General features: G+C 47.4%; 1 protein-coding gene across 1 annotated transcript; it reads left to right on the forward strand.

The window, feature by feature from the left end:
• Positions 1 to 2,976: 2,976 nt before the first annotated feature.
• Positions 2,977 to 60,206, forward strand: CAPZB (capping actin protein of muscle Z-line subunit beta). The gene is made up of 10 exons (XM_082295731.1): positions 2,977 to 3,093; positions 17,742 to 17,831; positions 29,041 to 29,162; positions 34,770 to 34,883; positions 47,718 to 47,859; positions 48,392 to 48,508; positions 55,149 to 55,214; positions 56,247 to 56,323; positions 57,378 to 57,490; positions 59,351 to 60,206. The coding sequence occupies exons 1-9, from the start codon at positions 3,091 to 3,093 to the stop codon at positions 57,478 to 57,480; spliced, it is 834 nt and encodes a 277-aa protein (XP_082151857.1). The 5' UTR covers positions 2,977 to 3,090; the 3' UTR covers positions 57,481 to 57,490; positions 59,351 to 60,206.
• The last annotated feature ends 742 nt before the right edge of the window (positions 60,207 to 60,948 follow it).

The following is a 60,948-nucleotide window of genomic DNA, read 5'->3' on the forward strand; positions in this document are numbered from 1 at the left end:
GTTCTCACAGTCACCCTTGGTCCTGGATAAATGCTGGAATAAACAGAATAAATAGCGTTTCACCACGCATGCAGGAGGATAAAATAAAAACCACATCATGCTGGACCACAAATGCTTCAGGAAGTTCTGGCTGAATGTGAAAAGTACTTTGTAATGCTAATAAGTGTTTATCCTTTTGCTTCCTTGAATGTAATCAAATGTACAGGGAAAGCACATGGATTTTAGAGCTGCTGATTGCAGGATCAAAAGCCTTGTTATTAATTGCACATGAATCTGATGTTGTTGGGCCGTTAAGATGTCAACTGACATCATTGTTTGCTTCCTTTGTTTATAGACCCTCGTTCTAAAGAGGGGTAATGCCTGACATGAAGCCTTTTGAGTGCTCTTTCCTGCGTAGGTGGGTGATCCATGCCAGGAGGTTTGGGAAATGCCTGAGGCGCAGGTAACGCCACCTCACAGCACTTGGATTTGTGCAATATCCCTGAATTTGCCTCATTTGGTGTCAACCACTCCACAAATCCCAACAGAAGGCAGGATGGTAGTGACATACATGGACCTTCTGCCTGCTGGGATCCACTCCCCACCCCAAACTTAAGCCTGCCTGGGAGAGTCTGGTCCTGTGTCTCAATAAACAAACAACAAAAAATCCCTGAAACATGTCTTGCTATAAACAAGCAAAGCAAACAGCTGGTCCTCATTTGAAAAAAGATGTGACATCAATTTCAAAACGAATCTGCAGATCTTCTTAATGCAAATATTTTTTGGAAAACAAAAAGCAGCTGTTTATTCTTCTTTATACCTATTAGCAGGAAAACAAAATCCAGGATTGCTTGTATTTCTTCCGCTAAGAAAAACATCCTCTTGGCCTCGACGTTCATTTGGAGCTCAAATTGTTTGAAATGTACTGGGCTGCCTAATTCTGTTATTGCTGTGCTGCTTCAGCAAGCACCTAGGAGCTGATTCTGTTCAAAACTAAAAGCTGCTACAAGTAGAGTTGTCATTGAATACTTTGCACACATTTTGTGACAGAAAAAAGGAAGTTTAGAACAGGCATTTTCAAATTTATCACTTCTGGCCTCCCAGCCCTGAGGAGTACACATGCACTAGATGTGTGGATCCCTGGAAAATGAATGAATAATTTGGCCTGTGTAATTAACAGGTTTGCTTTTCTTAATTACTGCTGGGAGGCAGCTCTGAGGGAATGCAAGGACTGGAGGAGGATCTGGGGACTGCAAAATAGGAGCCATTTGGGATTGCTGCATGTTACAAAGTGGGTTGAAGGAGGTTAGGCTGAGGAGGTTAGGCTCTGTGGCAAAGAACTGAATTTGGAGTCTCTTGAGCCTTCTGAGGTCATGTGGCTGCTCTCCCAGATGTGGAAGGATAATTTCCCACCTTACTGGTTATTGATGGAGTTTTATGTGGGTTTGTGTTTCTGTGAAGTAATACAGCTCCTGTTTTTCCTGAGATTGTTCTACTGTTTTCTCTTCTCCCTTCATTTTGTTCATTTTGTTCATTTTGTTCCTGCTCTCCAGTGAGAGCTGTTCTGCCTGCACGGGGTCCATTTGGTGCAAATTCATGTGGTACAGCCCTGTCTCTGGCTACTGTAACCAGATCCATGGCCAAGCCGTTCACTTCCCTAGAAATCGCGGCTGTCCTTTGCAGACTGAAAGCTTGGCTGCTCTGCCCCGTTAAGGAGCAGTCAGAGCTGCTACCTCCTGCCAGCTGCTGTTTGGTACCTGATAGCATCCAGCCACAAACAGCTGCGATAACGTGGGAGTGCAAGGGCAGAGCCTGGCCTGGGCCGTCCCCGCTGGGGAGGATGTGCCACAGTGTTCCATCCAAGAGAAAAGCCCCGTGTGACTCCCTGTGTCAGCATTTCCAGCTCCTACAGCAAACCGAGGGAAGGGCTTTTGGCTCACCAGGGCACGGAGAGTCCCAATGGAGGGGTTTGGGGGTCCTGGCAACAAAACTGGGGTAAAACAAGGCCTGAACTGTTCCAAAAAAGCTGCAGAGGAAGGTGTCACTGCGTAATGAATTTTATGCTTTCCTGGGGTAATTGTCTTTTGCTCTGAGGTTCCCAGGTCCATGTTGAGGACAAGTCGGGAGTCTGGAATCAGGATGTCTTACCTGAAATCACTGAAATGGGAATTAGTCTAGCAGAAGGAAAAATGCTTTATTTTGGGACAGCCTGAGCAAAACAGAAATGTTTTATTTGCACATATACCCTGATTTTGCTCTTGCATTTGGAGATCCTGCTCCAGGTGACTCTGCCGTGGTGGGGGGTTGGATGAGATGGTCTCCTGCGGTCCCTTCCAGCTCTAAGAAATCTGTGATCCTGTTATCCGTATCACAACTGCCTGAGCCCTGAAGGTATTCAACTATGTCAGCATCTACCCAGCTTCCAGCAGGTACCTCCCAGACAACACTGAACACTTCCTTGTAAAAATAAGTAATAATTATCCCTGGCCTTAAGCAGCCGGAGGCTGATTATTTTTCCACATCACTTGACCTGGTGGATGCGTTACAGGCATGTGTAAAGTACAGTTTACCTGTGTAAAACCCAGCTTTAGGGCTAATGAGTTTGCTATTTGTTACCTACTCTGGATGGCGTTTGCCGTGCTACCCGCCTGCCTCGTTCTGCCTTTCGTTTAAACTTAAACAAGTGCGCTTAAAGGTGTTTAAGAAAGCGATGTTTCTGCGCGGAGGCTCCGGGACCGACTGCCGGCCGGGCCCGAGCTGCTGGCGCGCCCCCCGCAGGCCCCGCCCCCGGGCCCGCCCCCGGCCTCTGATTGGCCGCCGCTCCCACCCCCGCGCTGCAGTTGGTGCCGCCGTGCGCTCCTTCCCCCCCGCGCCGGTGGCATGGTTCGCCCCGCCCCGCCGTCCCGCCCCGCCGCCGCGCATCCATACTTGGCGATGGCCGGCGAGCCGCGCGCTGATTGGCGGGGAGCGGCGCGGGGGCGGGGCCGGCGGCGCTGACCCGGATGTTCACTGCCGGGCGGCGGCGGAAGCGGACGGGCCGCGGCCTCGGAGCGACAGGGACGGACCGGGAGGCGCCGCCGTTCTACCGCCCCGCGCACCCGCCCAGCCGACATGGTGAGAGCGGGCCGGCCCCGCGCCCCCAGCCGCGGCCCCCGCCCTTCCGCACGGCCCCCCCTGCGCCACCCCCCGCGCCCACACCGCCCCCTCGCACCGGGGGGCCTCGCCCGGCCTCCCCCGGGCGGCGGGGACGGAGGGAGGGAGGGCCTAGGCGGTGCTGCCGGGACGCAGGGAGGGGTGGCCCGGCCTGGGGGCGCTGGCGAGGGGGCTGAGGCTGGCGGAAGCTCAGCCCGGTGCTCCGCAGGGCCCGGGGGCGGGGGACTCGCCCGGGGCTCCGCTGCTCGGTTCCTGCCAGGTCTCTGGTCCCGGCACCGGGCGGTGTTTCCAGAGGGAATGCTGTAGAATCCCATGGGGAGTGGCTCCGCTTTGGCGGAGAGCGGTACCGCCCGGGGTATCGCGACCGGCGCGGGTGCAGCAGCGTCTGGGAGCGCTGGGCCCATCCGCTGTCGCCCCTGTGCATAAATCCACGTTGTCTCCCACCGTCTGGAAGCTGCCATTGGCGTTAAGTGTGCTGTGATCTCATGGAATCTGCGAAATATGGGAAAGTCGAGCGCCGCCCGAGCAGGGGGTGCTGCAGCCGTGGGTGCTGCTCCTTCTCAGGGCTGAGAACTTTCCTAAGGAGAACCTCCAGTTTCCTCAGCCGTGTGGAATAATCTCCATCTCACTGTGTTTCCCGAATGGATTAGCCCAGGGCACAAACCCTTTCGATTTCCCTTCGGTGCTGTGTAAAGGGAGCAGATTCCATCAGCTCCCGGCCAGGGCAGCGAGGAAAGGGGAGCTGGCCCAGGCCCTGCTCTGCTCCCTGCCTTCATGGACCGGGGCTTTTCCTGAGCCTCGGCATGGATGGAGTCACTTGTAGGGAATCACATCACTTTATGCTGTTGGGAATTTGTGATTCAGGTTTTCCAATATGACAATTTAACAATGTTCAAATATGTTCTGTTTATGAAAGAACAGCCCAGAGCCTGGCCCTACAGCAGTGTAAAAGTTGTTTAACCACACAAGTGTAATCTTTTACTTGTTACCTTCATCCATAAGAATTTCAAAGGCAATGCCTTATGTTTTTTCTCTGGAGCTGGAGTCACCTGTATCATGCAGGATAAAGGTCTTTAATGTCAGGTGAAAGGTGAAGAACAGTTATGATCAAAGTTCTGCTCCTCATTGGCTCAAACAAGAGCAGATGCTGTACCTGATTCCTGGCAGGACAGAGCATCTTATTCCAGCTGTGTACCTTATTTTAACATACTGAAATCTGTATGCGCGAGACCTGACCGTGGAATCTGAAACTGGGCTTCCAGCAAACTGTCCTAACTTCTGCCACGGCAAAAATCCTCACAGGTAAAGAGTTCAAGGAAGCTTAATGTAAAATAACAACAGTGGTACCAACCTCTTTGAAGGGGGTATAAAAACGTGTTGTTTAGGAGAATCCAGTCAGGGTTTAAATGTAACCATGTCAGTCATTTAGAGGAGGTACAGCACAAATCCTTTGGAAATTTCCCGAGTGTTAAAAGCTTCTGCTGCCTTCTGGTTTTTTCATGTTTAGTTATGGAGACCACTGGGCATAGGAGAAATTTGATCAGAACTTCCAACACTATGTGGTGGTTTCCAATGTTGAGTGGACTTCAGGGATGAACCTGCAGCCTCCAGTTTCAACTCGCATACAAACCCAGTGTTTAGGGTTCTTCCAGGATCTTTACTTTTAGTGGTCTGAGACCAGAATACAGAAGTATAGCATTGAAAGGATGGAATGGCCCTTTCACTGAAGAGAGTAGCTGGTAGGGTGCAGGATATTGGGTCAAACACCTTCCTGGTGCCATGGGGTTACCAACGTCTGTGTAGAGCAGAGATGGGAACCTTTGTCTCCTTGGAGAACTCGGAGCTGTGCCTGCATTTCAGTCAGGTGCTCAGGGAACCAGGGCAGGGCAAGACATGAGGCTTGAAAACTGTCTGGATGGACAGTGTCTCCTGTGCTAAAAATAAATGGAATGCCCTGTTCAGGGCAAGCAGGACTTGGGAGAGTGGATCTGCTGAGATTTCTGGAATTGTGGGTTATGAATGGATGGAATCCAGTTACTCTCTGTAAAAATAAAACCCTCCCTTTCCAGGTTATGTAAACTGGCCTGATCATATTAGTAAGGATTTCTTCGGCTATGCAACTCTTGAGGAAAAGGAGGACAATTTTAGCAAAATTTATGATTCAGTCATCCATAAATTCAGACTGTCTAGAGTAGTGCTGGCTGTGCATCATCCATCTAGGATTTGTGAGGCACATAAAGAGCATTGAAGCACAGCCCAGGGTGTGTAATGTGACAGTGACACCAACATGAACCTCGTGTGCTGCTCAGGGTCATTAAGGTTTTCAGGACAGGAGTTGTTTGTCTGGAACCAGAGCCCATCTCTAGCCTGGTTTTGGACCCCCACCATGTGCTCTGGGGGTGTGGGGACAGTGCCAGTGTCCACAGCAAGTCTTTTGCACCCCGTGCCTTCTGAGAAACACCAACTTCAGCTGTTTTGTAGAGCCTGTGTTTTATTAGGCAAGCCAAGTGTGTGAGCTTAGCTGAATGTTATCTTAAACGGCAAATTCCCAAAATAATCAAGTCAGAGGATATCACTGGGATAGGGAATACTGCCATTGCAGTGATGCTTAATCTTGTGGTTTATTAGGGAAGGAAAAGCATTCGCAAGCTGGAGTTGTTCAAACAGGATTTCCTGATATGGTAAATATATATGCTGATATGGGACTAGTTGACATCTGGGAGTGAAACAAAATGAAAGTGCAGCTCAGCTCTTTTGAGTGACTATTTTTAGTCCTTATTACTGGAATTGAGTTGAGAAATTACTTTCTTTGGGAAAACGACAATGCTGCCCTTCTCAATTTCTACTTCCACAGCTGTCAGCTTTGCTTTCCATCCATCCCTTGACTTCCCTGGATGAAGGATGGCTGGGGCATTCGGGTTGCACATCATCATCCAGTGCTCCCCAGTGCTCTGTACTGGTCCAGTTTGCTGTTGGTGCATCATAGAATCATGGAATGGTTTGGGTTGGAAGGGACCTTAAAGCCCATCCCATCCCATCCCACCCCTGCCATGGGCAGGGGCTTCTTCCACCACCCCAGGGTGCTCCAAGCCCCATCCAGCCTGGCCTTGGATACTTCCAGGGATCCAGGGGCAGCCACAGCTGCTCTGGGCACCCTGTGCCAGGGCCTCCCCACCCTCACAGGGAGCAATTCCATCCCAGTATCCCATCCATCCCTGCCCTCTGGCAGTGGGAAGCCATTCCCCCTTGTCCTGTCCCTCTGTGTCCTTGTCCAAAGTCTCTCTCCATCCTTCCTGTCAGCTCCCTTCAGGTACTGGAAGGCCCCAGTTAGGTCACCCCAGAGCCTTAAAATTCAAATTTAGACTCAGGATACATCTGCAGACTCGATGGGCAGTGCCAGTGCCCATGTTTGTCTTTCTGCCTGCCCTTTGTGGGGATGTTTGGTCAAGTCCAAGGATCTCCTTAGCCTGCAAAGTAAACTTGTAGAGCAGCGTTTTGCTGGGATTTGTTCCCTTTGAGCTGGTTTACACTGTGGTAGAGCCACCTCAAGGCAAAATAAAACTATTTTCCATGGTGCCGAAGGGAGCAATTTTACTGGAGAAATCTGAGGTTCTGAAAGGTGCCTGTACAGAGTTCAGGGCTATGGAATCCCAGGATATTTTGGGCTGGAAGGACCTTTAAGGCCATGTAGTCCAGCCCTCTCTGTGGGCTGGGACGGCTTCACTAGAGCAGGTTGCTCAGAGCCCTGTCCATGCTCAGTCCTGTTTTTTTTACTCTACTTCAATCCAATGTGCTTTAATAACTTTTTTTCCCAGGCAAAGGAGATGATTACAGAAGTAGAAGATACTCAAAAGAGATGCTCATCTTCCATTTTTATCAATATGTTTTAGTCGATCACTTTATAAAGTGATTCATAAACTGATTTTTAAAGTGCATTATGAAATTTCCTGCTTTCCCACTGATTCATGCTAGGAGTCCTGAAGAATTTTAAAAGCCTCAAGCAAATAAATCTCTGTGTCTCTCCTTAATGCACAAGGCCCAAAGCTTGTGTATGCTTCAGTTCTTCCTAAGCCTTTGCCATTTCCAGGAATAAGGGCAAAAAAAAATCTCACTGGAAAACATGGGATTTCAAATTTGATTTTCTTTGCACCACAGAGGCTTCATCCCTGAAGGAGTAATTAATACATCTGACCAACACAAGCTTTTCCCCAGCTTCCTGCTCTCTCTAGTTGGGCTTTAGCCCAAATTTTGTTTGCTGATAGGTTGTGCTAATTGAAAAGCTTCTCTAACTTGAAGATCAAGAGCTCAGGCCAGTGCAGTGGGGGTGTGGCCACTTCAAACTGGAGTATAAACTGATCTTTCTTCGTCTTTGGTGTGATGTCTTCTTAAATGTTTAATGGTCTGTGACTGAGGGGTTGGTGCTGACGTTCCTATGAGAAGTGACCAAATACTGTAGTGGATACCTGGTTAAGGTGTGACTGAAACACCTGGAGAGTGTGAAGCTGTTGTGACTTGAGCTGAATAATTCAGGGTTCCTGGACCTGACCCAGTGGCCGGAATTCACTTATTAGTCCTATGTCCTCAAGCAGGATGGGAGCAGATGCTTCCAAACAGGTTGTCCTGGGAAGTTGGAGCTCTTGCCTGTGTGGTAGAGGATACACTTGCTTTTGAAACTTTCTTCGTGGGACACAAGGGGGAATGTGGTGTTGAGGAAGTTTTAAAGGTGCTTCTGTGTTACTTGAGCTGACAGGATTTATCATGGAAGGGTGGATTTAGGGAAGGGGCTTTGCTTGTTTCTCAGTTAAAATATTGTAATTCTCCTCTGTAATGCCAGCTGCAGTGGAGCCCTGACCTTCTTCTGCGTTTCTAGATGCAGTGAAGTTTTGAGTGAGGAATTGAAAGCACAATCTATTCCTTGCCTATGCCCAAAATAATCTTCTATTTAGAATGACTTTAGTTGCATTAGGTAATACCTGGTGCTCTGTTTCCTGGAGTGGTGGCCTGAGCCTTGGCACCAACCAGGAGATTAATTTCCTTGTATTATCTGGTGCTGCTGTTTTGCCCTCCCTCCCTTTTCTAGGCTTTCGAAGGAAATATGCGGCTTGCTTAGAGCTCCTGCTCTTTGTGCCGCACCTTCCAAGCTGGGCTGAAGAATTAAGGAATGGATTTGCAGGTACTTGACTTACCTGGCTGCCCTGCTCATAAGTTGCCTACTTTATTCCTACTCTATGCAAATTAAACCTCACTAGTTTATATTTCATCAGTGCACCTGCATTATTTTCGGTGCAGAGTTGGTTTGGGAGTCCTGGCTCTGGGTTTAGCCCCTTGGGACTGGACTCCAGGTGTTTGCAGCCGTGCTGCAGAGCGTGTCCTTCCCCAGTCTGAAGGGGATGTCCTCCACAGAAAGTGGAGTCGAGTCCTTTCCTGTGAAATTGGAATTTCAATCACGTCCTTGTTGCAAAGTGGGAGCATTACGAGTCCGGGTGAAAGCAGAACTCAGGAGCTCACAATTTTAGCAGCATCAGCTGAAACAAGACTGAAAACAGCACTTAAGTAAGAGGATTTTATGCGGAAGGAAAAATGTTTGAGACTGCACTGAAGACAGAAGCTTAGTGGTTGCCTGAAGCCACCATAAATAAAATACTTTTTATTCTCTCAGGGAATATTGTTTGCATTTCTTCAGGTGATATTTTCTCTTTTCCATTAGAGGAACTGCTGAGTTTGAAAGTGATGTCCTGTTACCTGCCTTCCCTGGACATTTTTGCCTTGGTAAATACCAGGATTTCAAAAGCTTCTGCCAGCCCAGGCAGTGGGGGCCTGGCTGCCAGCCTGGGCTTGCAACCCGAGAAAGGCTCAGGAAACAAGAGATGGGGCTTTTGGTGTGTTAATTCAAGGGAGGAGAGAGCCATGAAATGGAGGAATGAGGTAAAATATCAGCTGCATTGTGCTGATTACAGCTTCATTTATCCACCAGGTGCTGTCACCCTGCAGGTCCAGGGGTCATTGAGAGAGGTTTGGGTGTAAACCTGGCTCAGCATTGACAGTGCTCCACTGGGTGGTCAAAACCAGCTTTGCATAGCCATGAATCCAGAGCTTGGTAAGGTGCAAACTGGCCAGATGGAGTCACTGTTAACTTCATATGAGAGTGAAGGAAAAACGTGACAGGGATTGAAGGTGGCTCGTGTGTGCCAGGTGAACCGTGCTCCACAGAAACTGTCACCCCTGCTGGCATTGGTCGCAGAGCCTGTGTGGAGCTGGGTGCCTGTGTGCAGGTGTGATGGAGGGGAGGCCAGGCGGGCTCAAAAGTGGCGAGGAAGGCATGAAAAAACTGCAAGGATAGGCAGGTCTGGGAATTATGGCAAAGGAAGGAATTCTGGGAAGCACGAGTATGTTGTTAGGTGTGATATTCCTATGGCCTGTAGGTATGCAAAACCAGGAGCTTCCTGGTTTAAAAGTGGAAATCCTAGGACGAAACTGGGCAGTTGGGAGCTTTGCAGGGCAGTCACCGAGGCGCATTGTGCGAGACCCAAGCAGAAGGCATATTAACCTACTTTTTTGACCTTTGAGGAATGGGAGAACTTTCAGGGAAGAGGGCTAATGAGAGATCCTCTCTGCCTCCTGCCTGCCTTGCCAGGCATCTGGTTACTTGCCAGAGTTATCTCCTGAATTTACAACCCTGGCTACAGCCTCCAGGAGCTGGAAAGTGCTGAGTTTGCATCTGAAGCCAGGCAGCTGTCGGCTCCAGGGAGAGCTGGGATAGAGCAAATCCTGAATTTGGGATGTTGACACTGTGTTAGTTCTGCTGTCAGTGAGCACAGGCGGTTTGCTGTTACCTTCAAATACAGTACATGCTCCCTGCTGCTCTACTAATGTGCATTTTCTCTAATGTTTTTGATGTGATTTCTCCCAAAACAGAATTTCAGTTGCAGTTGACTGGAAGGAGAACCTGCATCTGTCAGGGCAAGACCAATTTGCCCAACTTTGCTCTTCCTGCAAGAAAAAACCTCTCAATTTCAATTGAGCAGTTCCAAAACTTTTGTGACCAGGCTGATTGGAACATGAAGCAAACAGTGCATAGAAGAAAAGAGCATTTGAAAAGGTCATTGAGCATTAGCAGGATTAAAAGAAAGCATCACAAATGACATGTTTGTAGATGGTCAGGATGGCAAATGGCAGCGTTGAATCTCAAGAGCTGCTGTATTTGTAGTAATTATGGTTTCAATTTAAAAAATAAAATAAGTGACCCCTGTAAAAATAAGGCAGCCCTTCTCCAGGGATGGATTTGGGCTCTTCCTCAGAATATTTGAGTAGAAGGCAGGAAGACAGTGTGAAAACCGGGTCACCAGGCTTGTGAACCAGCTCAGACCTACTGCATTGGGTGATTTCAAAACCTTTTGGGACACAAACACACTGGTGTTCATCTCTCGTGGTTGTGAAACCAGGTGTTGCAGCTGCCTTATGGAGAGTTTGCAAAACCAGGCCAGTGCTGTGCTGTAACAGGTTATTTGCCTTTTTTTTTTTTTTTTTTTTTTTTTTTTTTTTTTGGCTAAAATTTCCTATTTGTAGTTAGCACTAACAAAGAAAATGTTATTTTGTGTGAAATCCAGACTTAAAATGGGGAAAAACTCCCATTGTTCAGTAACATTAGTCATAAAACCTACTGGTGAAGTTGGTCAGTTCTACAGGCAACTTCAATGTCTTTAATCCCTTTATTAAAAGTTAGAGGTTTTTTTGCAATCTGTGCAACTTTTATCTGTAGCCCCCACTTCCCTCTTTCATGTGGGGCTCACAGATTGCAAAGTCACTCACTGCCAGGATTTATTGGGAAGTGACTTTTTGCAAACTTTATGCTTCACAGGAATTCTTGGCACCAGATGAAAGCCAGTAAATTGCATTGTCATGTTCAATGACAAGTTTAATAAATAAAACATTGTTTCTGTTACCCAGAAGACAAATGCTGGTGCAGAAATCATTAGTGATCCTGGCAAAAGGTCGGGATGAATAGCTGTTCCAGAAAGCCTTGGTGCTGCTGCATCCTGCTCTTCTGTTGGTGCCTGGTGGCTCTTTTCCTTGGACACATGATGGAGATTTGCAGTGGATTTATATAAACTAAAGTTTGAGAGTAGACACAAGTGTGTGCCCTCTGGAAATGCATCCTTGCTGGGAAGGAGGTGCCAGGGAAATGTTAATTTTTCCCTGTGTGCTGTACACCTTTGTAGATGTGCTAACAGGAACTGCATCTGGTCAGAAAACACCTACAGGGATGGAAACCACTTGCAGAATGTGCTCCTAGAGATGCTGGATCCTTACTTGTAAACTATTAGGGAGTTACAGACAAGTGCCCTGCTCGAGACTATCCGGGGTTGTAGTTTCTTCTCCCTGGGTGTAACATGTTTTGACAACTAGTTGGTCCATGAGATTAAGCTGCAGGCAGCTCTGGATTATTTAGAAGCTCACAGATGGAGGTGCCTTCAGTGTGTTATAACTCACTTGGTAATTGTTTTAGAGTTGGGCTGGGATGTTGGGAGTTGTATCGTGGACAGAGAACAGTGCTGGCCTAGCTTGGAGGTGGGAATGAGGAAGGGAAATCAGGTACGGCTGATTGCAAGGATGCTTGGAAGAGCTGCAGGAGGCTAAAGTGATAAACGAGGATTTGGCAAAACACTGATCCTTGAGCTTGTCTGCAGGGGGAGAAGATCTCTTTGGTAGCTGCCCCTAGAAGCCCATTGCTGCTCCTTTAATCTGTGCAGGACTTGCCATGGCTGTGCTGGAGCCTGAAATGGTGAGAAGTATTCGATGTCAGCAGTACTCTGGTGCCAAGGAAAGTGAAGCTGCCTCGCTTCTCTCCTGCCCATGGATTATTTCAGTTCCTCTGCATGAGGCTTCAGGGCAGATGTACGTGTTGTATTACTTGTTCCTGGAGTACCTCTTTAAAGAGATCCCTCTTTTTCCTCTGAATTTCGTGTGTGTTCCATTCCTGGAGCAATGGAGGACAAAAGCTGGTCAGTGTTTCTGGGGTTTTTTGGCTGCATTTACGGTGTGTACAACACCAAGACTTGAATTCAGAAAACAAGTTGTGAGAGTGTGTTCAGGCATTAATTGTTCAGGCATTAATTGAGGCTAGTACTGCTATGTGCTCAATTGTATTTAAAAGTTAGAGCACAGAAGAATAAAATAAATAATGTGCAGGGGCATGTCTCTGAGGAGGATTCACTGACTCAAAAGCCGTGACGTGATTTGTACAATTGCTCTGTAAATAAATACAGATTACAGGGGACCTGGGGGAGACAGAGTACAGCAGCTTCTGCTAAAGCCTTCCAATCCATCACTTCTTGCTTTTATTTTAATCTCTAATCCTTCTCACTTGGTATTCGTGGAACGAGCGGTGTCAGCACTTGGTCTGTTTGGTCTTGACCGCAGCAAATTGGGCTGAACTTGTTACTGAGCATATGATGTGGTCAGAAGTGTTTGAGATAATAAAAGCCACTGGATCCCATCCCAACCAAAACCAGACAAAGGTAAAAGTAGTTCAAGGGAAGGAGAATGAGGTCTGCATCAGTGTCTTGCTTTTTAATAATCTTTGACCTTTTATGAGTGTCCACAGCAGAGTCTACATTCAGGTTTTATTACCTTTGATTGTTTCCTAACTGTGCTATTGCTGTTTCTCCCCTAGCACACCTTGCTGTCACAGAGCTGTGATTTATGAGTCCATTACAAATGGTTTTAGATAGGATCTGCCAGAGGAGGGTTAATAGTCAAGGGAAAAATAATATGGAAAAACAGATTGCGAGGAATATGTGCAGCTGATGGAACCGTCATGAGTGCAGAACTTCTCTGGGCTTTCCCAGGTCAGACAGTTATTCCCCTTCCCATCTAATATCCTAAAAAGTGAATGCTGACAGCTGAGAAGGGAACCCTGCAACTTAACATACTACTGTACTTTTTATTACCCAAGGGTTACAATAATTCAACCCTTGCTGCAGCTTCTAGCAGTAATACTATCCTATTGTGTAATTGGAAAAGGGAGTCTTCTGCCCTTGGAGCTCTGGAAGTTGGCAGGGATTAAAATGACAAGCAGGAGGGGAAGCTGGGTATCTGTTTCAATTAAAAAAACTTAGTGTTGTAGTACCACAAAGCTGAAACATTAGTCAGACATTCCTGTTGGGAGAACTGAGAGGAAATAATGTGATTTACAATCTTGGGTATGTCTGCAGCTTGAAAGGAAGGAAAAAGAGTAATTTGCTGGTTGTGTACTTTTGGCCCTTGATTAATTTACAAAGAGATTTTGCCTGCAAACTGACCAGGGATCAGAGTGATCTGATGTGTGAGTGCTTCGAATTGCATGGAATTGAGCAGAGGTTCTAGTCGTAGTGTCTCTTTAGGTTGTTACCTTTTATTTTTGCTGTCTGAACATTGAGATGGCGCTTGTACTTTGAATTTGGGTAACCTTTCAGATGCCAGTCTGGAGTAAAACTTGTGTGTGAAGCATCTCCAAGATGTTTATCTGTTGCATCAGGTGTGTGGCTTTTTCACCTCAGTCTTAATTACTGAAGTAGTTTTTAGGCCTCCAAGTTGTTCTCAGCTGATGTCACAGATGGAGAAGGGGGTCAGTAGCACAATCATGCCTGGTGTAGAAATGTTGTACTGGGTTTGGTGGCCCAACTGGATTATTTCACGGGAAGGACTAAACTGGGAGAGCTCCCACTGCTGTAGCACTGAGCTACCTCAGCTCTTGGCTCAGGAGTTTGCTCTGAGTTAATACAGAAATAGAGCACAGAAGTGAAACCAGCCTGGGTTTCTGTTGGAAGACTCTGCCCAGCTCTGTTTATGCTCAGCAATAACATGGTCAGATGAGCAGGAGTATCCAGCAGAGGTGTGAAGGGGGAGTCAATCCATGGGGCTCTGTGATAAACCGGAGCAAATTCCTGCTGACTGGAAGGCTGGAGCTTTAAATGAGGTCTTTTACCTCCTTTCAAGTGGAATGGCTTTGGAATGGGGAGAGCTGCAGGTTTGTGTAAGCCCTCCTGAAAGATGGAATATAAGTTAAGTCTCAGGTAACGTGCAACAGAGAACTGTCAAAACTTGGGAATAAAGCCTGTGGATTTCTGTAAGTGTATGGAGTCAAAAGCAGGTGTAAAGATATTTTGAAAATGCAGAATACCTGTAGTAACTCATCTGAGTGCTTGTGTCTGTTGAGAAGAGCAAACAGGTGCCACTTCAGGGAAGTGTTCCTGGTTCTGCTGGAGGTGGAAGGGCTCTGGATGTGTATCCTGGTGCATAGGAGCTCACTGATCAGGTGACAGTGCTGTGGTGTGGGATATTGCAGGAGAAGCTCTTTGCTTTTGTGTTGGGTTGGGTCAGCTCCTGTTTGCTGATGATTCCAGCAGGGAGTGTCCCTGTGCCCTGTCCCCCTCATCCCGAGGAGCTCTGTGCTTTAGACGTGGCAAGTGGCAGGCAAAAGGAAGTTCAGCTTGTTGCCTGTTTCAGTTTTTGTGGTTTCCATACCTATAGTAACTACCTGGGGTTTTTAATTTGTGTTTTCTGAATGACATCTGCCCATACTCAGCCTTTAAAATGAGGGTGCACAGCTGCGCCCCTTTACAACTGCACATTTATACAATGTTTTAAAAATTATTATTTTTCAGTACTGTTTTTTTCTGATTCGAGCTTTAACACAGAGTGCCCAGATGACCAGAGACCTGTGGCTGTTGTGAGAGGGTTTCTCTTTTGGAAATAAGCTAAATACAGCAAAGAGACCAAAAAGAAGAGGAGGTGCAGACAAAGGAAGCTGTAAAATAACTACTACAGACATACTCATAACCTTTTTCCCTGGGGTGGTGCCATGGGAATGCTATAACAGGTGTTTAAGTGGAGATTCTAGATAGGCAAACATCTTTAAAGGAAACTTATTAAAGACCTTTCATCTAAGCTAATATTTTCAGTCTTTGAGATTCCTATGATCTCTAAATCCTTCAGTGACTTCAGCTGTAATAAAACTTCATTTAGAATTTCTGTCTGAATTCCCTGCTCCTCCACAGGAGGTTCTGGGCTGGATGAAACAGGAATGGTGGAAAATGACCTCCTATCAAGTAAACACTAAGCTTATTAAGTCCTGCAAAGCTCAAAGAGCTTGGCTTTGGGAGCAGCCCAGCCTGGGAGACAGCCTGTCTGATCGCCTGCTCAGAGAGCAGGGCTTCAGGAGCTTCTCCTTGGGTAAAGACAAAAATTCAGTGGAAATGTTTTATCTGGAGGTCTGTTAAGAAACATGGTCTTCAGGATGTGATTTTACAAAAAAATTAAGCGAGTGGAAATCCAAGACAGGTGAAGTTGAGAGGAGGAGTAGGTGGGGTTTGGAGAGATAGGTGAAACATGTCCTGAGTTCCCCCAGAGCACCTCCTTCTCACACAGTTGTGTGAAGGCTTTGGGGGGTTTTCAGCAGATGCCACTCTCAAAACTGCAGTGGCAGCACATCCCTGGGAGCGTTCACCTTCTGTAAAATCAGGGAGCTGGGTGCTGCTGGTGCTGGCATCTGGGATGTGGCTCCTGTCCCTCTGTGTGTCAGTGCCTGCAGCTGCTCCACCTCTCGCAGCTGGGCAGAGGCTGGAGCCACAGGCTGGGCTTGAGCCATAGGTTGGGTTTGACCACACACCTGGTTTTTAAATCTTCACCTGCAGAGAAAGGCCTGGGAGCAAAAGATCCTGGTTCAATTGCCTGTTCGATTCTGAAATAGGTCATACCAGATGTATCCAATACCCAAGGTACCACTTGGCTCTGTAATCTGTCAGCTTTGTGTTGCCTTTTTGACCATTCCAGCTGGATTTATGCTGGATTAAAGTGACTGTATAACCATGGATTTAGGAACAGAACTGCAGCAGAACCTGTCTTTATTTTGGTGCTTTAAGAGATCTGCTGGCAAGCTGTTTAATTACCTAAATGCTCTGGAAGAAACTGAAGAGTCCTGCTGCTCAGCCTTGCTTTTACCTCCTGGATACCAGAGAAGTGCACTGTACCCAGGCACTGTATGTGCCTGGATGTTTTTGTTTTTCCACTGCACACAGCCATGTGTGTCAGCTGTGTCCGAACCCCTTGGAGAATCTCTGCCTTAAACAATCCTGCTCGTGTCTTTTACAGCTGTTACTGAATCCATTGGGATAAAAATGGTCGCTCTTGGTTAATCCATAAACACTGCAAGTGTGGATTCTCCTCCGTTCAGTATATTCCATTTTCAGTTTCCCTCACTGTAAAATACTTACTCTGGGGTTGCAGCTTTAGTGGTGGTTTTTAACATCCTTCCCCAGGCTTTTTTGTCTTTTAAACAATTCCAGCTGACAGAGGAGGACAGAGCACTTCCCTAAGTGTTTCCACAATCCACAAGTGTAGAGCGTGACCCTGTGACAATGTGCCAGGTTTCCTTCCTGGATGCAAGACATAGCAGGAGGTACAGACAATACTTGGGAAGAGAGATCCCCTGCCTGGGCTCGGCTGCTGGAGCTGGGCAGACTCAGGCCACCTAAAGAGTATCTTTGTTTGGAGACTGAGAGTTCAGTAACAAAAAGTGAGGAGTTCCCTTCCCCTGGCCATCTAATGAACAGCTTCCTAATGGATGTCCACTAAACTGAGCACTCCTTCCCTCATTCCGCAGGTTTAGCTTAATTGCAGGAAACTTGGCTTCCTGTTTCTCCCTGTCCTGGGGGCTGCTGCGCTGAATAATGTGATGATAGAACTGTGTTAGGCTTGAAGCTGTTTTTAAGGAAGACTTTGGGAGCTTGAAAGAACACGGAGGGTGAAATTAAACCTCAGCTCGTGGGATTTGGGTGGCTGGAAATGGCAAAGAGAAAAGGGGGAGGGGAGGAGCAGTGAAAACAAACTGGTTTTGCTTCACCTGACCTGTGATCAAAGGAACTTGTGCAGATTTTGGGTGCTGTTAGGTCAGCAGGAAAGTGTCTGTTTGTGTCTGTTGATGAAAAGGACAGCTAAAGGTTATGTCAGGACTGTGGCTGAGTTCCTCAAGGGTCTGGGGCACATTTGCTGACTCTGAAGTGGAGTTTAAGTGTGGTTTTTTGTGTCAGAATTGGTGTGAGAGCAGCTACAGTGAGCCCCTTGGAGAAGGTTGCCGTGTTTGCTGTAAATAACTGACGTCCCTGATTTTTAGATACAGGCAGCCCTTGGGGTGTGTTTTGTGGGAAGAAGGAAATCATGGGTCATGCTTTGCGTGCATGTTTCATTCTGGTTTTCTGATAAAGCTGCAGGGGAGAGGGAGCTCTGTAGTGGAACAGAGTTTGTCTTGGCTGCTGGTTGTCTCAAGCTGATCAGTGCAAATGAGGAAGTGTTAAACCTGCTTTGGGCGAAGCAACTTTCAGTTCCCTAACCCAGGTTATTGTTGAGATAGTGTGGAAAAACAACACTTAGGCAAACATTGGAAGCAGTTTGGGTGAAGTAAGGACTGGACTCCTTTCCATCAACTGCACGGTGTTAAATTGCCAAGTCAATAATCCACAATCAAGTGTAGTGAATTTTACTTGTATTAATGCAAAGCATGCTGAGAACTGGGAGCTGTGTGTTGTGTTGTGTGTCCACCTTGTGACCGAGGGCTCTTCTTGTTCCTGCAGAGTGACCAGCAGCTGGATTGTGCCTTGGATTTGATGAGGCGTCTGCCTCCGCAGCAGATAGAGAAGAATCTCAGTGACCTCATTGACTTGGTGAGTACTGGATGCTGTCCCCAAGAAGTGGCTGTGACGAAGGCCTGGTATGTAAGAACTTCTTCTGAGGCATCTCGAAGGTGTGGTGATTTGTTTGTCCCCTTGTCTTTTGGCAAGGTTAAACAACCAGCCACTGCCCGAGCAATGTCAGGAATCCACGTGGTTGTTTGGGGCCAGCCAACAGGCTGTGTGTGCAGGGACACTTAGGGATGAAGGGTCATTAGCAGCTCTCGTGATGAACTCACCGCTGGCTCGGAGGCTGCTGTTTGGATGTGGGACAGTGTGTATAGATGGGTGCAGGCCCTTGTACCTGGGTATTATCTCCTGATAAACAACCTGCTGTGTGTAGCTCTGGGAGGTGCAGCGGCTGTGCTGCCTCACACACTGCAGAGACGCTGCTGAGAGTGTCTGGGCATCTGGAGAACACCCAAATCTATTTATAATTTATGCTCTATCAGATATTCTGCAGTCCAGTGTCAAAAAGCAAACCTGGCTGACCATCTTGTGTCTGATATCTTTTTTCTGCTTGTCCCTGGAACTTTTTTTGTCCTTTACACAGTGCTAGGGAAGGAAACGAGCTTAAGAAGGATTTCTAGGCTCATTACAAGTTGCATATCCTGTGATGCACGTTTGGGCTGTAATAACCTGGTTAGTGCCAACTGTCCCTTAAAACAGTGTGTGGCACAGTTGCCTCTGGAGTAACTGAAGGTGTTACTGAAATACTGATTTAATCTATACAGAGTCTGCTAGTGGGAAAACTGGATTCTGTTGTCCAGTCTAAATACATGGCTTATTTCTGACCAAACTTCTACATTTGTGCAGAAGAGCAGCTGCTCACCAGGTAAAGATTTGGTTGGAAAGGTCTGTTCCTAAGTGCTTCTGAGGCTGGTTTTGGTAAGCTGTGGTCAAAAAGTTGTGGCTGACTTAAATTTATCAAACTCTAAACATTTATTTTACTCATATAAGCCCAGGTACAGGTAAGAGAGCTCTGGGGGTCAGGAAAGAAATTATTCCCTTCAGGAAGGGATTATTTCTCTCTCTTGAAACCATTTAGTAATTGGCTACATCTGTGCCCCCAAAACTCTTGGCAACCTAAAGCATCGTTTTTGTGGCTGTTGCTGGAGGTAGGACACAAGTAACTAAATCACTGGTCTGATCTGGTGTGACATGGTTGGTTTTGTGACGAAATTGGGAGGACTGAGCAGATATTGGGGTTTGAGCAGCTCCCAGGACCACTCAAAACAAGGAATTGTTTGGGGAGCCATGGCAAGCTTGACTGTGTAATTGGTCTGAGGTTTTTTAATGACTCAGAAAATGGCTGGGTACCTCTAAATGCTGGAATTACTTTTGGATGGTGCTCATTAGTGCTCTACATGCTTTCCATCAGCAACACGCTCACTGGGCTTCTTTTCATCGTGTAACACGAACCAGACTGGTTTGGTGCTTGTTAGGAGGAGGGTCTGTGACCCCCACACGAGGCATTGCAGTCCCTCCTTTGGGGCAGAGATGAAATGATTTGTTAAATCCAGTATGATTCCTTTCTTGTTGAGACACCTGCAGACCTGTTCTGCAGCCACTCTCAGCCTGACCTCCTGAAGTCTCCACTGGTTAGACAAGAGCAGGGTGTGCTCTGCCGCCTGTAACAGCTCCAGAAATATCACGAGCCAGACTCGAGCAAACAGTTTTCTGACCTTTTTTGGGCAAATTTCATCCAGACCTTTACATCTGACGTTTTGATTCTGCTGCTTGTCCCATTAGCAGACTGTAACCTCCTTGAGGAAAAGGGCAGACTCCAAATGCACAATGAGCATGAGCAGGTTCATTAAACTTGAGAGAGAATTGTAAAACGTGGCACCCTGACTTCCTGATTTCTTTAGTCCACTGCCACGGTGGAGTAGGTGTGGAGCAGAGGCTCATGTTAATATTTAATGTGAAGTTTAGGGTATTACCTGAAGTCTGTTTGCAGCTCAGTTTGCCATGGTCTTTTTATAGGACTTGATCTCCAGACTGATGGTAGCTGCTTTCTTGAGATCCATTGAAAGGAGGGAAGATGGCTTAGAAATGTCATTGTATGTAAAAAGTTTTCCAAAACTAGCCAGTAAGAAACTGGCATCTCCTTTCCAGAATCCCAGAATGGTTTGGGTTGGGAGGGACCTTAAAGCTCATCCAGTCCGACCCCTGCCATGGACAGGGACACCTTCTGCTATCCCAGGCTGCTCCAAGCCCCATCCAGCCTGGCCTTGGACACTTCCAGGGATCCAGGGACAGCCACAGCTTCTCTGGGTACCCTGTGCCAGGGCCTCCCCTCCCTCACAGGGAGCAATTCCTTCCCAGTGTCCCATCTATCTCTGCCCTCTGACAGTTTAAAAGACTCCTAGGCTGGTATTCCTGCTGGGAAGGATAACCACACTAAGTTCCCTCCCTGAGGTCCCTCTTACTCTGTCCATGTTCTGCTGCTTGTTTGTCACAAAAGAGCATCTTGGTCCCAACCTGAATACATGGAGTATGTCCAGGACTATCCAGGACTGTCTGTGACTGCCCCCAAGTGTTGTGCTCACAAGGGAAATGGCCCAAACTTGAACATGAAGTAAAAGGGTGGGTGGAAGAAGAGAATTTTTGGGTCACTGGCCCTCATCAGCCCAGACACTTTTCATTCATTAGCAAAACAGTTTGTGGTTTGCCCTTTCACCACATCTGTTGCTGGGTTTTTCAGACTGCTGAGGCTTCAATTAGAGTTCATTAGAGACCTTGTCAATCACAGCCCTCCAGAAGTCCTGCCTGAAAGAAGCTGTGCATGGTGCTGGAAATGGGCCTTGGTGTGGAATGCTCTGCTTGGGATTCAATCAGTCATTATTTGTAAATACACTGCTCAGAGGCTGTCAGAATGTACAAGAGGACTTCTAAATCTCTACAGAATGAGTTGCTGTATGTGCTGTAGGCACATACCTTTTTAAGGACAACTAATTTAAATTGGAATAATTTTCCATGGAGCTCCTCTGGAAACTGTGAGCCTTGGAGCATCTACCTGTGGGCCAAGTCCAAGCTGTGAGGAAGTTCCCAAAAGAGAAGAAAGGAAGGTGATTGCACTGCTCTTAAAGGGGTTTGTTGTGAGGATGCTCCAAGTCAAAGGTTCGACTTGATGATATGAAAGTCTTTTCCAGCCTAAATTACTCTGTGTAGTGACAGCACTTGGAGCATGTCACATAAATGTCACATAAATGCTGTGTCACCTCCTTACTGCCTCATGTTGTCCAGGAGTTGCTGCTGCCGATTCACTGCACGAAGCCTCTTGTGAATCACGTCTGTTCTCATCATCTGCTAGAAAGGGGACTGTGAGGGTGTCCTCTGGTTGGAAATGTGTCCTGGGATCAGCTGAGAGTGAGGTTTTGTTTGGCTCGTGGAAGTCACACGGAGTGGCAGGAGGTGTGAGGGAGGGAAGCTGGTAGAGCTCGCTTCCGAGTGGCTGGGCAGCTTATCCTGAAAGGTTAGAACAATCCATGGCAATTGTCCTCCTGCTTCCTTTCTCTTAAGGCCAGCTGTACAGAAAGTCAGCCTTCTGTACTTCTAGCTGTGCTCTTTCCAAGAGAAATCCCAAAGAAGGATCAGCTCCTGGGCAGTGCTGCTGTGGAGACAGCAGCACAGGACAAGGTGGGTGAGTGATGCCCGGGCTCACAGCCTCCAGAGTCCTTTTGGGGTATTTTCTTCACTGACGTGTCTTCGAGGGCTGAGGTGGCAAAGGTGGAAGCTGAATTTATTGTCCCTGGGGGCCGTGTGCAGCAAGTAATGGATCTGTGGCAGGGTTGCCTTGATGGCTTCGACTCGAGTGTGGAAGTTGATGCGCTCTCAGTCTTGGTGAAAGTTAAGCAGGTTCCTTTAGCAAGTACAAATTTCCTGCTGAGTGTTTAATTTGGATGTTTGCCTGGGTGTGTATAATATAAATTAGATGAAAAATCTAGCTGACTCAGGAAAATCAGATGCCTGGCATGACGTAGGGACTGAAAATGGTCCTCACAGAACGGACAGGCTCTCCAGGAGAGGGGGGGCTGCTCACAGCCACAGCTTTCTCCCTCTCTTCTCCCAGTAAGACTGATATTGAAACAGCACTCATTCCCAAAAGTGAAAGCTTTCTTGAGGAGCAGAACCAAGTAATGCTGCCATGGAAGAATTAAAGTGAGAGTTCTTTATAGACACAGCAGTCATAACTTTGCTGGTTATTTTTTAAGGCTCTGTTTGCAATTAAAGATCTGGGAGGTGATCAGCTCTGCTTTCTCATCGCAGGGGAATACTGAAGTATTTTTAGTAGAATGTGCTATTTTTTAGAAAATCCCAGAGTGATGAATCTTAAGATGTATAAACGTAGGATTTTGAAATATTTGAACGCGGTTCAGGCCGTTGCTTCATGCAAGCTCCAGGCAAGTCCCAAATCTGCTTGCATGCCTTCAGTACTGAAGATGTATGAAGCTACAGAATTTACCCCCAGGCAAACTGCGCTGCTTGGGCTGCACAGACCATAAAGAACATGAGAATGTGACTGGAGCTTTTTGTATTTGGAGTCCAAGAGCCTGAGCGCTGTGCGGCATCACGGGGAGAGATAAAATAATTGGATGCAGATGGCCAGCTGAGCGTCTGGTGAGGGTGGAAGATGTTTTAAACAAAAAATCAGATCCAGTGAAAGCTGAAAAAGAAGGTGGTGGAAGCAGAAGTGCTTTGACAACCCTGTGGGCTCAAAGCTGAGTTTCTGACTGGCTGTTCTGCCTGGACTTGCTGACCTGTGGGATGAGCTCCCAGCCAGCAGCAGCCAGGCAGGTTTCTAACACAAGGATTATTGGCTAAAGAAAGGGGCTCTGGTTCTCTGAATAAATTTATGGTGCTTGAGAGCCAGTTCTTCCATTTGGTGAGTGGCTGTAAGCAGGAGCTTTTCCAGCTAGCAAGGATTAGCTCTGGATATCTTGATGGTAATTGGAGATAGCAATTAATATATGTAAATTGTTAATGTGATGCTTGGCTTAGAACTAGCAACCCCACTTCCTGGCATGAGATTGGAAAAGGGAATTTCAGCTCTGGCCTCATATCACTTATTCTTCCTATTTTTAAGCCTTTTTGTCTTCCAAGCTCTTGCCACTGCACTGCTGGTGTTAGAGACCCTTAAAATATCTGTTTCAATGTCATTTGAAGGGAATGTGTGCGAGGATGAATCCTAGTTGGAAACCTACCTGATCTCTTTAAAGGATGGAGGGGAAGGCTGAGATAGAGAAATACCACTGGAGAGAGTATGTCCTGCATATTCCTGAATTGTTGCTGGATATCTCCAACCCCAGCTGGAGTCTGACCCAAACAGTCAGGACTTCCCAAGGTATTGATACTCTGTGATGGCTCCTGGGACTGGGGACTGGTAATGAGATACAGGAGCCCTCACCTGCAGGTCACCAGTCACAGTCCAGGGCACTCTGGCTGTGCCTGCCAGATGGCTGCCTTTTGTTTCTCAGAATGGGAATCCAGCAAAAGCCCTATTTTATCCAGCAAGACACAGGAAGAAAGCCAAGGATCCTGTTTTATGAATGGTTGTCACCTTTTTAAATGTAATTCCTGGAGCAGAATTAAAACTTTCTGTAATTAATGTGGCGTTCCTGCTATGACACAGTTAGCTAGACAAACCTGGATTTGCAACCTTGTTAACATCTGTCTTTTTGCAGAAAAACTCATTTGGTTTAATGTTGGTTTTGCCAATTCTTGCAGTGTTGGAATTCAGTGCAGATACATGAATAATGCTGAGCTGTTTCCACTATCAATTACATCTGAACACAAAAGTCCATTTAAGTGTCATTTAATAAACAAAGCTTGATGATTGTGTGGCCTTTGGACATGTGGTGGATCGAATTAAGGTTTAGCACTGTGTGGATTTGTGGGAGTGATTTTATTGGTGGTTTTAGGCCTGAGATGAGCAGAGCCAGGCTTCCTTCTTGAGTTTCCACAACATCCGCTAGGCCGTGGCTGCCTTCTGCAGGAACAGGAAGTTCTGAGGCCGTGCAGTGACTCAGAAACATTATTCTGGTGTTTTATTAGATGAAATGAGCTGGAGCTGTGCCAGAAGGGTTGTTTTGTGAGACGGTCAGGGAGCTTCCAGGGGCTCTTCTTTGTGTTTGAGTGGTTTCCCCAAGCCATGGGAGCAGTGCTTCTGTCCTCCTTTAATGTTAAAAGTTCACATGTGGTTAAAATACTCACCTTCCTGGTGGGATGGGCTTTTAATTAAAAACTGCTCTCATCACATGTGTCTTCAGATACCTGCGCCTTGCAGATGCAGATTCAAAACACAGATGGATGTGAATGGCTCCTTGGCTAATTGAAGTTCATCTTCCCAGAATTGTAGAAATGTTGGGGTTGGAAGGGTCCTTAAAGAGCACCCAGTCCATGGGCAGGGGACATCTTCCACTGTCCCAGGCTGCTCCAAGCCCTGTCCAACCTGGCCTTGGACACTTGCAGGGATCCAGGGACAGCCACAGCTTCTCTGGGAATGCTGTTCCAGGGCCTCCCCACCCTCACAGAAAAGAATTTCTTTCTAATTTCCAAAGTAAACTTAATCTCTTTCACTTGGAAGCCATTCCCCCTTGTTCCTTCTGCTTCTTTAAGGAAAAAACATACCATCTTTAACTTTGCTGCATTTAGCATAGTTTTCCAGTGTGTAAGGTTCCTGTGGAGGTCAGTAACACTGACCTCTGAATAAACATGGAAAAAGACTATTTCCAAGGACTGTTACACCAGGAGTGTTGCTGTTTCAGTGGTAGATGTGGTACATTTCAGTCAAGGCTGTAGAAGAAAACAGCCACCTGGGTGTACTCAACTGGAGTGGCTACTGAGCCAAGATATTGGCTGTCCTGAGTGTGTGAAGTGCAGAATTTGATACAATTTAGTGTGATCAAAGCAAGGATGGGGAATGTGTGTCATACATGGGGAACTGAGATATAATTCCTCTTTCCTCTATGGATTTCTTTTTAGATACTTGTTTCATCATATTTTAAAAAATAATCTGGTAGCAATTGTGTAATTGCTAATAAGCTCCTTGAACCAAGAAGTGAGTCCAGAAGGAGTGGCTGAGCTTAGCTACTCCAAAAAGGGTACGGTTTCCACTTTGGCACAAGTGATTATTTGTCTTGATAGCAGAGCAGTTGCCTTAATTAAAACACTGTCCACATACCTGGGCAGCTCTGCAGGAGAATTTAGTTACACGGGACAACAGGATCCTTGTTCGACACGTTTCCCTCGCTTTCTCATTCAGGTTTTCTTTCCTCTGCACTACACATCCATTGTCTATCTCCTTGGAAGAAAATATCCCCCAAACACCGTGCCCTGCTCCTTCTGAATGATGCTGCTGTTCTTCCAGGCTGAGCCTCAGATATCGTTTTTTCTCTTTCCAATTTGCATTGAGGGTGGTCTCACTTCCTGAGTACCCAGAGCCACCAGAAGAGATGACTGAGAGCTGATGGGAGGGAACAAGGGTGCATTAGGGCCAGGTGATATTAATGCTGGCCTTTAGCTGAAGATACAAGGTGCAGATTGTGTTCTGCATGTGACCTTCCAGTGCCTAGAGTGGGAAAAACTTGTGTCAGAACAGAGATGGGAGCCCAGTCTTTGCTTATCCAAGAACCTCATCCCCCAGTGTTTGCATCACAGTGACATTTATTTATAGTGCGGTGAGGAATGGAACAAAATCACTGCCTTGGCGTTGCAGTTTGGCCTGAGGAGTGGGTTAATTCTTGTGGTTCTAAATTTAAGTCAAAATTCCCCATGGAATAGCTGCTGTGGATAAGTGCTCAGGCACCTGAGTGAATTTTGGCTCTTCAGTTAACACACAACAAGCTTAATAAGAAAACTTAACAACGCAAATCTGAGGCTGAAAACTCAGAGGATCAGTTGCCTTCCAGACAAGAGTTGTCTCTGCTGGGATCAGAAGATGAACTGAATCCTGCAAGAGTCTGAACGTGCACAGCAGTAATTTAAATGTTTTAGTAAGATTTAATGCTTGACATGGAGAAGAATCCAAAGGACCTAAATTCAGAAGGAATCATCATCTCGTGAACGTAAAGCTGAAGTGTTTAAAGCTGCAAATTCCCTTGTTCAAGTTACTGCCTTTGCCTTGTAAGCAGTTTTCAAGAGTAGAAGAGGAAGGGCAGTGTGCATAAATTGTGAATTCATTCTTGGGAAGTACAGTTGATGTAATAAATGGTATAAAAATTATGTTCTCGGAGTAACTGTGCCACACTTGGGTGCTTTTCCAATAATTAGAATTGCACGAGTAGTTCCATCAGCTGGAATATCTGTTCTTTTTATAAATACTGTAGAAATTTTCTAGTATTTCCAGACTAGATGAGTGGCTTTTTTTCTGTTTCATTCTGACAGAAGAGAAGGGGAAAAGAATAGATTGCCTGAAGTCCTGTGGAGTGTCTGTACCAAGGAGACAGGGGATATACAGCTTGTTTTACAGTGGGGGGTTACAGTACAGTGCAGTATTATATTCTGGTACATGTGTGATATAATGCAGTCACTGTTATGGCTGTAGGAATAACCACAGCCCTTAGAAATTGGGAAAGTGACCCTGCTCATGAATATTTGTTACCAAGTCATCCACAGATCAGTTCAGTAGATTGTATCTTAAAAAAAACCAATGGGTTACAAGTTCCTGCTAGTCAATATGGGATTGTGCTCTGAGCCCTACAGAAACCCCACACCAGGCATGTGCTGTTCTTGAAAGAAAGTTAAACCTCAAAGTTACTTGTGTGAGGTTTTTTATAAGGGTTATAAATTCAGCTTTTCTGCAGGGGAATGAACTCTCCTTCAGGTTTGGGGTTTCTTGTGAAAGTGCTTTGTGTGGATATTTGGGGTTGAAGGATTGCACAGCGAGGCCTCTCGTGCTCCCGTACCACATGTGTAGTGTAGGGCTGTTCCCAAAGAAACAGAGTGGAAACAGGCTGGGAAAAAGCCACTTCCCCCCCGATTGTGTGCATTGCTGTTACTCATCCTAAAGGCAGGTCGGAGTGAGGAGCCTGTTCCTGGACATTTCTCTCTGTGCTGATGGGCTCCTGGGCAAGGAGCAGCTGAGGGGAGGGGAGGGATGTGTTCCACTGCTCACCCTCAGGATCGAGCTCCCGCTGCTGGGCTGCTCTTGGCTGCTCTGGGCTGTATGTGGAGGTGAAGCAGTCACACGGAGTTGCTGTCAGCCTGAAGAGTCAGCCCAAAGTTAATGGTTAATGGGGACGAGAAGGAAGGGACAGCGGGGAACCAGATGTGCTCACAGACACAGGTACATCACTTCACCTGACTTGTGCCACGACACTGCTGCTTTGGATCAGCTCCAGGAAGCATTTGGGTTGTCTGGTCTCAGGAAAAGGAAGGATTTCCCTAAGAGCTGCAGCTGCTTATCCACTTCTGTTTACCCAGGGAATGTGTTGTGGCTTTGAGGCCTCTTCAGCCACGTCTGCAGGTAACAAAGGGTGAGCGCCCATGAGAGCCCCAAGCTGGGTTAAATCCTGAACTGCCCTGCTCTTGATCTGGGCTCTGCAGTTCTCGCTCACGGCCACATTACAGTCTGTAGAGACCAAAATAAAAACACTCAAACGAATATTTGGGCTTTTTCAGCACTTTACCAACCATGTCTTGGTTTGCCTCTGATTTTTTGTGTGTTTAAGGGTTGATTGTGTGGGTCAGGTGTTGCATCACTTGCTGGTCTCATCTTAGAGCCATGGAATGGTTTGGGTTGGAGGGACCTTAAGGCCCATCCAGTTCCCCCCCCGCCATGGGCAGGGACACCTTCCACTATCCCAGGCTGCTCCAAGCCCTGTCCAACCTGGCCTAGGACACTTGCAGGGATGAGGCAGCCACAGTTTGTTTTGTCATTTCCATTTAGGATTTTTTTTTTTTTGCTCTTTCATAGTCACACTGGTTTATGTGTGTTCCTGCTCACTCTGAGCACACTCTCACATCCTCTGTATGTTACTGCCTTGGACTTGGGATTAGGAATGTTTTTGTTCCAGGCAGTTTTGATTTCTTCTGTCCCATCTGGTGCATTAAAATAGTTTCGGGGCTGTTGCATTCCAAATTTGTTTTTTCTCCTCTAGGCTTCTTTCCTTTGAAATGATGCTAATCCATTCACTGAATCAGTGGCTTGAAGAAAAGAAAGCACATTTCCATGTTTTCTTTATTCCTCCCTTCCCTTTTCATTTCTGAGGAGTTGTGAATTCATCACTTCGTGATTAATTTTGCCCTTGATTGCCTTTTGTCCTCATGTTCTTAGTCAGGTTTTTGTCTCTATGATGCAGAGTGAAATGTAGAAGAGATTCCACATCGCTTCTTTCTTTCTTGTTTTATTAGCACATTGTTACCAATCTATTCAAGAACTTGCCAGTTGTCCTGTGATCCTGTTGTGTTGTTGGGAAAGCACATTTTGCTTTAGTCCATTTCTCTTGCAGTGAATTCTGGAATGTCATTCCAGCAGGGAACATATGATGCCCTGATTGTTTAATGACAACAACTGCAGGAATCATTGTTGGTGGTCCCCGGGATGGGCTGGGGCACAGGGCTGCACCTTACCTGAGGTGTGTGCAGGGGAGATGGAGTCTCATCTCTCTGCAGGACATCACAGCCCCTCTGCCACGTTGGAAGCAGAGGCTGTCTTTCTCCATGTGCAGGGCAGGGAGGCAGTTGGGGTCCTGGATCCGTGGAAAGCTACGGAGGACGCAGGAGGTGTGTTGGGTTTGACATGTGAACACACAAGGATGCGTTTATTCTCATTAGCCAGCGTGGCCATGCTTGGCCACCTGCCTGGAAACTGCTCTGAACTTGACCCAGAGTGGGAGCTTGGGAAAGCTCACTCCAGCGTGTGGATGGCAGATTCCTCGTTCCCACTCCACTGTAAATATTTACCTTGATGCATCAGCCCTGGACATCGCTTCCCTGGGCAGCCTTGGCACGGAGCGAACATGGAGCGTGTGTGTATGGAAGTGTGCTGGACCACCCCAGTGGTTTGGTGATTAAATCTGGAATTATTGGAGGTGGGAGCTTAGGGGTGTGTTGTAACTGAAGTGATTTCTCAAAGAGTTTTGGCTTTGGGACAGATGTGGGCTGTTAATAACAAAATCTGTTCTTAGGGGTGCCACTGCCTTTTAACCTGAACGTGTTGCCCTCTCTCCCCTCCCTGTTGTCTCCTCCCACCCCGCAGGTCCCGAGCCTGTGTGAAGATCTCCTCTCCTCTGTGGATCAGCCCTTGAAGATTGCACGAGACAAGGTGGTAGGGAAAGATTATCTATTGTGTGACTACAACAGAGATGGGGACTCGTACAGGTGAGTTCCCAGCCAGAGCAGGGGGCTGGCTGGTGCTCTGTAAATGACATCCATGTGCAGCTATTGCAGGCCCTTCTCCCTCTTCCGTCAAAAGATTATCAGTCATTTAAAGATTTAGAGCCCAAAACGTGCTGTTGTTATCTTGCTAAAGGGGGATGACTGATGTATTTCTCTTTGTTTTCTGTATTCTGGATTAAAACCAGTCAGATCTCTTGCAGAAATAGCCCTAACAGGAAATTAGACCACTGCAAGGTTAGAAAACCTCTGGAATGGATAGTGACAGAAAAGAGATGATGCAAGCAGTGGGTTTAAACAAAATCATCTTCTGCTTGTACAAAACAGGGTGGGTTTGCCAGCTGGGAAAGGCTCTTTCATTCATGTTTTGCAAGGAATTGACTGACTTTGGACTCCGTGTCATTAGTTCTGTTTGAAAATCTTGGCCCGAGTTTTTACCAAAGAAAAGGAATCCCTGTCTACCAAAATGGCCAATTTATTCTGAGGCCTGTAGACAAAAAGAATGAAAATATTGGAACCCTATAAGCTGTGTGTAATTACAATATAATTAATTTTGGAGTAGAAGGGGCTGTAATACTGGAATGGTACAAACAGGTTTCAGAGTTTTGACTGCCACTTTGAACACAGTCTCTCTTTTAATGTTTTTCCCTCTACCTTGCCATTAGGATGATGATTTTTAAGTTATGTTTAAATTATCCCCTCCCTTTCTCACGTTGCCTGACTTTCCTTAATGGCTGTAGTGGCAGTGGCATAGTTCCAGATATTTAATTTAAGAATCACGAGCTTACAGTCCAGAAACCTTTGGGACTCTTGCAGCACTTTTATTCTTTCCCTAAATGAAGGGTGCTGGGCTCTGAGGTAACGACCCCATTCATCTCCTGCCCTGAGTGAGCAGCTCAGCCATCCTGCTGCTTCTGGGGATGATTCTGAGGCTTCCACCTGTCTCCACCAGCTTCAGTGTCATAATTTACATTTTAGTGCTTGGAACTATCTCCAGTAAGAATCTCACTTTGTGCAGGTTTGATGTAGTGTTTTACATTCATCTGGCCAGAATGCTTCAAGAATTGTGTTTCAAAGTGGAATTTCAGAATATATTTTTTAACAAATGGTTTTTCTTTGGCTCAGGCATCACTGCAGAAGCAGGTGATGTAATGATTTGAGATGAATTGGTTCAGTTGCTCTGAGTTGCAGGAAAGGTCCCTGTCTAAGCTGGAGCACATCTGTGTGTAGATGATTTACACAGAGAACATGCTGAGGTTCATTTTGTCCTAGAACCAGGAGATGGAGAATGAGAGTGGATGCAGAGTTTGACAGTGCCTCTGGACTGTGGCTGAGTGTAAATCCTAATGAGTTGTTTAAAATACAGCCTATTGCAGAGGGCCAGCAAGTGAGCAGGACCTGAAGGTGGAGCGTCACTCACGTTCTTTAGGGTACTAAACTCGTGTTTAGAAACTGTTTCAACCTTCTACAGAAGAGCCTGGTGCGTTCTAAAAGCATTTTGCATTAATTTTGTGTGCCCCAGCTGGTCAGATCTACATTAGCAGCTACATGCATTTAATCAGTTCTGAATTAGTAGATAAAATAGGGGTTTAGAGCTTCTGCCCCCCCACGAGATGTCCCCACACAGCTGCAGCCCCTCTGGCACATGCAGGAGGAGGGATTAAATCCTGAATTTCTTGTGGATCTTTCAAGAGATGCTTTCTCCCTGAAGTTGTGATGTTTCTTGCAGCCCCTGTGCATCCTACGGAGGCTGTTGACATAGACATCAATCACCAGGGACACAGGGAACTGGAAAAGGCACTGGTTAGACAGTAATGGGACATTGTGCAATCACAAATAACGCCCTGTGTTTAATTAGGGCACATGACAGCCCTTCCTCTAGGGTCAGTGTCACACTTGTGTCTCTTTCTGAGAAGGTGTTAAACAGTTACAAGGAAGGAGGAGGAATTCGGTTTGTAAAATCACTTTGAAATTTTCAGGACTTATTAAGTAATGAGGTTTCAGAAAAGCTCTTTCATTTGTTCCTCTAGAACAGGCACCATGTGTTAATTGCTGGCATGAAAGAGTCCTGTTCCTAAGGCTTTTGATTGAGGCATTCTGGATTGAAGTGATTCTTCCTTCTGGAATTGATTGGTCCCAGCTCTGATTCATGAAGTAAATTCTTTCCTTCAGTGCACAGCAGAAGCCTTTGAAACCCCAGCAGCGCTGCCCTGTGCATGTTAATCCCATTCTGTGCCTGTGTCCAGACACTCCTTCGTACCTCATAAAATCTGCAGTTGTTACTGGGAAGTGGCTCTTACACTAATTTAATCAATTAGGCCAAGATCTAGGAGGAGTTCACTGGGCTTTTAAAAGCTTTTGATATTTCCACAGCCATTTTTCAGAACCACATGCTTGATTAGAAGTCCCAGGGAATCCTATTCCCTGCCTGCAACATGCTGCATCCCCAATTCCTGCACGCTCCAAGCTAAACACGTTTTCTTCGTGTTGGACAGGTTGCTAATTGCATTTCTTTTAACACTAATCCAGGGATTTCAGAGCATTCCATGGGCAACTGAGCCTCATTCTCCAGCAGGAAAGGTGTGGGGCTGGGTAGTCAGACTTTCCCACTGGGAATCCAGTTTTATAGGGTTGGGTTTTTTGAGTGGCTTTACAATTGACTGGGAATTTGCCTGGAAAAAAGGCTGCTGTGGGAAGTGACTATCCTAAGGCTTAGCCCATCACAGTTTAGTCTTTTCTTATATTTAGACAGACTTGGTTTGGTCCATGTCAAACATGGATCAGACTAGAAGGTGGATTTTTGGAGTCACCTTGGATCTTCATAAATAGATAATTTTAATTTTCTTCATACTATTAAATCCTGCTTGTGGGAGTCTCACAGGCACTTCTGTGAGTGCTCCTGGAATAACAAAGGTTTGTGAAGGTATCAAACAGTCATGGACTCCACATTGTGAAGGCAGAGCTTTTATTAATTATATTTTTTTAATATTAGACTTCAAGGTCCCTGACTTTGTCCATACATTTCCACTCAAAGTGTGTTTGATCACTCTGTTAAATGGAATCCTTATGGGGAGTTTGGGGCCAACAACACTGAAACCTGTTAGCTGAAACACAAACCATTCTCTTTTGGGGAAATTAGAGGTCTGACTTTTGAAATTTAAGTGCTTGTCCATCTGTCTTTCTTCAAACAGCCTCCAGTTAAGTGTTTAAATGTGTTGTGAGTGCATTTCCACAAAAGTAAAAAATACAGGGCTGTGTTAGGAGGTTTTTTTGTTGATAAAGCTGCTGCTGGCTCCAACTGGAATGGGATGAAAATGCTGCAAGCTGCTGGCTGGAAGGATGTGTTCTGGGTTGCCCCTCAATCCCATTTCTGCAGCCAGTGGAAGAGGTTTGGTGTTTGCACTGAGAGCATCTCACAGAGGTTCTGCAGGAGTTCTCTGCTCACAGTCTGCAGTAGCTGAGCCATTTGGGAGCACCAGGGGGATTTTTATGTGAATCTCTCCCAGATTTCAGAGATTTTAGGTGAAGGAGTAAAGAAAGAGCTGAGAAGGGATCTCATCCCTGCCTGTCCCTGGCTTCAGGGAGGGCTCCAAGCAGGGCCCAGGCTCTGCTCCCTGGGGCCCAGCAACGGCACCAGAGGAACGGGCAGGAACTGACCCCAGGAAGGCCCACCTAAACATAAGGAAGAACTTCTTTGCACACTTTGGGACACATTGCCCAGAGAGGGTGTGGAATCTTCCTCACTGGAGATACTGCAGACCCATCCAGATACAATCTTGTGTGCTGTGCTCTGGGCTGACCCTGCTGGAGCAGGGAGGTGGCACCAGATGAGCCACTGTGGGCCCTTCCAGCCTGACCCAGTCTGGGGTCCTGTGGCTCTTGACTCTCCTCCAAAGCAACCACATTTTAAGCAGCTATTTAAAATCACAAAATCCCAGAATCACTGAGGTTGGAAAAGGCCTCCCAGGCCATCAAGTCCAACCTGTGACCAATCCCCACCTTGGCACCAGCCCAGAGCACTGAGTGCCACGTCCAGGCCTTCCTTGGACACCTCCGGGGATGGGCACTCCAGACCTCCCTGGGCAGCCCCTGCCAAGGCCTGAGCACCCTTTCCATGAGGAAATTCCTGCTGGTGTCCACCCTGAGCCTGCCCTGGCCCAGCCTGAGGCCGTTCCCTCTCCTCCTGTCCCTGTTCCTGTCAGCAGAGCCCGACCCCCCCGGCTGCCCCCTCCTGTCAGGGACTTGTGCAGAGCCACAAGGTCCCCCTGAGCCTCCTTTGCTCCAGGCTGAGCCCCTTTCCCAGCTCCCTCAGCCACTCCTGGAGCTTCAGCCCCTTCCCCAGCTCCATTCCCATCTCCGGACAGGCTCCAGCCCCTCCACGTCCTTCCTGGATGAGGGGCTCAGGACTGGACACAGCCCTGAGGTGAACCACGACCTGAAAACATCTCCTGGGTGGATGTGACACAACAACTCCACTTTTCCTGGTCTCTCCTGTCAGGTGTGGTCAGGAGGAGTAATGGAGCAAAGCAGAGCCTGGGCTTTGTACTTTGCATCAGACAGGTGTCAGACCCTGCTGCCTTGCTGAGAAATGAGTGACAAAGGGCTGCTGAGGAAGAGCCTTTTCCTATGGCCAGCACTGGGACCTGGTGCTGCAACCAGGGGCTGGGAAGAGTGAGTGGCAAAAGGGGAGAGAAAGGGTAGAGGTGCTTTTCTTTGAGCCAGCAGTGATATGTGTGAGTTGGTTACTCAAGGGGAAATGAGAAACAAAATGCAGCTTTCCAGAATGGGAGTTATAAAAGCCTTAAGCAGATGGGCAAAGGGTTCCATTAATCTTTTAATACCAAATCTTTCATTAAGAGAACAAAAATCTCTTCCACACCTGCAGAAATTGTAGTAAAACCTGCAGCTTTACAAACCCTGTTAAATCCTTCAAACTGTTCAAAGGGTCCCCTAATGTTATGCTAAAGGTAGAGTTTATTTCAAAACAGAGGAGTGGAGGAAAATGTGGGCCTTACTTATAGCCAGCAGTGTTTGGCTCAGGTAGTGTCAGATCCCAAATAAACTACACAATCGATTTGTATTTGCATGAAAACAATTTTAAATATTTAATGTGCAACTGCTGAAGCCTTGGTTTGAATTATAAGAAGGAACAGATTGAAACCCAAGAGATAGTTTTTTAATATAGAAAAGCCTGAAGCCAGGGTGTGACCCCCAGGTGAGTTCTGAGGGCTCAGTGTCCTCTTTTTGCCAACGTTTGAAATGGCTGTGGAGGGTGCAGTTCTTACAGATTGCTCTGGGCACCTCTCGGGGTTTTTGGGAATTCAGCATCTGTGGATGAGGTCAGACCCACCAATATTAAACTTTTCAGAGCTGTGGTGGAATACCCTGAGCTGAAAGGGACCCACAAGAATCATCCAGGCCAGCTCCTGGCCCTGCACAGACACCCCAGCAATGCCACCCTGTGCCTGAGAGCATTGTCCAAACACTCCTGGAGCTCTGGCAGCCTCGGGGCCATGAGCAGGCTTTGTCTTGTTGTCTGTGTGTTTTTCTTGTCCCCTCGCCTGACTGTCCCTTTCCTTGTCTCCCTGGCAGGTCACCGTGGAGCAACAAGTACGACCCTCCCCTGGAGGACGGTGCCATGCCCTCGGCTCGCCTGCGCAAGCTGGAGGTGGAAGCCAACAATGCCTTCGACCAGTACAGAGACTTGTATGTCAGTCCTCCCCTCAGAGGCCTGTCTGTCTGTCTGTCTGGGTGTCCCCTGGGGCAGGTGTGCAGTGTGCACACGGGGTCTGGCGGGGGGAGGCAGCGCTGACCCGCTGGGCTTTGTGATGCCAGACGTGATCAGATCTGTCAGCTGGTGCCAAAGGCAGGTGCTGAGGTGCTTTCCCACCTCCCTCCCCCTTTAACAGATTGATGGTGTCTCTGTCCTGGCATGACCTGGCTTCTCTTTGATCTTTAAGTTCAGTCTTAAACCATCTGCATTTTCCATTCCCTCAAGGCTGTACTCTTAAAAAATCTCTGTGTACAGCAGCAGCTCTCACATCTTCCAGTAAAACAACAGGCCCTGAGCACTGAAATGCAGCAGTTGGACAGGGATTAATGCACTTCTGCTGCAGGAGGCTTGTTTTAGGCCCTGTCTCATTGAAGAGGTGTAAAACAAAGGAATTAATAAAGCACATGTGAGATAAATGTAGATTAGGCAGTGGCTTTTTGAAGCAGCAATAGGAACTGTCTGTCTGGGTGTCCTACCAGTTGAACAGTTTTTCTATAAACTGGGGCTGTACTGGTCCTGCACTGCACTTACATCTGAATCCTTGGGATGTGATCAGGTTCTCTGGTCTCCTAAGCAGTGCTGGGGTGGAAACTGATGCTAAAACTATGCAGCAGGTGAGTGTTGCAGAGCAAGGTGAACCAGTAAGTGTGCCCACTACTGGGATGCTTGCTAATGGAGATGGCTAAAGACCATGAGAAAAGTGAACAAACTTCATTGCTGCTTGATGTTGCCCAAAAAGGGAGATAGAACACAGCTTTAGATGTAGTTCATCATCTTACAGCACTGACAGAAGCACATTAAAAGGAACTTTCCTTGCTGGATTCTGTGGCTGGGTGTAAATGTAGCCTGTCCAAATGTGTAAGCATCACACTTCTGTTACAGGTATCAAATTTTAACTTCTTTTCATGCATTATTTTCATAGCCCTCCAACTTCTCTTGTAAGTAACAGTTGTTACTGGTGTCTGAACTGACTGGAAGAAAGGAATTTTGCATATTCAGCAAAGCCAAGTTTGCAGTTACTCCCCAGATGCAGAGCAGACCAGGACCAATAAGATTTTTAATACCCTGAGACGAAAATGAGGAGGTTTATGGAACCAAGGTTGTCTTTTTAAATCCCTCTCTGCTCAGATGACCATGAAGTCATGGCTGGATACAATAACTTCTTTAAACAGCTTGAATTCGCTGGAAGGAAAGCACAGGGCAGGATTCTCTGACTGAGGGGAATCTGCTGAGCCCTGCTCAGCTTGGGGTACAGCAGTACCTTTATGTAACAATCCTCAGGTACTGTGTGGAAGGAAAAGGGGAGATTGTTCCAAATTCCATCTTTCTGTTTGTCAGGGCAAGTTTTAGGGGCAGGACTTGGTCAGAGAGGATCCAGGAGGGATCGCTCTGGTGTCGCAGCCGGGGAGGACAGGTCACCCTGGATGAGCACAGGTGCCAGCACAGAGCACTTCAGTGCCTGTTGTGGTCCCAAAAGTGGGGGAGGAGAAGAGGACACGGGTTTTTTATGTTTGGCTGAGCGGCGTAAAAAAAATTATGGCATTTGTGGAAAGAATTTGCAAAGTTAAGGAAACTTGACCTCGGTGTCTGAAGGGTTTGTCGTGCTTCAAATCAGGATTTGTGCTTTACCTCCAGCAGAGATGTGGAAAGAAACAGGCTTTTGTTCTTGCAGTTTCCTGAATAAGACAGTTGGATTCTTGTGTTTTGACAGCAGAAGCTTAATTTTTACTTGGAGATCAGAGGGGGGGAAATTCAGAGGTGGTAACAAGTGCCAGCTTCTCTCTGTGCTGCTCTTGCCAACACATCAGGTTGGGAGTGGCTGCATCAATTCCTCACGGAGCAGCTGCTGGAGCTGCGTGGGGAGGGCTGTGGTGGGAAGGGGATGGCAGTGGCAGGGATGGCATTCCCATGGTCTGCTGGAGCTGGGAGCTGACACTGGGAGCGCCCTGTAAAGCCAGCAGCAGGGCTGGGCCAAGCAGTGTCAATGGAGGTGTCACTGCCCTGCTGCTCTGGCAGCTCCTGGAGCTGGGGAGGGAGTGCACGAGGCATCCTGGGCCGGTCACCAGGGTCCTTCCGAATTGCAGAGCCAGGACAGCAGAGCTTTTCCAGCATTGGGAAATGCTTCAGGCTCGTTGATGTATTAATCAAAGAGCTAAGCATGCTGACGGCCCTCAGGACTGTATCTTTTGTGGAAATTCTGGTTTCTGTTAAATGGGGAGATCTATTCCAGGTTCACCTTCCAGGAGCAGGGATCAGTCTGTAGGCAGTGTGCAGAAAATCTACATTTTGAGTTGACCTGCAGAGGCTTTCATCGTTTCTGTTCACTCTGGTGGGATTGTCTGCCCACACAGATCCTTCACTGGGGACACCAGGCTAATTGATACCTCACATTACAAATTGTCCCTTTAAAAATACCGGTTTAAGTGCAGTGGCTGCAGATGAAGAGGATGAAAATGGTGCTGAGGGAGAAGCCTCAAATCTGACACATCAGCTCCTCACCAGCAGTCCCTTAAGAGGCTGTTCTGTCTCTCTGTGGGGTTGGGAATGTTTCTGAGCTGCCCCTGTAACCCCAGGCGCTGTTTTGTGGGAGAGAGGTAACAGTCAATACAAAAATAATCACAGCACTCACAGGGAACACGAGATCCCAGAGTGCCTGAATTTCCTCGACTGTTAAGGCATTTTATTCCTATAATGAGAGTTTCTGCTGGATTTTTCAGAGGAAGTAGTGGCTTTGTGGACCCTTTACACTATCCCAGGTTGCTCCAAGCCCCATCCAGCCTGGCCTTGGATGCTTCCAGGGATGGGGCAGCCACAGCTTCTCTGGGCACCCTGTGGCAGGGCCTCCCCACCTTCACAGGGAAGAATTCCATGCCAATATCCCATCTAACCCTGCCCTCTGGCAGCGGTAAGCCGTTCCCTCTTGTCCTGGCACTCCAGGCCCTTGGAAACAGCCTCTCTCCATCTTTTTTGCAGGCTCCCTTCAGGCACTGGATGGCCCCAGTCAGGTCAGCCTGCGGCCTCCTCTTCTCCAGGCTGAACAATCCCAGTTCTCCCAGCCTTCCCTCACAGGAGAGGTCTCTCCGAAGTTGCTGTGCATGGGGCTCACTTCACTCCTGAGCTTCCAAATACACTTTATGCTGGTCATTCCAGCAGCTGTAGATAAACAGGTACCTCTGAGAACATCTCCATCCCACTCTGCTCTCCCCATGTGGGCCAGGCCTCCCCTGGCTTGGCTCCCATTTTACCTTTAACACAGAAAGTGCTGCTATCTCACAGAATTCATCTCAGGCCTCTCCCAACGCTTCAGTTTTTCCTTGTGTCAGTCCCATTTGGCCCACACACCTTTCCTTTTTAGATTTCTCTTTTCATCAAGTGTGGTAAGTCTCCACCTACGTTCAGTGAGTCACTGCATTGTATTTGCCATTTCCCAAGGGGTTGGCACCTGCTGTCGTGGGTGTTTTGAGGGAAGCAGCCTGGTATGGATTTGTTAACAGTTTGTGTGAAATAATCCAGTCACATTTGCTTGCTGGGGACCTTAAAATTTAATTTTGTCCCCAAAAGCTTAGTGGCCAATACACTGAGTGTATTGGGGCGTGAAAACAAGTTTGGAGAAATCTTGTGATATTGCATGTAGTAAAATCATGTAAGCTGGAGAAGAACGATTTTGCTGAACCTTCAGTGCCTCTGAACCAGTGCTGAGTTGGCCTTAAGCGTCTGTTTTAGTGCAAGCTACCCTTAGTATCTCTGGAGTTTCCCACCTTTTCTTTCTGGAGGCTTCTGGGTTAAAGAGGAATTCCACCAGGTTTTAGTTCCCTCTCTGTTCTCCGTGCTGAACAACAAGCATATTTCTTGGTTATCTGTTTTACCAAAATCCATGTCACTTTCCCAAAAAACAACTGTTTCATTTCCATCTCCTGCTGCCAGGTTTAACTCCGACAGTGCCTGGGGCTAATGCCCCGGTACGTTTGTGTTCAGTAGGTTATTATTCCCAGATGGAAGTCTAATATCTTACACCACTCAGTTAGAGCCTTGGCTTTCCACTTCCAATATGGTGAAGATAATTTCTTCCAACACATGGTTGTAATTTATTGCCCTTTGCTTGACGTGTGTGTGCTTGATTGAAATCAAAGCGTAATGAGGACCAGGGCAGCTGGTTAAATCTCCCTATTTTAGATTCTGCCTTCCCTTGTTTTGGGTTGGAGATAATCAGGGCTTTAATTAAGTAATCTAATGGCTCTTTGTTGTCTGGAAGAAATAATTTCTGAAGTGATTAAATAGACCTCCCCTGGGAAGGATGCTGCTGATCTGTCTGCAAACAGGATGAGTTTTGGCAACTTTGGGCTGGTTTAGTGACTGACATACATTTAGAAAGCTATTCCTCCTTTTTTCCTCAGCCTAAGTTGGATTTATTGGTGCTTTTGATTTTTAACAGCTTTAAAAAAAGATAAAACATCATCTTAATCATTCTGCTCCTGAAAATGTTTGTGTTGATTAAGGTTTTGCATTCCCTCAACAGAGCGAGCAATGAAACCTTTTGAACTTCTGCTTCTGTCTGTGTTTTGATGTTGATCCATTTTCAGTTTGTTATATTAGAGCTCTGGACCAGGAATTTGGTAGGAGTGGAAGGAGGTCTGGGAGAGGATTGACCTCTGAAATATCTTTGTTGTGTGTAATCCTTTTATTATTGAATTTTGATTGGAATCTGGTCCAGAACGGTTATTCCAGTTTTGGATGGTGTTAGCAGTGCCAAGGGTGGCACCCCAGGCCTCTGCTGTTTGCAGCACGGATATTTCTGTCCTGTGGATACAGCACGGGTATTCTTTGCAGCCAGCTGAGCATCCCGTGCCTTCCTCTGCTCTGGAGGAGGAAAGGCTGAGGAACTCCCTGGGCCGTGTGCCTCAGGAATGTGTAGATTGAGGAGCCTTTTGCTGGAGCTTGGGCAGGTACTGCAGTGAAGTCCCGGTGACAGATGAGTTTGCCCTTTCACTTTTAGAGTGCTCAGGGCTAACTGTGTTTGTTATTTTTATTGCTGTGTTTAATCTCATGGAACAGCCTGGCTTTGCTGGGCTTCAGGGATGTCTCATTTTGACTGACCTGTGCCGTTGTCTATACCAAATATGTGCACATGTCCTGTAAACTGCTGGGTGGTTTTACCTTTTTAAGCTGTTTTTACCCTTTTTTCCTAGTTTATTTTGGATTGTGTGCTTGAACCACCTCTGATACTGCCTTAGTCCACTTGTCTTGATAAGAAAAAATGGAAACCTCTATTAGTGCTGCCCTTGGGCTGTAGCTGTTTCTGAGATCTCTGTGGTGTCATCTGATTTCTCTTTCCCTGGGCTGACAGACCTTGAGAGCCTCTCAGTGGAGTTCAGGCCAACTCACAAAATACTTAGCACTTCTCACAGGGTTTGTAGCAACTGCTGCATTCATCTGTTTGACCAACTTTGCTGTATTTTGTGCATGGAACAGCCCTGATCCCACCAAGTAAAGAACATCTGTAAGAGGTGTGACAGAGGGTTGGTTCCAGCACAGCCTGCCCTGGCACAGGGTGCCCAGAGAAACTATGGATGCCCAACCCCTGGAAGTGTCCAAGGCTGGACGGGGTTGGAGCTCACCAAGGGATGTGGCAGCTGTGAGCTCTTTATGTGAGCCCTGTGTCTGTGCTCAGATGCAAACCTGGTCTGCCTGAACTAGAAACCCCTGGAAAGCTTTGAAGTGACTTTATTGCCATCAGCTCCCTGTTCCTCATTACTGCTGCAGCCCTTTGTGCCGGCTTTCTCCTGGGCATGGGAGTTCCTGGGGCTCACACAGCGAGGGCCCTGCAGATTGAATCCAGATGGGTTTGTTGTGCATCCCAGCACTAAGGAAACCTGCCCCTCCATCTCTGCTGGCTGGGGATCTGCACAACAGGGTGTGACATCAGGATTGTGTCATTGGGGAGATTCTTGCCTCGGGTCAGGCTGATAAGGGTGAGATGAAGTCTCCTAAGACAGGTCTAAACCACCAAGACATTCACTGCTTTCATGTCTGTGTGCTTTTACAGGCACAGCCATGCTGTTTTCCCAAGGAAATTATTCAGATGTAGAAAACAGAGCAGTGTTGGGATCCCCTCAGCACACCCATGGGCAGCTCAGAGCAGAATTATATTGAAGTTGTTGATGTATATTACGCAGATTAGAGAATCCTCTTAGAAAAGAGGGAAAAATTAAATGCAGTGCCATGCTGGAAAACTAAATCAGTTGCTTTTAATCTGATTTTTTTTTTCTTTGGGAGTTCCATTCTGGAGCAGCTCTGCACACACTGACTGCATTCTTATCTTGTGAATCGGAGACATTGGGTGGAGGAGGAGTTTTTCCCTTGGGTTCCCACGGTTCTCTGTGATTACATAAAATCTGAACACTTGGATTAGGAGGTCAGCACTGATGATGCAGCATTGTCCTCAAACACTGCTCTCTGAAGGCTTTCAATCCCTAGGAAGAAATTACTTACATTCAAAAATGAGATGAAATTTTAAACTGTCAGTTTATTGCGATCTGGAATTTTTGAACTGGTGGTCTCTAATAATACTTGGTGTTGTATGGACAGAGATTTACCTCATGCCCTCACAAATGTACAGTGTTGTAATTATGGAATTTGGAGACAGAGTAACTTACACAACAGCAGCCTTCTGTGGCAGATCTGCTATAGAACTCTTCTGTTAGGGGAATTGATGTCATGTGAAACCTGCAGCCTGCAAGGATTTTGGCAAACTTAAACCACGGCACAGAAGATCTCAGCAGTTTCTTCCCCTCCTGTGCATGTTTGGATTTCAGCTGGCAGAGTCTGGGATGTGGCAGACTGGGGGTGGCTGAAGCAGTGTCTCTGCTGCCTGAGGATGGCCACAGGCGGAGGGTTTGGAAGCCGTCAGAGCTTCCTGGTGTTAATGAAGCAGTTCCTCCTTTGGACACGTTCCAGAGTGACCCCTTGTCGTGCTCATTAGGTGGCTGATGGAACTCTTTCCAGGTGACTTCTCCAGAGGGATTTGGTTGTTAGTTTCCATCTGCCAACAGCAATCGGATGGGAAGGAAAACGTGAGCAGTACGCTGTTTTTATTAAATAATGAAAGGTGCTAGAAAGCACAAATTGGGAGGTGCTGGGAGACTTCCAGCCTTCAGGATCCCATTGTTTGGTTACTGTTTTCCTTGCTTGCAGAGTTCCTGCACTTCACAACTCTGCTGAGCAGTTTGAGTCATCCCACCATGGTCCAGATGTGTGCTTTTAAGTACAACTGGCATTGAAGTTACACATACCTAACTGGATTGGTATGTTTGCTCCAGGGATTTTTGCACCTGTGTATGCTGGAAAGAATTCCTGTAAAATACCTGTACAGAGCCCCCAAGCGTAATTTGGGCTGAGTTCATCAAGTGGGGTGCAAAACCCATGGGCTGTGCACAGACATTTTACCTTCTTCATTTTAAGTCTCTGGGTGAGATTGTGGAAGTGTTCCACAGTTGTGTTCCTGGGGCCAGGGAAGGAGAGAGGAGCTGTAAATCATCTGGACTCACAGCAGTGGGAGAAGTGTCACGTCCTGGCTCGTTCCTGGTACCAGCCTGTCCTTTCATTACAGAACAGGCTCCTGAGCCTCGTCACTCGACAGCTGGAAGGAGGCAACAATCATTTAGGGACAACTGATCTCCTGAAGAATTTGTTCCTCCTCCAGCTTGAGGTGTGAGATTGCAGGGGATTTGTTGAACACCCAGGCAATGCTTTGGGTTTGGTGGAAGGTGGGTTGCTCAAATTTGCCACTTTGTGTTTCTGTTGCGATTCCTGTGCTGGTTTGAGGCGACAGGGAAAGGGCTCGGTGGGAGTTGTGCCGAGTCACCTGCCACTCCAGTCTTCTGTTGCCATAAGAGTTGGAATGTTTGCTTCCCCACCTCGGCATTTAGGAAATGTTTTGGGTTGCTGCGAGACACCAGCTGCTCACGCTGTGACTTTAGTCATTGTCACTCTTGGAAAAACATGTGTAGCTCAACGCTCAGTATTTTCCTTTGGGGTAAGATTTTTAAATGCCAGTTTTCTCGGAAGTCTGTTGATCTAAATAGCTGGAGACATTTCCCTTTCTATGCTGAACTTCTGTAGCTGGAAGAAATAACTATGCGACCTTTAGGGAATAAAAGAAAATACATTTTTCTGCTTTAAATGAGCCGGTTTGAAACCCTGTGCAAGCCCTTAGTAGGTTTGCAGGGCCAGGCTGAGGTTCCAGGTGTTGGTGCTTTGGCGTCAGGGGGTTGGGAGAGCCATAAGCCACAGACTTTTTGTCTCTGGCTCTCAGCTACTTGCTGGAAAACACACAAATGTTTTTATGGATGGGTGATTTGGTTCTGAGGTGTAATTGAAAGTCAGAGCTTGCTTTTATTGCTGTGTGGTGGAAAGTAATTTTCTCCACACGGGGTCCAAGATCCGTTGGTGAGGCTTGGGAGGAGCAGAATGTTATCAGGAGGGTCATGGGGCCTTTTCTGAGCTGTCCTTCAGTGGTAAAACAAAGTGATTAATCTGCCCTCCTTTCCTGAGGTCTGTGCTGGAAGCTGGGGGATTTCCTCCCCTATCGCATCCCTCTTGAAGTTACAGCTTTGTTCTGGCCACAGCCTCTATTTCATGGGTACAGCTCCGGCTCCTCAGACAAGTTTCCATCCTGTGTCTCCACCCGCTTCAACTTCAAACACTTCATAAAGCTTTGGATCACTCTTAGCTTAAATATTTTCTTTTATTCTTGTATTTGTAAAGTAGGTCAGTCTTAAGTGTGACATTTTTTGTATAAAACAGCTTTTTCCAGGAGTTCTGTGGTTGATGAGTAACGGATATAAAAATTCAGTGTTTGATCATGACATTAAAACTATAATTGATTTTGAGTGAACTGCTGTTCTGAATTCTGTAAAGAAAATGAATGATTACTTTGGGCCTTATGCCTTTTAGTCACCTTCCTGGGCAGCCTTACAAAAAGTTATTTTCCCAAAGGTAGAACACTGGCTGTCCTCTCCAAGGACAGGGATGTCACTTGGTCTAGGTCATCTTTTAAGGTCCTTCCAACTGAACCCAGCTATGATATCATTTAGCAGTGTTTTGGTGGTTAATAAAGGGATATGACAACCATAAAATGATGATTTTTCATTGTTTTATAACAAGCTTTTGTCTGTAGGTAAAGCCTGATTGATCTTGATTGAAACATCCTGGATTGATCGGTGTCCCTAGGCAGAGAGCAACGATAGCCTTGCTTTGAAGCTGTCCTTTGAGATTAGTTTATCCCTTGGGGATGTTTCTGAGGTACCACAATGTGAATTCCTCCTACTGGAGGCCTCCTAAACATCCCAAAAGCATCTGCTGGTCGCTTGGATGCTTTGGGAGAGGGCAGTTGTAGCCAGGTAGGGGTCGGTCTCTTCTCTCAGGTGACGAGAGGAAACAGCCTCAGGTTGTGCCAGGTGAGGTTTAAGTTGGGTATTAGGAAAAAATTTTCAGGGGAAGGTTTGTAAAGCACTGGAACAGGCTGTCCAGGGCAGTGGTGGAGTCGCCACCCCTGGAAGTGTTCAGAAAACCTACAGATGTGGCACCTGGGGATGTGGGTTAGTGCTGAACGTGGTGGTGCTGGGCTGATGGTTGGACTTAATGACCTTAAAGGGCTTTCCCAGCCTTAAGGATTCTGTGATTCCAGGTTCCAAAGAGGACAGGTTGCCTTTTCCAGCCACGGTTGTGCAGGAGGATCAGGGACATCCAGAACAGGCCATTGAGGAAAGAGATGTTCCCTCCAGGAGCTTTAGTGCGCTGCTGCAACTGCTGCGTGTGACTCTGGGCCTGTGCTCTGCCCTGCCCATCCATTTCTGCAACAGAGAAGATCCCAGTTTATGGCTTCCTGGAGCCTTTTCCAAGCTGGTTCCTCTCCTGCTTGGATTTCAGTGTGTGCTGCATTTCAGTCCGTGGTGAAGGGGTTTCTTGGAGGAAGCCCAGCCTTCCTGCAGCAAATCCAAGTCCACAAATGTCAATTTAAATTCCTCCCAATCTGACATCCTGTTTTCTATTATGGACCAATTAGCCTGTGGCACCTCTTTATTTTTCTTTAAAAAAAAAAGCCAAAACCAACAGGTTCCAAGGAATGTTCCCCTCTCCAGCTGTGACTTTCCTGGGTTCAGAAATCCCACTTCAGTGCTGTGTGAGGAAGGTGAAATCCAGTGTAGTGGTCAGTGCTATTTATTTTCTCCCCATGAAGGAGGAGGGGATTTTGGAGTGATTCTGTAGTGCTAAAGCACAGAGGAGCCTTTGGATAATGTAAATCCTGGCGTGCCTTGGATTCAATCACTGGCATTGTTGTTCCAGTCTCCAGATCCTGGGTCTGGCCATGGCAAAGCAGCTTTATTGAAATAGCATGTTGGTATTTAAAACAATATTAATACTATATTTGATTCATTAGATCTCCAAAGGCAGTTAAAGCGTTTCCATGTGTGCGCTGTTGGTTCTGGCGGGGGGTTCTTCACATGGTTTTATGTGGTTTCAGACAACATTTTAGCACATTCTTAAAATACCCACAAAAGCCTTTATGTAAAATCTCATAAAGGTGAACCACATAAAAATTATTTTTTTCCTGTTTCATGTCATTAGGATCAAAGTACAGTAGGTAAGAATAAATTTCCCAAAACCTTGTTTCGGTCCCTCTCTTAATTAATGTTTCATGCTCGTAGCAAGGTTGTAAAGTGGGTAATGGGGAAACTGTCTGTGCACGCTGTAATGTTCTCAGTGCCTGCCAGTTTATTTTGAGTGGATTCACTGATTCTGTATATGAAAAAGAATATGTTATATATTTTTTTTTTAAGCAATCTCACTCTGAGAAGGGACAATAACTGCTTTTCTCTGGCCTTTGATTCCCACTGCCAAAGGAGGGGTCACTTAGGTTGGAGCTGAGGTTCACTGCAGGACTGGAATTCCCATTAACTGCATTAACCAAAATCCATTTGGGAATTCCCCAGGGGATATAAAAAGGGTGTTTGTTGGTTTGTTAGGTTGAAGTTGCCTGCTGGAAGCCTGGCTTTAGCGTGGCTGGGCAGAAGAGGGCTTTGCTTTTTCAGTGCTGTGTTAGCAGTGGCTGACAAGTGCCACGGAGCAGTGGGTCCTGAACTGGCAGGGCTGAGCTTGGTGAGGAGAGGCAGAGCCACCCATTGCAAATAAAAGGCTGTGATGAGTTAACAGGAAGTTGTGTACCCCTCCTGAGGTCAGCACTGGTTTGGATAGAGGCTTGGATGTCTGCAGTTAAAGGGAATTTGGGCTCTTTGGTAGCTCTGCCCTCTTGAAACACATTGGGCTGGTCTGTGAGGGCAGGGAATGTGCTGGAAGTGTTGAAAGTGTCGCTGGCATTCACTTCCCAGTGCCTTTTCTCCTGTTGGCAAGGGTGGGTTAATATGCTCAAGTCCACAGTGCTTCGAGGTAGTACATGAGCTCCAAACTGTGCAGTAAATGGACTTTTAAGCACCATTCACAGCTGGAAGGCCTGTGGGTGGAAAGGAGGGGAGCACAGAGGTTCGGTAATTGTTTCATTGGCCGGGAGGGATGATTTCCTCTCTTGCAGGAGAGGAGCCCGTGGTCACTCCCAGGTGTGTGTGACAGTCAGAGACAGAGCACAGACCAGGTTCATCTGCCTGGTCCTCTCAGCTGCTGGGGACTGTCAGTCCTGGCAGCTCCTTGTGTCTTTGGATGATGAGATTTTGCCCTCCTGCAGGCAATGAAAAGTCTGACTACCAACATTTTGTGCTGTTGATGAAGTTGCCTCTCCTCCTTTCCACGTGATCCTTGTGTGCCATGGTCATCCCTGAGATCTGAGAGTTGTGTGCCATGAAAGAGCATTTATTCCCTTTTCCTTCGTCCTCCCTATGGCTGTTTGGTAACTGGAGAATGGAAGGGGTTAAGTGCTGTGGGTTGCAATTCCAGTTTTCTAGAAGACAAAATTACTCCTTGTGCATCTTTCTTCCAGCAGTCTTGGGTTGCTTACCATTATTTTATTAAGTGCATTTTCCATCTGCACCAGTGTCATCCAGAGGGAGTGGGGCTCCACGGATCCCATTGCTCTGTTGGTTTTCTGAGTGTACTTTTAGCAGCAGACACCTGAGACTGAGGCAGTCTGGTTTATTTTCTCGTGTTTCCCATATCTGATGCTGGAATAATAAAACCTCAACAGCATCTCTACATTTCTGAGATCCTTGGTTTCAGTTCTGCTCCCTTTGCAGTAAATCAATGTCAGCTTCACACAGACTTTTGAGGCAGCAACATAAAGTTACTTACTTGCTCCCTTTTGTCTTAATTAGTGAACTTTGCTGTAAAGAACTTCCAGACTTTGCCAATAGTGAGGGAAAAGAGGGGGGAAAAAAGACCAAATTGTAAAATAAAGCCTTACTCTCAGCCCACTTTGTAGCTCGTGCTTTTACCAGCTGTTGTAGGTAATTGGAATCAGAGGAATTGTTTGCTCAAGTCCTGTAGAATTCTGTACATAGCTCTGGTTCTCACCAGACCTTTGTTCTCCTTCAGAGAAATGTGCAGTTGTTTTGTAATTAAAGTCTCTGCATTATGAAGTGATTTGAACTGCTGTGTTTCTGGGTGTGTAACTGGGAGAGAGTGCTGTCTTGAAAGAAGAAAATAACCTGTATCAGGACTTAGAAATTGTGCTTATTTAAGATGATTATTATTATTATCAATATCTGACTCTGGCTTGGGTCCTGCTTGCTTTTAACTTGCCTTTGGATTGCATCCTGCAGGTATTTTGAAGGTGGAGTCTCCTCTGTCTACCTCTGGGATCTGGATCATGGCTTTGCCGGTGTGATCCTCATTAAGAAAGCTGGAGATGGATCAAAGAAGATTAAGGGATGCTGGGATTCCATCCATGTGGTGGAGGTTCAGGTACAGCCTCTGGGGCAGCTGATACACCCAAGTGAAAACAAAACCCAGTTAATTCCAGACAATTAAGGAGCACAGGTGTTCTACTGAACAATGCAATATTGTGTCAGGGCTGTAAACTTCTTTCCCCTGTTAATTTTTGAAAATGCCCCGAAGCAATTTGGATAGAGATAAGTCAGGGCTGTAATCAAAAAGAATCCCAGAAGAATTGAAAGTATGTTACTTTTTGTGCATGTGATCCTGAGATTGGGGGGGGGGGGGTTAACATAAAGGGCTACAGATAAATATCACTAATTAGGTAATAAAAACAAGGTAATAGGAGGGTAAATTGCTCTAACTAGGTTTGCTTTGGAAAATTAGAGAAAATTAGAGGAATGTACACATTTGGAATTGTCTTTAAGAGACAGTGCTGTATGAGGGGGGTTAGACCGACCTGTCCTGTTGCTTGTGGGGTCTGCCAGGCCAGCCCCCATTCAGCTTTAGCAGGGATTTTAACCTTGTGTCTCTGTCCCCTTTTGTTCCCTTCCACTTGCAGGAGAAGTCCAGTGGCCGCACTGCCCATTACAAGCTGACCTCCACAGTGATGCTGTGGCTGCAGACCAATAAAACTGGCTCTGGTACCATGAACCTGGGGGGGAGCCTCACCAGACAGGTATGGCTGTGTCCTGCAGGGTGCTGGCAGAGCCAGGCAGCCCTTCCCTCACTTCCACACCCAGCAGCCCCAGTCAGGCACAAAAGCATTGGTTTTGTGAGGTGTTGTATAAACATCTCTTCTCCTGCTGTTCTGCAGCCCAGTGAAATGGTGAATGCAGTGTGTAATTACCAGAAAGCCCCTTGAACTGTGCTTGACACAGTGGAGCTTGCAATTAAAAATACAGAACATTCAACAGGAGTTCAGACTTGCTTGTAAATCTCAGTTTGTCCTTTGGTATTCCTGAGTTTTATACTTCCATGCATGTTGCAGATATTTTTATCTGTAAGATTTGCCCACTTTCTCACTGGAAGATTCCAATAGGATTATAAAAGTACAGGATGACCTCTTTTCTTATGTCTCTCTTTTAAAAGCCAGCAAAACCACTGTGAACAAACCTGTGTTTTGCACTGACTGTAGGATTTTTTAAGGACATCAATTATACAGTATCTTCCTTTAGTGTTTTCTTCCTGCAGTACCAGGACACTGATTTTAAAAAATCTCCTAAAAAAAAAAAAAAAGATAAATCTGTCCTAAACATTTGGGTGTTTTGTGCCAGCGTTAATTACTTTGCCTCCTGAGAGCTGGTTTGCAGCAGGAAGGTGCCAGACTGGCTGATCTCAGCAGTGCTGCTGGGTCCCTGACAGGCACCATCTCCTGAACTGGACTTCCTTGGATGAAGCTGCTCCTGCCCCACCACCTGCCAAAGGCTTCTGTCTCCCTGCTGATGAATTGGGGTTGCTTTGGGCTGTGGAAGTCAGTGACTCGAGCAGAGTAATAAACTCTGGAGGACAGGAGGCACATTGTAAGGTCATGAGTGACTGGAGAGATTGGCAGCAGCTGAAACTCCTTTATGAGCCTTCCCAGGGCAGGCTGGGGCTTTCCATACAAAGGACAATGCAGACTCTGTTAAAAACCTCATGGTTTTGTACAGGTTTGAGCCAGGTGAAGGCAAGGAGGGTCTGGGATTGCAGAGAGGGACTGAAATTGGGTTAGTCTTGCACAGCTTGCCCCAGCCTGGGTGATTTTTCTTTCCACGTTGTTGACCTTGAAGAAGCTGATGGAAAAGCAACCGAAGGAAAAAGGCATCTGGAGACAGTTTTGAGCCTTTTTTTTTGACTCTTTTTGCAGTAATTACACCCGAGTTATGGTGACCCGGACAAATATTTAATCACAGGCCTTGCTAATCCTGTAAATCAGAGCTGTGAAGTGCAGGCCAAGGGCTTGACTCTGGCCGTGGCCTCTGGAGCCCGAGCTGTGCCAAGGAAAACAAGGGCCTGTGGAGAATGGGTGTCCTCAGTACACCTTGGCCTGGGCTGCTGGGCCTTGTTTGGTTTGACTTTCCCTCTCAAAGCTTCGGTGGGGAGATTCGTGCTTCTGTCATCATTTTAAGAGCAGAACATTGGATTCAGATGTGGTGCATTAAGCCAGGGCCTGGTTCCAATGTCAGTAACGGCGCAGCAGCGCCAGGGTGAGGATGCACACACAGCTCCTGCACAAACAGGGGAACCTGGGGGGCACGTTCCAGCAGAAATCTGCAGTCTGCACTCTGCCTTGAGGTGTTCTGTGTGAGGAGGAGCTGTTTGTCCCCAGCTGGAAATTTACCTGCAGCTGGACTATACTCCTGACTGCAAAAGCTTGGGCTTTGCCCAAATCCAGTTTGCCACATCACCCAAGGGACTGCAAGTTTTATTTCAACTCTTTTGATCAGCCCTTTATACAGCCTGCAGCAAACTGAGCCACCAGAACATGGTTTTAGTTACCTCTTGGATGGCATGTTACAGTTTCACCTTGGCAATATCAGTAATATTTTGAAAAAACTTTGTACGTGGTAAATTTACATGGTTTTGGTCAACTCAGCGTTTAAGCTACTTGACCACCTTTGATCCTAAAATGAGAGTAGCAGATGTCCTCGTGTTTGAGAGGAAGCTTTTGAAGTGTTCACAAGTTTGGTCATATCCTGGCTTACAACCTGATGGCAGAGCAGCCTCGCAGTGCTTGCAGAGGGAAGTCTGCTGAGAGCCACTGCTGCGAAACCAGCTTGGCCTCGTAGCTGCAAGGGGGGTATTTTGTGAGTGCTGATGGAGTGATTAACTTGGTGGCCAGGAGCAGGCCAAAGGAACGGCTCAGGGAATGCCACGTGGTGCAGCTGAGCTTGGAGCTGGAATAAGGGTCTGGGAATGGCTGGTCTGTGCAGTCACTTCCAGGAGGTGGGAGATTGTTGCCCTGCACCCGGCACAAACCGGGGCTTTTTGTTGCCTTTGGTCAAGACCATTTGGAAAAACTCTGCCTTTCTTGAATATCCCCAGACTCGGTCCTGCAAGGCTCCACTTGGGCTGTTCCTGAATGCTGCACTGAATTCTTGAGAATGATTTTTTTCCTCTCTCTTCAAGACACTGTGTTTGTTACTGTGGCTGCCCCTGGATCCCTGGCAGTGTCCAAGGCCGGGCTGGACAGGGCTTGGAGCAACCTGGGACAGTGGAAGGTGTCCCTGCCCATGGCAGGGGTGCCACTGGATGAGCTTTCATCCTTCCAACCCAAACCATTCCAGGATTCTGGGAGTCTCTTGGAGTGTTCCTGCAGCTGCCTTGGGGCCATGTGGTGGTACCTCCTGGGTCGATGCTGCTCAAAGGTCACATCCCTGGCCTGTGTCTATTTTATTTCATACACTGGCAGTTGACATCTCTCTTCCAGTGCCTTGAACTACTTTTCCTTGGTTTTCCCAGTGCAATTTTTCATCTGCTACAGTATGAGTTGTCTCTGTTTCTAGGAGGAAACAAACATTTTACATTTGTGAGTGGACAGAGTAAGGAAAGGGATTCGGCCTTTATACATAGAGGATTCAGCCTGTTTTAGGAAGCTGAAAACTCCCCTTGGTGTAGCTTTGATTGAGTTCACTTGGCGGATTTTGGAATTTCAGGTTTTTGCTTTATCAGTTCAATTACAGAATTCCAGATTCTGTCCTGATCCAGTAGAGAAGTGGGTGTATAAACACACACAGGAGTGTGCAACACAGACCCCTGTGTGTTGTCACATCCACTCCTTTATATAATTTATCTGTATGCATAATTGCTTTATGTATGTGCAGGTATTAACTTACCCTGAGAGGATGAGATCGATTCTTAGCCAGCTCCAGGCACACAGGATCCATGGATTGTAATTCTGCCCTGAAAACTTCGGGAGAGTTAAAGCTGAAGTGACGTCCTCACACTGGACACTTCATTAGGTCCTGGCTGCAGCAGTGCCTCTGTAGGGCAGAGACTCTCCCTTGCCCAGTTTGGCTGTAATTTTTAGGAACAAATGTTGTTCTCCATAAATACTGCCAGAGAGGACGCAGAGAGCAAGACTTGCAGGGAAATGAAACGTGCCAGCAGCTTTTCAATTACCTTGCACGTTCTCTGGGGACTGCAGGTACCTCCCACCCCTGCTGATTGAAGCCAGATGTTTGGCAGATGATTTCCCTGGCAGATTTCGGGGTCCTGTCCCCTCTGTGTACACTGGAATCGCTTGTGTCGTTCACCATGGCTCCAAACGGCTTTGGCTGCATTTTGAGCTTTCATTAGGCTGCACTTTTATTTAAGGTAAGAGCAGCTGTGTGATCCTGTTTCACTTCATGCAAAGGAGATGTAAAGGCTCCCCATTTCCTGGCAAACAGTCAGCACTGCACTTTGCTGGATGGGCTTCTGCAGCCCCCTCCTCCCAAGCAGGACGAGCAGGTGCCTTCCTGAGCTGTCCTCGTGCACAAAGAACCTGTGTGTGGGTTTCCTGAGCCAGGATGAGCCCTGAGGAAGTGAGTTTGCTGAGAAAGAAGTTGGCTCCAAACCTACAGTTTATTTATATTTGGAGATGTGGGAAGGGGAGGATGTAAAGTCATAGGGAAGTGAGGCCTGAGATTTGGGATTAAAGTAGCACAGACATGTCGATTTTTGAACTTGGAACACTCTCTAGTGAGGGCAGGAGGTTTTGCGGAGCTGGATGAAGGCTGGGCTGTGCAAACTGAGCAGTCCCTGTGAGCAGGAAGAGCTGCCCTGGGATCTGCTGCTGCTCGGTGAAACCCCAGCAGAGCCATTGTGCCATTTATCATCACAGGGAAATCCCTGGGCAATTAGGAGACTCATCCCTTTCCATCAAGGGCAGCTTTCATGGAAAGGCCCATCCCACCGACTTCCAGATGTTGTAGCTTTGGTTTTCCACGAGTGGGATCTTCTTGTGATCTTGGAGCTCCCCCTCAGCTCCTGGAGTCTCTCTCATCACCAGCTGAGCAGTGTTTGGGTGTGGGGACAGCAGGGATGTGCTGACAGGGGTTGTCTAGGGAATTATTTCTGCCTCACTTTCCTGTCATGAGGGTGGGGAGGCCCTGGCACCTCTCAGGCTGCCCAGAGCAGCTGTGGCTGCCCCTGGATCCCTGGAAGTGTCCAAGGCACTGAACAGAGGTTCAGTTCTGTAATAGTTTAGAAAAAAAGAGCAGAGGAGTTGAGGAGGTCTGGAAAGTGGCAGGTAAAGGTCGTGTAGCATCCCCAGGTTTGCCCATGGTTATGGCTGGAGAGTTTGGCAGAGGAAATGGGATGTGTTTGGTTACATTGGTGAGAGCAAATCTCCGTGAAGGGACGGGGTCAGTTCTGAGCAAGCCCTGCAGAGATCACAACCTCCATTTATCTGGTTATAGTTTGAAATAAGTGCTGGAGAGACAGGCCAAATTTTGCCTTACTGATATCCAAATAATTCCACATATTTTCCACCTGGAGCCTTCAGCCTGCCCACTGCTTTGGGAGCCCTTGGCACACGTTGCTGTTTGTGTTTCATTAAAGGGATTTTCACTTTGCTCCGTGGCCAGAGCAGCTGTGGGTGTTGTTGGCTTTTCAGAGCAAAATGGAGGATGAGTTCCCTTCTACCTTCCCTGGTATTTTCAGACACTTTCATGATGAAACAAAGTGTTTATCCAGCTTAAATATCTCTCTTGGTATTATTCCTCCAAATAACGCTTACAGAAAGCCCAGACAGCTGCTTTATTCCGTGCAGGAAACATCCAAAGTGACCAGCCAGCCCTCGAGCTATCCCAGAGGAGTGAGTTTCCCTGTGAGTCAGACTCCGAGCAGATGGCTGGGGGAGCCAGGCAGGGGAGCCAGGCCCTGGATCTGCCGCGGGAGAGCCGGGACTGGGCTGGGACTGGGCCGGGACTTGGCTCAGCCTGGGGTTTGGCTGAGCCCAGCAGGCAGGTGGGGAGTGACAGTGGGGAGATGAGCTGCTCCTTAACATCAGCCTACAGAGGGAATTTCCTCTTGAAGCAAACCAACCCCTGTATTTAAGCAGCAAAAGTCCTACTGCTGCTTGAGCCTGTGCAGTGCCAGCCACCGGAAGGAACCTTTAAAAACCCCAACAACTCAACAAAACCCAACTGTTTGTAGGACATGGCTGATCCTGACTCTGCACTCCATTAAACAGCCTCTCGTAACATCTGGCCTTCCAGAGCACATAAAAATGTTTTCCTTCTGGCAGCAGTTTTTATGGAGATGTAATAATACACGTTTTTCAAAAAAAATTAATTCTATTTTCAGATTCTGCTTCTTACCGTGGAGCTGGGCCTGTCCAGGTGTGGAGGAGGCACAGCAGGGAGCCTGTGGCAGTAACTGCCCCACTGCCAGCTCCCAGATGCCCCAGATTTGGGCAATTTGCTGATGGTTCCCAAACTGCCCATAATGTGTGTGTTTGTGTAGTTGAGGTTTACACTGTCCCTGCACTGCAGCTGGATCCCTTCTCCAGGCAACGTGTCTCCACTCCATGTAAACAGTCTAAAGGCACAATTAAATGTCCTGCTGCTCTTTCTCCCCCTCTTCCAGGTTATCTTTTGCCTTCGGGGGTCCAACTAAATTACACGCTTCCCCAAGCCTGTTACAGACTTGGCTTATTAGCAGAAACCTGTAGCTGGCCCAGATTTTTAAACTCTGCCCTGAGGGAGGGATAGGAACAGATGGATAAGAGAATTCAGTGGGATTAGTAAAACCCTTTGAAGACTGTTCTTCCCACTACATTTGCCTCCCAGTTTTGTTTTCATGCTGCCTCAGCAAATCTTGCTGAGGTTCCTGGGTCTGATGTTCGTTGTTCAACAGCTTGGCTGTGTCTTGGCCACAATTTTCACCTCAAGAACTGGGGAAGATGGACTTTGCCTTAGCACAGACCATGGAGGGCCATGGCATGGATGTTCCATGAGGCGAAGTCAGATGGAATCAAGCGAGTGTTGCAGCTGCAGTTCCAGCTCCCAGTTCTGATGTTGGGGTGAAAGATCTCACCTGCCTCAGGGACCTGTGTCCTGTTCACTGAGGGCACTGGGGTCTTTGTCCACTTGAGTTGTTCCAGCTCTGAATTTCTCCTGCAGAAGACCCTTGGCTGTGGTGGGGTCTGTCTGAGCAGGGGTTGTTTTGATTCCTGGTTTTTATTCCACCACATCTCCGTTACCAACATGTGCCCGTGGCAAGTGCTGGCAGTTCCTCACCGTGTTCTCCTCTGCTTGCACACTGGAGGAGCTGGTGAGACCCTTCTCCCACTGCTCCTGGACACTGCCCTGGGATTCCTGTGACAGATGGGTCTGTGCTTTCCCTTGCAGATGGAGAAGGACGAGACTGTGAGTGACTCCTCTCCGCACATAGCCAATATCGGGCGCTTGGTAGAGGTGAGTGAGGTTCTTCTGCCCAGATTTGGCCCCATCCCTCAGAATTTTGTTGCTTCCTCTTTACAAACAACTTTTTCGTTCCTGTTGTTGCTCGGTGTGTGATGGCTCAGTGCTCTCCTTCCATCACTTCCAGCTGTTTGTGGGTACAAAGCCACCCCTCTGCCCCTGGTGTTGTGTCAGCTGTGCAGTGACCTCCAGGGAGATGGGTGTTCCTTTCCTGAGCACTAATTAACAACTTCCCACCCTTCTGCAGCCACTTTTGGGGAGAATTATTTCAAGTCAGGTTGCTACACACCACTGTCCCTTGGACTGAAAGTTCAGTGTGTGTCAAGTGCTTATGGAGTCCCCTGGGATTGGGTTTAGTGTTGGATTTTGTGGCAGCTGCTCAGAAGGTGCAGCACCACTTTGCTGTTTCACTGCTGTGTCCTGAGTGAAGGTGTTCCACATTTCCTTGATGGTTATAACCAAGAAAGGAGGAAATTCTCAACTGTGATGCATTTTTAAGGGAACTGGGAAATTAAAGAAAGGCAGCTGGTACTTTTTTGATCCCTTTTTAAAGTTTTTTGCTTGAGTGAAAGCAATGTAACAAAAAAAAAGCTGCTTTGTTACAAGATGTCTGTCAGAGCTCTGTCCTGGAGCTTTAAGGAACGAGTCAAAAACCCAAAGTCACCCCTCAGCACAGAACTGTGGACTGTTGGTTATCCTGAAGGACTGACTTGGCACTTGGAGTCCGTCCAGTGCACGGGCAGGTTGGGGCGAGAGGCGTTTTCCTTCTCAGCAGAACGTGCAATGCTGGAGAGAAGCTGCCCTCTCGTGGTGCAGAGAGGTCCCCGAGCCTGGAGAGATGGGCTGGGAGGAGGGAGCAGGAACAAAGCCTTTGACAGGGGCAGAGAGGCTGGGTCCCTGTGGGTTTGGGGGAATCTGAGTGCTGGGGGTGCTCCGGGTGTTGTGGTCACAGGGATGCCAGTGCTGCACCATCCCTGCCAGCAGCTGAGGTGACTAAAGAGCTGCTGTCTTACTTTTTTTTCCCAGGACATGGAAAACAAAATCAGAAGTACACTGAATGAGATTTATTTTGGAAAAACAAAGGACATCGTTAATGGGCTGAGGTAAGGGAGCTGCAGTGGGTGGGGGACCCTTCCCATCCCTGTGGTGCCACCCCAGCCTTGAGCTGCTTTTGTTTCCCCTCCCTGTGCTTTGGGACAGGATTTGCTGTGTGGAGTTCAGGGAACTCTTCTACTGCAGAAACCTGAAGCAATGTTTTAATCCCTTGTTCCCTCCCAGGGAGTGAAACAGCCCGACTAACACTTGTACTTTCAGATTATTTTTCATTAGTTTTATTCTTCACAGTCCTGCAAGCTGCACTTGAATTCTGTCTTCTCTTTCTGCTACCCTTAAAAACAGTCCCAGAATTAAGTCATGACATGACTTAAGTTAAGACATGAGTGGTTTGTGGTAATTTAGACTTTGATTTAAATTCTGTTGTTCTCTCAATACCACTGGTCAAAATACAGTGTATGAGAAGAAATTAAATTCCCTCTGCCTTTATGGAGGGAAACTGTGCTGTGCTTTTCAACCCTTGCTCATTCCTGGTCAGGAATTGGACATGGAAATCCCAAGCTGGTAATTCTCATGCTCACAGAGGAAAGCACAGAACTGTGATGCCAAATCACTTCCCTGTAAAGTACAGAGAGACCTCCCAGCACAGTGGGGTAATGTAGAATAACCAAAGGGCACAAATAAATGCTCTGCTCTTCTCTCACACACTGAGATGTGGAAGAAGAGAGAAAAATGTGTTAATTAAATATTTGTTCTGCTGCAAGCCCAGCTCAGCCTCAGTTTCCTTTGTGCTGAGCAGGGTTTAGCCAGGAAGCATTTATTAACCTCAGAGGGAATCTGTAATAGAGTCTTTCTCTTGTGAGCATTGCCTTGAGCCGTTGTGGTTGAATCTCTACTGTCTCCCCATCCCTCAGTCTCAGTCCCGGCCCTGTGGGCAGCTCCTGATGGAAACACCCGGCTCCTCCAGCCTTTCCCTGCTCCTTCTCACCTGTGTGTGTCCCCTTCTCCTCCCTGGTGGCTCCCAGAGCCCCAGCTCCGTGTTACTGAGCTCTTCTGACTGTTCTTTTCCCTGTTTGCTCCCTGGTTTCCCACTGCTCTCTGTAGATCTATCGATGCTATTCCCGACAACCAAAAGTATAAGCAGTTGCAGAGGGAACTTTCTCAAGTGTTGACCCAGCGCCAGATCTACATCCAGCCTGATAACTAAACCAATCCAGGTACCCTCGCTGCCTGTGAGGTGTGAGCCAGCACTAAACCAGGACTCACCAGCCCAGCCCCTGCATGGTAACCGGGAAGAACTAACCCCTAATCCCGCAGGCGGAGCGGCCCCGGCGCCGCCCGCTCAGCCCCGGGTTCCTTCTCAGTGCGGCCTCTGAACGCTGGGGTTCTTGTTTCAGCTGTTGGCTCCTCCCCCGTGGAAACCTCACGCTCGGAACTGTGGCAGGATTTAGCACTTTGCACTCTGGCTTGGGAGCAGGAAAGGGGCCCGTGGTCCCGTGCCTGGAGTGGTGTTGGATTGGGCTGATCGGATCCAGAAGCCCCGGGACTCTGTCCCTTGGGCACCAGCAGTTTCTTACACCTGTGGTACACCACTTCCGTGGAGAAATTCCCTGTAATCCCAGTGTCCTCCCTGCAGAATGAAATCTTGGGAGTCTCACAGTTTGGAAAACAAAAATGACTGGTACTTCCCATGACTTCAGAGTAAACGTGCGCTCGCCCACACGCCCGTCCCCATGGGCCTGGTGGATTTTGAATTTCCTTGGAGCTTGAAACCCAGTCCTGGCCTCCACTTGCTTGTGCTCTGCACAGCCTCCAAGGGGATTTGTTGCTGTGCTCTCGTTTGCTCTGGAGCTCTGAGTGTCAGGGGCGCACGGCAGTGACTAACCCCGAGCCAGCCTAACCTTCCACTCCAGTTCTAACGAGTTACAGATGTTTTTTCAAACACATTCAGCTGACAAAGGGGGAAACTCACTGTTTGTTGATAGTGGCCAAGAACCGCTGCAGCCTGTGACAAATGCAAATATAAATGTATATGTTCTTATTAAAGCAGCAGAAGTCTCCAGAGGCAAGAGAATGGAAATACTGTTATAAAAATGGTAGGAAAATCACCACCACAAAGAGCAGCCTTGTTTACAGGAGACAGCAACCAGGGAAAATAAGGTCGCTCTGAATCACAGAATCCCAGACTGGTTTGGGTTGGAAGGGCCCTTAAAGCTCATCCAGTTCCAACCCCCTGCCATGGGCAGGGTGATCTTCCACTATCCCAGGTACTGTAAAGGCTGGGAAATGTGGTTTAGGTGGAGAGAAATCCTACCCAACTGCATCCTTCCACTTCTCTGTGGTAGCCACTCTGGAAGAGTCTGGTTCTTGATAGAACCCATCCTATCAATTTATTTAAGAGGGGCCTTTCTAAAAGTGGAAATTACTTACTGTCTCATTGAAATCAGAGGTTCCTCCACAGCAGCTCCCAGGGCACCAAACCCAGGTGATTCCTGAAAGATGGAGCTTCTGCTGTGTACTTGCAGACAAAGGGAAGCCCTGCAATAGCCTTGTGACAGTATCTCTGCTCTTCTTCCGCTGCTTTGATCCCTCATTCCTTAGGGAAGGTACAAAAAAAGGCAAACTGGACACCAGAACCTCTGGCTGCTTTTCCCACTGGTGCAAAGGCCGGCGGGAGGTTCCGAGGCGAGCCTGGGTGAACAGTCTGCAGAAGGGTCAGAGCTCCCTGGCCCGGCCCTTCTCCTGCCTGGGGCTGGGTTTTCTCTGGGGGAGCAGGAGCACCTAACCCCTTCGCTGTGGGATGCTGGGCTTCTTCCAGTCTGTAACACAAAATGTTGGGAATCTCCCTCCGGCAGCCTGAGCGGAGCTGGGGGGGAAGCCTTTGGTGCCATCCTTGCCAGAGTGAGTTTTGCTTTGTGTTCTCACTGAGTGTTCACGTTGCCTTCTGCTTCCCGGGGTCCAGCAGGCAGAGCTGAGCCTGGCCTGAGGGGCTTCTCCTTCCTCCTGACTCCCAGGTCTGGTCCCAACCCTTCCCTCCCCTGCGCCGCCTCTGACCCGCCTTTCCTTCTTCCCCGCAGGTCTGTGCAGACTTTTGCAGACAAATCAAAACAAGAAGCTCTTAAAAACGACCTGGTGGAGGCTTTGAAGAGAAAGCAGCAAAGTTAAAGTCCTGTCCGTGCTAACCAGCCATGCCATGCACTCGTTAGATTCCTTTCGTAGAGAATCATCCCCCGCCCTTTTCTGTTCGTCACGTCACGATTTGCATCCAATACTCTCCATGCAGCGCCATCCTCTCCCCATGAATAAAGCTGTACAAACTTTTTCAGTCTCTGAGGCCTACTTTGCACCACATTTTACTATCGAGACCTTAGGCTATGTTTCTGTAGAAGTCCATGTATTATTTTTTCTTCCCCTCCCTCCCACCCTCCCCCATTTATATGCATCACCACCAATCATTGTTTGTCTTTTCCTCCCTCACCCCCTCCTGCCTTTTGTTACATTGGTGTAAAAAATGTAAAACAAAAATTTATTAAATACTGTGGTGTGTGAAAGAGGAAGAACTGGAAAAACAAAAAAAAAAAAAAAGAAAAATAATCTATTCCACGTATGTTTGGGGGCTGGGCACAGGGGCTGGCTGGAGGGAGGGAAGAGAGGGTGTTCCTTGGGGTTGTACGATGCTGAGTAACCCAGATGTGCAGGAGATGGTGATTTGGAGACCTGCTGAAAGTTCTGCTCTTCTATAGCCTGGTTCCAAGGCGCTTTTCTGTCAATTTTTATGGAATGCAAAAGGGGTTTTTGTTTTGATTTTTTGTTTTTTTTGTAAAGCTTAAATTGAATCTACATCTGATACTTGAGCCTCCATACTAAAAAATGGAAAAAAAAAAGAAAAAAAAAAGACTAAAACAATAAAAACAAAAAAAATCCCAGGAAGAAGCGTGTGTGTGGTTGTGTCCTCCTTGTTTCTCTTTCCTTCCTTGCAGGGTTACTTGGGGTTTGTTGTTTGTCCCACATCCAGAAGCGTTTGTCTGGAAGGGGGTGTGATGTCCCACTGCTGCTTGGACCCGTGTCACTCATGGTCCAGCTGCCCTTCGGAGCTGCTGGGATTGATGCTCCAGGCAGCCAGCAGACGTGGAAGGGGTGCATCCAGGGGAGAGGGCGCAGTCCAGCTCTGCTGGGTGTGCTGGAAAGTGGGGCACCTGTGTGTCCAGCCCTGGGCAGAGGGGCTGTGCTGGCCTGGGTGGTTCCTCCCATCGGTGCTGACCCAAAAGCTCCTGCCCTGGTCCCTGTGTCACCTGTGACCCTCCCCCAGCGTCGCCTCCTGAGCCCTCGGTGGGCAGAGGGAGCTGGCACAGCTTTGGGTTCCCTGCCTGCTCCAGGCTTTGGTTGTACCAAACCCAATCCTGCCAAAACTGGGGAAGCACATAAAGATCTGCTGGGCTCCTCTTGCCCCTGGCTCTGGGAATTGCCCTCTGTGTGGCCCTCTGCAAGTGGGGGCTGTTGGCATTAACACTGATTGATTAATTAACGTGCTCTTGTAACGTGACCTGTGTCCCCCCCAGACTCCTGCACGTGGCCAGAGTTCACCCGCAGCCTGCAGAGGGTACCAGAGCTCCTGTGGGACACAGGCTGGGAAAGGACAGTGCCCTGGGATCCCGCAGGGAACACTGGGGTGTGG

Source organism: Coloeus monedula (genome assembly GCF_965178545.1).
Source record: "Coloeus monedula genome assembly, chromosome: 22".
Classification (NCBI taxonomy): domain Eukaryota; kingdom Metazoa; phylum Chordata; class Aves; order Passeriformes; family Corvidae; genus Coloeus; species Coloeus monedula.

Coding starts and splice junctions, on each gene's coding strand:
- CAPZB (XM_082295731.1), top strand. Junction 17,832..29,040: donor TCAGTGACCTCATTGACTTG/GTGAGTACTGGA, acceptor CCCACCCCGCAG/GTCCCGAGCCTGTGTGAAGA. Junction 48,509..55,148: donor GGGGGAGCCTCACCAGACAG/GTATGGCTGTGT, acceptor TTTCCCTTGCAG/ATGGAGAAGGACGAGACTGT.